Genomic DNA, 72,089 nt, shown 5'->3' with positions numbered 1-72,089 from the left:
GGAGTCCTCGTCCACGTCCTCAACTTCGTCCTTGTCCCTCTTCCTCTTGGTCGATACTTCTTTGCTTGAACCGCCAACTTGGCTGTTGCTCTTCATCCAACCCTTGTAGATATTGAAACAAAGGTAGCCATCCATTGCAGCGTAGTGGATGTGGTCTATATCTAGTACATTCCGCTGCCATGCATGACGATGAAACGTGTAATGAGGTTTCTCCAGTTTGCGGTACGAAGGATGAACCATGGCTCCTGCCAGGGTCAGCATTGAGGGCTGACGAGAGGGCACCAGCCGATTCTTCTGGAGGTCGAAGGGGTTGCCTACAACGAGGCCTATCCGACGCAGGACTTCTTTGTCGTTCTTAAAGTCTACAGTAACGAATTTGACTGTTTTGTCCTCGAGGAAGTTCTTAAAATCCTGGCACTCAACGTCGGCATGGCATATGTGGTAGACCAAGCAAACGTTATGTACGCAAACCTGGATCACGGCGGGCTTCTTCCTCTCTTCGTCCTTTAGATCCTTCTCTCGTCCCACGACTGTGGTGTACTCAACATCTAGCCCAGCGACCCACTCATCATGTGAGTTTTCGAACATGCGTCTGAAGCGAGAAAGGCATCCTTTCACCGTCGCGGAAGTACGGGTGTAGATGACGTCGAACTCATCGCCGGTGATGGTTCTAACCTTGTACTCACCGCCGATCGGGGAGATTTGGGACGCCATGGATTTGGGAGGAGGGTTAGGATTAGTGGAACTGCCGTAATGTGAATGGACGGGACGACTAGGAGCGAACCGCCGTAGTATTAAAGGACGTGCGGGAAAGAGTAGGAGCGAACTGCCAGCGTGCGAACGGCAGGGTAGTGGCTTTCCATTCTCCCATGATACGGGCTTCCGAGAGCCCTTGGATCTGAGATCGAACGGTTGCATGGCGTGATTCTAGACCTATGGGTGAATATCCTATCCTGGAGGGTTATTCTTAAAATTTTCAGCAACTTAGCATGCGACCGTTTGATCTCAGATCCAAGGGCTGCCAGCAGCCCGTATCATGGTCGCGCCTACCACGACCGTCGCGTCGCTCGCGTGGTCGCGCCCTTGGAGATTTAACACGGTGCGTTAGGCTATCTGATGTTGGCATGTCATACATAGTCATCACTTAGTCACTCATACTACAACAAGGTTGGCTATAAGTGTATTTTTTTTACTCCTCTCTATCTCTTTCTTCGTACTCCCTCCGTCCCATAATATAAGAACGTTTTTGACACTAGCTAGTGTAGTGTCAAAAACGTTCTTATATAATGGGACACAGGGAGTACTAGTATTTATTGCATTTGCCAAGGAGTGACCTCTTCCAATGAAATGGTGTTGCTAAGTTTGCTTCATTTAATTAGCTATAGACTCAAAATTGTCTTTTCACCTAGGTACACGCGCTTAGCACCGTTTCTTCCTTGGGTCACCAAACTAGTCTCTCTCTTCTTGATTAACTTGCCACATCAGACTTTATGCCTATGTGGCAAGCTTAAGCACCTGTAGGAGCAAGTAAGTACAATAGTGCGCTTTACATGGCATTTTTGCATATGTGGAGGAAAGAGAGGCAAGGAAAAAGTGGAGAAGTGGGCTCTCATGCAAGAGCCAGCCTCTACTACTACATGGTGGAGCATTGGGAGAGGCACCTGTATGGAGGTGGTCAGGAATCGGGAGACTCACGCCGGTCGTAGCGCCGCAGTTAAAATGATAATGGCAAGTCAAATCACGGGGCCCCACCTGTCCAGCAGTAACTCGCTGTCAAATCACACAGCCCTACGTTTGCAGCAGCCTACTCCCTCGTCTTCTCGCGTCTCTGTCGAACCGACTAGGCGGAACTGTCCCGCCGCCTACCGGGCAGGAAAAGCCCCGCCCTCGACTTTTAAATAGTATACAGTATACTAATTTTGTATCCATGGATTGCGCCCGCGCCATGGAGCAAAGCGTCTAGAAAACGGTGGTACACATGTACGGAGTATACAGCACGCACGTCGCGTTCGCGTCGCACCCCAGACGGTCGGTCGGTCTGGCACGCTGCTCTCCGAATGGAACGCGCGTCATATTGCGTTCGCACACACATGTGGGACGGCAATTGAGAACCGACCATAGGCACACTCCCCGGCCCCGCAAGTCGGGTGACTTAATAGAAGAGGGAGACGAGCGATAGTACTAGAGAAGTGTTGTACTACGTTGGTGCCTGGACGATCCCTGCAAGACACGGAAGATCAGTTCGTCCATGCATGTGACCAGACTCCAGCAGACACGCCTGGATTGGCTATCGTCTACATATCGTGCAGGCTGTGTTGTACATGGCTGTAGTTGTGGTGAGAAATCTAAAAAAAGGTTTCTTGTCATCTCGCAAAATTATGTGTCATGTGCTTCGGATCACTGCGAGGGTTAAACAGCGACAACTGAGTTGGGCTAGTCATTGGGGGCACATGCACGAACAGTGACTACTCGGCTGCCATCTAGGTCAAGCCGGCTATGTTAATTAGGACATCTATCGACGGACCCCTTTTCTACGAGTTTATCTTTAATTTGAGCTTTGTTCCTCGTCTAGTTTGTCCGTCGGGATTCATGTTGTCTCCTTTGGGCAGTGAGGTTATGATTTCTTGTCATGTGGCATTTTTTCGTGTTATATGTTATAATCCGGCGCTTCAGATCAAAATGACGACAACTGCGCCTCCGGGCCACGTGCATGAAGACTTCTCGACAGTCATTGACGAGGTCAAGCCGGCTCCGGTAGACAAAAGAAAACTAAGTACTACTCCACTATATAGGCAGGAGCCTCCGCGCTTGCTTGCTAGTGTTGCTCTCTTCACACCGTCTCGGCCTCTCCAGATCTAAACACGACAGCGGTGGCCACACTCTCTCTCTCTCTCTGCTCACCGCTGGTCACAGATCCAGCCGGATCCTCTCCGCCGGGGAAGGTGAGAAGGTGCAACGTTCACGCGGTCGTCCTCGGCGACGGCTCTTACCCACTGCTGGGCGCGTCCCGATCAGCCTGCCTTGCCGTTCTCTCCCAAGCACCGCTGGCGAGGGAGGGCCTCCGACCCCTTCTTCCTCGCTGCCGTAGTGTGGGCAGATCCGGCCTCCCGCCGCCCACCTAGCGACATCCCGGCGACCATCAGGTATAACTTCCTTCGAAACCGGCCTTGCTCTACTTCCCGAGCTCCTGACGTCGCTGCATTTGTAACTTTTACTATTTCTCAGGCCCCCTCGTAGATAGGATCGATCGGCTGTTCGAAAACCACCTAATTTTTTACGTTTAAGAGGTAAAACTAGTTCATGCACTCGAATCTAGTACTACTTGGTTCAAACAAGGAAGAAAGGGGGTGGGGGTGGGGGAGGATTTGTTACCTGAATCTAGGACTTGGTCGAAAGAGGAAATAATGGGGGCGAAAAGTAGCAGAGACTGGCTATCCAACTGGTCTCTAGGTCTAATAGGGAAATAAAGGGAAACGCAGTACAAACTCAATATAAACCCGATCTATTGGTTGAAAAAGGAAAGAAAGTGGGGACTGGGGGACAAGTCAACAGAGTAAGTCCAGCACTAGATTTGCTAGCCTCACACAGTATAAGGTGGCTATACCGAACAAAAATGGGACCAACCCAGATATCCTGTTCTGATGTTTGTTGCCCCGAGCCACTCTTATGTAATGCCACTGGTAAAATGTAGCAGTCGCACTGTTAAAAGTAAGGACACGTTAAACCAATGTTGTTTTCAATGTAATGCCTCCAGTAATATGAATCAATGGCACTTCTTTACATGTCCTGCTAAAATTTCCCATTAAGATAAGTTGGTTCTTTTCGTTAGAAATGCAACTGTCCTGGTCCGCCTACTCTCCCGTGCCCAAAGTAATGTCGTATTTAACGGTTGTCATAGTTAATCCTGATGCCCACACTAATATCTAGCAATGCCACTGCTTTAGAAATTGCTACTGTCCTTGTAGGATTGCCATTCAGATAAGGAACATGCTTCTTTTCATTTGATGCATGTTTCATCACTTGTTACTTGTTAGTCACCCTCCTTTCCACCTTTTTTGTGCAAACAGAGATATACATTTCACGCTCGATCTTAGTTGAACTGCACAAATGATATCCAAATTATAGTTGAGCATTCCAGGAGCTTCACAACCAACCTTGATGTTGCTCAATTTTATTGCAACTAATGAAGAAGAAGCTCTGTGGGTTTCGTTTTCTGATGGAAATGGAACCGGGGCTGGAGCCCTTTTCTTAAAAAAATTTGAAGAAGAAGCTGCTAGCTCACGGGACATTGCTTCATTTTAGGTGAACTGCACCAAAAGGTCCCATGAATTGAATCATCCATGTTGGTGACTGAAAGAGCCAGCTTCAGCATCCCAGTCTAAGCACCCCCGGCCTCCATCCTTGCGACGCACGGTACACCTCGTTTGCCACCTGCTCGACCCTAGTGTCACTGATAAAATGAAGTAATAATACAGTTAAAATAGAGCGAGTGTCATCTCTATCATTTCATTTCCAATGTAGATAAAGAAAGTGCTTCTCTTTGTTAAAGTATGTTTCATCAACTAGTCCCATTGTTAATGTTTAAGCGTTTCTGCAAACTGGGGTGCTTAATTTTAGTTGATATGTACAAAAATAGAGATTTGAATGTCTCAAGGCGCCTCCTTGTACTACTGCTGTACACTGATGTTCATCACTGGCAGAAGGTGTATCTGGGAGACTTGGGACGATGTCCAGTATGAGGCGTACCGTATGAGGCGTCGCAGGGCCCATCTCGCCCTCGCAGCATGGCATACTATGATACTATCGCAATATTTTCTTCTATTTATTTTGTGTGTTTCATCAACTAGTGCCACTATAATGTAATCACGCTTTTTCATTATCTGTGCAAACAGGGTTATTCAGCTGCATTTTGGTGGAACTGCACAAATGTACGTATGGAACCGGCATATATGCAGAGTGCGAGGTGTGCCAAGTAAAAATTACCGACACCAACCATGCTGCATGCACGCATTGGCATCCACCACAACCAGTGGGATGTGTGGCGCTCTCTGTGGACGGATCTTTCTCGGCAGCAAATCCTCTAACCAAATACTAGTAGCTTATATTGGCAGTTTTCTAGGGAGTACTCTTTTCTGAAAGAAGCACCAATCTATTTTTCTTTATTTGTACACTGTGTCACAACTTTGACCCAAAGGTCCAGAGCTATTTTAGGGTGATTGGCGTAGTACTCGGAGACTGATTGTAAGCATGATTTTCATTAGCTGTCACACTGATTGTAAGCATGAGCAGGTGGAAGATTAGGTTAGTGCGAAGCTTACCTTAAACCCTACCGCCGCCGTTGAAACGAGGCGAGCGTCGAGGGAACCGTGGAGAACGTCGGGGAAGCGACGTCGCGCCATCCGGCCTCCTCTTGCGGTGGGAGAACGAATACTCCTGTGGCTCCGGCTGGCTCTGCACCCTCACGAACGGCACACCATACTCGATCGATTCGTTATCCTCTGGGTGCTCGACCTTCGACCTGTACGCCCACCACCTCCGCCTGACTGTCGCCTCGGGCGAATCTGTCTGCTCCATCGCCCATAGGAGATACTCGATGAACTCGGAGGACTGCGGCGTGACTGCCGCCGAGGAGTACATGTACATCGCCGCCCTCATCGCCGCCGTCTCGCTCTTTCGCATACATTGCCACATGGCCCGCACCGTCCTCGAAATCTCCCACTCATTGTCAAACCAACTAAGGATCTCCTTCAACCTGGCTAACTTTGCCTGGTCGCCGCCGGCGATCTGCCTGATTCGCTGCTGCATCCTCTCCATAGATGTCGTTCTGAGTGGTCCGGTGCTAGCTTTGGAAGATGGGAGGAGAGACGATGGTCTTGCAATAGAGAAGAGGGAGAGGAGAGGAGGTGGTTTTGGAATGGAGATGATGGAGAGGAGAGGAGGTGGTTTTGCAATGGAGAGAAGATCAGAAGAGGGAGAGGCGAGACGGTGGTTTGGAATGGAGATGATGGAGAGGAGAGGAGGTGGTTTTGGAATGGAGATGATGGAGAGGAGAGGAGGTGGTTTTGCAATGGAGAAGATCAGAAGAGGGAGAGGCGAGATGGTGGTTTTGGAATGGAGATGATGGAGAGAAGAGGAGGTGGTTTGATGGAGATGGAGAGGAGGGGTTTGCAATGAGAAGAGGGAGAGGAGCGTGCGGCAGCGATTTAGGATTGGGCGAGAGGGCCGGCGCGCTGTGACTGGATCAAAATCAAAATCAATTTACCCTTCAATTAAGAAAGCGACCCCACATTAACTAGTCTCCCTTTTATTCTGGGTCATAATTGACCATGATTTTCGCACATAAAATATATGTTATACGTTGCAAAAATAATATAATTTGAAAGTACATTCAGATACGAACCAAACGATACAATTTTTGGTGACATGCATTCACATTTTGCTTGTCACATACAGTACGTGGTCAAACTTTGACCCAAAATACGCAAAACAACAAAAAAATACTTCCAAGACCAGCGCCGCTCTTCCGCTCTTCTCCTGTTCCAATCTAAATCCACCGCCGCTCCTCTCCTGTTCCAATCTAAATCCAGCGCCGCTCCTCTCCTCTTCCATTTCAAAACCACCGCCCCTCCTCTCCTGTTCCAGTCCAAAACCAGCGTCGCTCCTCTCCCGTTCTAATCCAAAACCAGCGCCGCTCCTCTCCTCTTCCATTCAAAAACCACCGCCGGCGAGTGAAGGTGCTGTGGAGAAGTAGATCGATGGAGGAGTACAACCGATACGTGAGGATCGCAGACGGCGACCCTGTGAAGCTAGCTAGGATGTTGGAGATACAGTCTTGGTTTGACAACAAGGACCAACTAGCGGCGACGGCGACATCCATGGCCAAATATCTGCAACAGAGCGAAAAGGCGGCGATACTCCCGGAGGGAGTCGCGCCGGAGTACATAGAGCTGCTCCTCTGGGCCATGGAGCAAACAGATTCACCGAATCCGATCGTGAGGGAGCGGTGGTGGGAGTATCGATCCCAGATGGAGCATCCACCAGAGATTGAAGGATCGAGCATCTACAGGGTGCCGTTTGTGAGGGTGTCCTGCCAGAGCGAGCCGGTGGAGTCTTCGTCGACCGAACCCAACTGCAAGAGGAGAAAAGCAGTTGGCCCGACGACGCTTCCCCGCCATCGTCTCCCTCGCCGTTCACATCGTCTCACGGGGCGGCTGTCTGCCGCCGAGGAATAGGAGGGGACTGCCCCCCAGCCCAATAGTCGGGCAGGTTGTGAATTGTCAGGAGGAGCTTAGGGTTGTCAGTATTTGCAGGTTGTGAATTGTGTTTTGTGTTGTGTATTTTGAGAGTACTTTCAGATATGAATGTCTTTTGAATTTCAGATTTGCAGTATTGAGCATATGAAGAATTTTATGAATTCTAGAGATCTATTTTTAGCACTTAAAAAATGTAGTTTCATAGGAGTATAAAAGTGCAGACGAGAAGAAACTGCAAGTTTCAGTTTCAGATAAGAAACTGCAAGTTCAGTTTCAGATAAGAAACTGCAACTTTCAGAGGCAGAGCATTTATATTAACACGGCCTTTTCAAACAGGGTTAACATCATGTTGGAAGTTTTATTCGTGGTCGAAAATGGAACTACCAGCCAGTTAACATCATGCTGATCAACATTCATGCATAGCACATCTTCATATGATGCACAGTCAAAATGCCCACACAATGTTGAGTGTGCGAAACACAGAGAAAACGAGGGACGGAGTTTTGGCAAGTGTTGGACGTGGTTTTGGGCTGCCCCGTCTAGGCTTTCATTTTTAACATGCGCAGCCCACGACCTCGGATGGGAGGGCCTGTTTGTATTTTCTTAGGGCCGTCATGTATCGACCGGCCTATGGACCTCCCATCCGAGGTTTTATTTTTGGCAGCCCAATTTATGTATTTTTTTGAAGAAAACGCAGCGGTCTGTTCTATTTTTCTATATAAGAATAGGAACGCCAGGTACAACTTATGTTTCCCTTTTAACTATATTATATATATTTAAATTATTTTATATGTTATTATATATTATTTTTATTGTCATCATATATTTAACAGATACTTACATATGTAAGAAAACAATATCCCACATCTTATTAACTTATAAAAATAATTTCTTAACAAATAAAATCCTGGATTGTTTTGGCACGAAAATCCTAGTGATTGTGTACAAAAGCTTGGTAAGATTTAAGGACGAATGTAATAATATCACTTATTATTTAAATATATTTATAACAAAATGCTCAGCCCTTTTTTATTTTTTGATAACATTGCTGGCCCAACCCAACATTATAATTAGAATCAGCCCAGCAAAATCGTGTATCTAGATAAAGTGCAAATGGCCTGTAATTTTTTAGGAAATAAAATAAATGGGCCGCATGAAAGCTACATTAATTGTTCACCCAGCCCAGCTAATGGCTGTAATTCAAAAAAAAGATCAAATTGACTGTAAATTCTACCGCGCAAAAAAAGACTGTAAATTCTGAAAAAATGGGTTGAATACGTGTCACATTTTTGGAGGCTGAAATGTGGGCCAATAGGTCGAAGCCAACGCAAGTCGTTGTAAATTTAGTCAACAAATGATTCTGACATGTTAGCCGTTGGATTTACATCCAACGGCCCGCATCCATCTTCAATCTCTCGTCTTCTTCCTCCGGCGCCGCCGGGACCACCTCCCGCCTCCTGCTGCTAGCAGCTCTGCTTAGCACGCTTCGCTATGAAGCACTACTCCACCGTTGGCCAGGCCATCCCTCCAACCCTCCACACCTCCTGTTCTTCTCCACCGACTGCCGAACCACACCGCACTAGAACCAGTTAACCCTCGTACACCTCTTCGTCTGCGACTCTACTCCCGTGTCTTCCCATCTCCGGCTTGTTGCTCCGGGGCCTCGCCGTCGTGATGCGCTCGGCGCGGAGTGGTAAACATGGTCAACGAACGACACCATCGGAAGTAGGCTGTGCGTGGAGAGGCTGACAGCTGGGTCCATGACCGCACACAAGGAAATGCCTCCTTATTACGCGCAAAATAATGATTCATCCACCTGACATCTGGGACCCACCGGAAGGGCCTCTGTATTTCGCGAAAAAAATATGCCCCCCGCTGACTTGTCGGACCCACCAGCTATCTTCGCACGCAAGGAAGTGCCTCCTTATTACGCACAAAAAAATGAATACTCCCCCTGCCAGCTGGAACCCAGCATACTGGGAGGCTGACTTGTGGGCCTACCAAGTTGACAGGGACGGAGGGCTTTGTCAACTTAGTCAATATGAACGATTCTAGATCCTGTTACCGTACGATGTTCATCCAACGGTTGTAGTGCTTCTTCAACCTCTGGTCTTCTTGCTCCAACCGCCCAAACCAGCGCCGGTCGTGCCGCGTGCTCCTGCCTCCCGTGGCCGGCTGTGATGGCGCGGAGGCCTCACCGCCCCCTACTACTCCCACCGCTGGCCAGGCCATCCCTCTACTCACCCACACCCCCTATTAATCTACGGCGACAGCAGCCTCACACCGCAGCCGAACCAGTGAACCCTCGTACTCCTCTTCGCGTGGGCATCCACTGCTGCGTCTTCCCCGGCTCCGAGTCGTCCCCTTCCTAGGCCTCGCCGTCGTCCACCGCCGTGGTGCTCTCGGCGCGGCGTGGTTAACGTGGTCAAGGAACGACTTCCATCGGACGTGGACTGTACGTGGAGAGGCTGACAGTTGGGTCCACGGCCGCAAGGAAGTGCCTCCTTATTACGCGCAAAATAATTATTCCTCCACCTGACAGCGGGGGCCCATCGGACGGGCCACCGTATTTCGTGAAAAAAACGTTTCCCCCCTGACTACTGGGACCCACTAGCTACACCTTCGCACGCAAGGAAGTGCGTTCGGGCAAAAAAACGATTCGCCCCCCTAACTGCTGGGACCCACCAGCTACATCTTCGCATGCAAGGAAGTGCGTCCGGGAAAAAGATGATTTGCCCCCTTGACTGCTGGAACCCACCAGCTACATCTTCGCATGCAAAGGAAGTGCGCCCGGGCAAAAAAACGATTCGCCCCTCTGACTACTGGGACCCACCAGCTACATTTTTGCACGCAAGGAACTGCCTGACAGTCGGAACCCACCTAGTCGAAGCGTACGTAGCGTTGTCATTCTGGTCGCGAACGTGTATACATACTGGCCATTGTAGAGGCGCGCACGTGTTGTAGTAGAGGCGCGCACATAGGATGTACACGTACGTACAGCAGCCAGGGTGCAAGAAAGAAAATACGGCCATGTATGTGTACATACGGGCGGGGTCTCGAATGCCTAGTCACGCATACGTACGGCGAGGGCTCGTGTTCATGGGGAGGCAACGGAATGCGTCATGTCCATGGGGAGGCAACGAATGCGCCGTGTTCATGGGGAGGCAACAGAATGCGTCGTGTTCATCGGTAGGCAACGGAACGCGTGGGAGCCAACCGGCTTGGACGGAACAGGCGATGGAAACGAGGCCTGGTGTACCGCAGAACGGAGGAAACGGACCTCCTACGGTCGAAATGGGGGTCCTGTTGATCGGGAGGGGTGTGGCATACCGCAAAACGGAGGAAACAGACCTCCTACGGTCGAAACGGGGGTCCTGTTGATCGGGAGGGGTGTGGCGTACCGCAAAACGGACGAAACATTCCTCCTACGGTCGAAACGGGGGTCCTGTTCATCGGGAGGGGTGTGGCGTACCGCAAAACGGACGAAACGGACTTGTGTTGGAGCGCTACGGTCGAAACGAGGGGGAGGGGTGTGGCATACCGCAAAACGGGACTCCACGGGATACTGTTCATCTCCACCGTCGACCTCCTCCAGCCTCCACGGGCTACTGTCGACCTCCTCCAGCCTCCACGGGCTCCTATTCATCCAGCCTCCACCGCGCGCTACTCCACCGGCTACTGTTCAACCACCCCTCCACAGGCACCCCTCCACCGTCTACTGTTCATCCAGCCCTCCACACCACGGGTTCCCGTTCATCCAGAGGCAACGCCACTGCTCACTGTTCATCCAACCCCCCCCCCCGGCGCAACGCTCACTATTCATCCCAGAGGCAGCATCGATCGGCTTCAGTTAGCAGCAGTAGCGAAGGAATCGCTCCATCGGGTTCAGTTAACAGCCATCGATCGTTCGCTCGGGTTCAGTAACGCGTAGCCTGCAGTGCAATCGCTCGGGTTCAGTTAGAGCCCAATGCCTCGCTCGGGTTCAGTTAGAGCCAACGCCTCGCACACACGCGCGTACGTACGAGAGAAACGCGCATCGCTCCGCCCCCGACCTCCCACCGTAACTGGCAACTCCCCGAAATTTTCCTCCCCCTCGCTTCTACTAGGGTTTTTCCCGTCATGGACGGCCCAAAGAATGTCATGCAGCTGCGTCTCCGGCCCGCCCAGGACGAAAAGCCCATTTTCTATCATGAATTTTTGTCATAGAAGTAGGAGCCCACCACATCTATGATGATACCGGGTTTTGACACAATTATCGTCATAGAAGTGTCATATGTATGACAGAAAAAAAATATCGTTCGGCCCAAAATGTCACGGATGAGTCTTTTTTTTGTAGTGTATGAGCAGCTCCTGAGCTTGATGGCTGGATGTGTGCACACATGTAATGGGGTATCATGGTCATGTTGCTTGGTGTGCAAAGGCAGCCTCATTTTTGGACCAAAAAGAGGGGCGATGACGATGATGACTGGCTGAAACTATCATGTCTTGAGCAATCAAGACAGCCTTGGCTTGTGGGACTAAACAGACCGTTGGAGTTGCCCTTAGAGCCTACCCTTACCTCTGTTGTAGCCTGCTCAATTTTATTGCCGATGTTGGATGATCTGTGCCTTGGATGGTCGTTCTGATGAGTGATACTCTGGGACCAGGTCTATTTCAACACACACGAACCCATTGACCTCCCATGTTCCTGGGGAGCGTTGCATGTCAGAAAAGTTAGGGGTTGTGTCACACAAAGTTCTGCATTGACACTTAGAAAGTAAGTGAAAAGCGATATGCCATTTTTTGAGGCTATCTACAATACCGTTAAAAGGCAATTGCTAAACACTAAAGGGAAATGGAACTCAATTTGTCGGTATTCGCAGTTTGATAAATTATATTAGTGGTATTTCTTGGATTTATATAAGAAAAACAAAAATATCTACCTTTGTGTGAATTACAGTGCTAACGATCAGTTCTTTGTATCAGACATGAATGGACAGATTCAAGATTTCCTTTCACCTAGGCTTGGTTAGTTGGCCACTTCAATTCCCACTTTCTGTCATGTAATCTTGATGTCGATACTTCGACATTACATATAGAATATGATGCATTATGTAGAAGTTACTAATGGTCAAAATTTTACTGGATACGACACTTGCTTACTCCTATTCACATTGTGTAAAAGTTGCATAAGGCCGAACAAGAATAAGAACATTTATCAGTTTTTTCATGTGCATGTTCAGCAGCAGGCAATGCTCAAGACAGAGTTGGGCGCACATCATATATATACATATGTTGTCGTGTCTGAATAAATGGAGATGAGCAGAAGTAGAGATGAGATATCTATCCGACTGTCATCCTTCCCAGACTTGGGTTTGTCATCTCTGTCAGCGTCCGCCTCCGCTTCCTTTGTTGGTTGTCGTTTCTTTGTACACTGCTGTAGTTTATAGATCATAATATATTTTCCATGGATACAATGGAATACGACACCCAATTTGCTATATAATTGTTCAGCTCTCTCTCATAGCGATTCATAAAAAATATCATGTATAATGGTCCCAGCTTAAGTAGAATATAACCATTGGATTGTTCAAACTTTGCTCGTGTTTCGCAGGGCACCATAACTCTAATCCGACATGAGCAGTGCAACCATGACAGTGAGCAGTGAAACTGCAAGATAGAGATAGATACAAGTAGAATATAACTAGTCATATTTCTAAAATGATCACACTACTTATGGTGCCCGGAAGAGAAGGCATTAGTGATACTGGACTTGGTGATGAGGGCATCAATACAAAGAGATTAATTCACAACTTTGTTCTTGATAGGTTGTACAAATATACAAGGTACTACTATTTCCTTTTATGTTTAAATAGCTTTGTGAGTGCAATTATATGAAAATTCTGCGATTCATGGTGCGGAAGCGGGCATGTTTGTTTTCCTGACCAAAAATACTTAGTTTCATGCCTCCATGGTATTATTTAGAGGCACAGTCCAATGAGAGATTCCTACTTAGCTAGCTAATATATAAAGTTTGACGGTACTGTCTTGTGTTGTAAATACAAAATATTCTACATGAGCATTACTTTTATTTTGAATTTAATTTTGTGTTTGAGCCTCTTTTACATATTAAGTGTAATATCACAGACTTTCTTCTTTCAGGGTTAACTGGCCATGTAAAAACTATTGTGAGGCATTAAATGGTACTATATGTTTTTGGCCTGCTTTTGTTCACTTTTGTCCTTTCCAAAGTGGAATAAGAAAAGAAAGTCAAAACAGGCTCAACCATGACTACTCTGCTCTTGTGATCACCAATTTCTGCTCCATTGTGCACAAGAAAGTAGTGACTATTTATTTGCTTAAACAATATGTCCAGCCACCAATTTCTGATTGTCCTGCTAATATTCCTTTATGGATGTATCGCACAAATTTCAGTTATTGGATATGAAATGTAGGTTCTCTACTCAGAGCTGGGTCCAATGGTCAATGCAGCTCCATGTTGTGCTATCTTGCTATTGGGCTCTTTTTTTCGTTACTTAAAATGGTCAAATATCTCTAATGTTAAATTCGTGGTTTAGTGCTTATATCCAAAATAACTATGTTAGTACACTGGAGCCAATTTCTACATTCTTAGTGAAGTTGGCTAAATAGTTTTTGCGCCACTAAGATATATATGTGCACTGCATTCTACCCTGTAAATTGTTGTGCTATTAGTTTAATCCTGAATATAATTATGTTAATATGCTCTGCAATATAATTATGTTATATTCTGCTTTTGTCAGTTTGCTGGTCCATATTAATTTCCTCGAGCTTATTTTCACATCTCATCATATTTACACCTCTCCGCCGACTGCCACCTATCATGGAGGGAGATGGCTTGGCCAGGCCGTCAACACCCATCGGCAACTTCCAGCAGGCGCCATCCCGTTCTTCCTCCCCTTACTCAGCAGGAGCAAGAAGGTTAAGCACCAATTATGGTTAAAGCTTTGTCTCTTTTGTGTACTATGCATGATTGATCTGATTTTGCTGGTCAGCTTACAAATTCAAGTAATACGACTATTGCAATGCATCTTACTACGTGTGTATTTATTTGCATTGATATTTTCTCCTCCTTAGGCTCCAAATCGTCTGTGGGTCATAAATTATTGTGCATTATTGATGATTAATTTGTGATTTAAATGACAACAGGGCTGGGTTTTATAAATGCAATGGCTTGAAATGTGACCTTCCAGTCAAGAAATTTCCTCATTGAGAAGCTTATGTGAAGAATGATGTAATTAAGTTAGCAATTTACAGTTCTCTTTGATAATTTTAACTGAATTGTCAATGGCCAGTTCTCTCGAATAATGAGTTACTCCCTCAATTTTACAATAGAGATAATTTGTCAAAATTGTGTTTTTGTAATGTTTGTGGTCTTCTCTATTCTTCTTCTTGATTTTTATTGTATATGCTACTCGCATATTTGAACATGCATAGGGCCTCTCAGTCTTTAACCCTGACTAAAAAAATCCATTGATGGAAGCTGGGGCGGGCCGTGATGAACATCCGACTCCCTGGGTCATATAAAAACCATGGATCCTTGCTCCCCAGGCCGCAAAATGATCACAGTGATGTCTACAACCTCCTCCTAGATGTATTAATCTCAATCTCATGTTTGGTTTTCTTCCCTTTTCTCTTCTAATGATGTAATTTCTTTTACTAAGATAACACCATGTTTGTTGTAATGCCTTATTTGATGTAAGATCCCTTTTCTACTTTGAATGAATTTACTGCATATATTTCTTATTTAGTTTAGTTCATCATTCAGATACGGTGGAATATTTTTGTCCTTCACAGGTTAAATGAACATTGCATAAAAGTATGTCTAAGTTCTCTTTCTTCAAGTGCTTCAAGTAAATGAAATTGTTTATTTTGAATTTAATACCTTTTAATAATAATCATAATGAGATAGGGTATGCTTCTCTCTCTCTCTCTTTGTGGGCAAATGTTACTTTAGACAACATGTACTAAGAAATAAAAACTCTGGAAATCTGTTTAAATCGCACAAAAAGAGTTCGTAGTTCTTATTCATACTTGAAACACGTGAGGCTCTGCAATTAAACCATGTTTTTTTAAGGTGCATATGGATTTAGCAGACAACAACTAAATCGACTATATATACATGGCATGTCCTTAGTAAAGGAAACTATTTTCATGGCGAACATGGCTTTAGTCGAAGGTTCTTGCAACATGAAACTATTTTCATCGACAACATGTCTTCAGTAGGTCTCTGTGCCATTTGGCGCAACGGGTCAACTAGTAACAAATACTCGCAACCCAACGTGTTAAAGGGGTTGTCAATCCCTTTCGGGTAACGGCGCCAGAAATTGGCAAATGGACGTGAGAGAGTTGTAAATATTGATAGATCGAACGCCAAATAAAATAAAGTGCAGCAAGGTATTCTTGTATTTTCGGTTTAATAGATCTGAAAAAAGGCAAATAAAATAGATCGCAAAGGAAAATATATTAAAGAAGAGACCCGGGGGCCGTAGGTTTCACTAGTGGCTTCTCTCGAGAAAAATAGCAAACGGTGGTTGAACAAATTACTGTTGGGTAATTGATAGAACTTCAAATAATCATGATGATATCCAGGCAATGATCATTATATAGGCATCACGTCCAAGATTAGTAGACCGACTCCTGCCTGCATCTACAACTATTACTCCACACATCGACCACTATCCAGCATGCATCTAGTGTATTAAGTTCATGGAGAAATAGAGTAATGCAATAAGAACGATGACATGATGTAGAAAAGATCTATTTATGTAGAAATAAACCCCATCATTTTATCCTTAGTAGCAACGATACATACGTGTCGGTTCCCCTTCTGCACTGGGATCGAGCACCGTAAGATCGAACCCACTACAAAGCACCTCTTCCCATTGCAAGATAAATAGATCAAGTTGGCCAAACAAAACCCAAATATTGGAGAAGAAATACGAGGCTATAAGCAATCATGCATATAAGAGATCAAAGAAGATTCAAATAACTTTCATGGATAAAAATATAGATCTGATCATAAACTCAAAGTTCATCGAATCCCAACAAACACTCTGCAAAAAGAGTTACATCATATGGATCTCCAAGAGACCATTGTATTGAGAATCAAACGAGAGGGAGGAAGCCATCTAGCTACTAACTACGGACCCGTAGGTCTACAAAGAACTACTCATGCATCATCAGAGAGGCACCAATGGACATGATGCACCCCTCCGTGATGGTGTCTAGATTGGATCTGGTGGTTCTAGACTCTGCGGCGGCTGGAATAGATTTTCGTCGACTCCCCTAGGGTTTTTGAAATATTGGTGTATTTATAGAGCAAAGAGGCGGTGCGGGAGGCCACCGAGGTGGGCACAATCCACCAGGGCGCGCCTGGGCCTCCAAGCACGCCCAGGTGTCTTGTGCTCACCTCGAGCCCCTCCTTGGTACTTCTTTGGCCCACTGGATGTCTTATAGTCCAAAAACATTCCAAAAAGTTTCACTACGTTTCGACTCCATTTGGTATTTATTTCCTGCGATGTAAAAAAACATGTAGAAAACAGCAACTGGCACTTGGCACTATGTCAATAGGTTAGTACCAAAAATGACTATAAAATGATTGTAAAACATCCAAGAATGATGATATAACAGCATGGAACAATCAAAAATTATAGATATGTTGGATACGTATCAGTGGGTCCCCTCACTTATCTCTTTAGCCCATACCATCTCCTACCTCCACAAAAAATTCACCATAGCTCTCTCTATCATGTTCTTGCTCTCAAACCCACGGATTTAGATCTCTTTTCTTGAAGCTCAGTTTCTGAAACTGTTTTGGGGGATTGCTACTTGGTATGTGACTCCTCCATTCCTCCAATTAGTTTTTGCTTTAGTGGTTTATATTTTGAATAATTAGCTACTCTTGGTGTTGTTGTAAATAGTCTTGCATGTTGAATTCTTAGAGTTCTAAGTAGTTTGAATGCTTAATATGGCCTCTAGGCATCCTTATGAGTAGTTGCTATTAATCTTGCGAAGTTTTGTTGACAAAAAATTGGTGTCCCAAATTTTTTTCAGAAATTGTTTGCAAATAAAAATGCCATTATTTAGGAGTTCTTCATAGAGAAGGTCTTCAGAGGCATCATCGAGTAGTGGCTCGATACTACGGTCCTATATTGAACCAAGTGCAACCTCAATGCGGGATGCCGCTACCAAATCATACCTATGGTCGTGCAACGATTTCATGGTGAGTGAATGTATTAAGGAAGAATTTGAGCAATATGTTCGCAACACCGAGCTCAGTCCCTACATTGAAGATAAGTGCATCCAACATCTCAACCTCACAGAAACGTTCACTAAGAAATTTAAATATCATCCTCGTGAGTCTAGAGTTTCATTTAGTCATTATGATCATCCATTTACCATGCCTCTAGATGTGTTCTGTGATGCCTGTAAAATTCCATATTGGGGTTCGCTGTACGAACCGCCAAAATCTGATTATGGGTCATTCTTGATTAATCTTTGTTTTGGAGAGGATAGAGGAGTGGCACAAGGTAGAATAAAAAGTATTCATTTCTCATCAATTCACTACTTTGCACTCTTTAATGGCAAATGTATCGTGGGCAAGCAAGATTGTAGCACACTATGTGCTCCTGACTTGAGCCTCATACACACAACTTTGATCGGGATTAAACATTATAATCTTGGAGCAATCGTTGCACGGAGGCTGCAACATAATGCTGATAGTGGTCACTTCTATGGTGGGATTTATGCTTCTCGTTTAGCTAAAGAGGTTGGTGTGACACCTCTGCCTACTTATCCCATCCTACCTACTCAGAAGTTATACTTTGAGGCCATGAAGCGCCATAAGTTCCTTAAGGGCACAATCACTATTATACTTATAACTTGAGGTTCAATAAAGAACCCACTGTGCCTGTTGTTTTGCCTGCTCCTGCTCTCTTTGATTATCACAGCAAAAGAAGATATTATGTTCTTGAGAGCGAGGCCCACTCATACAATGTGGAGGTCGAGGCTGCTCGGTGGGCTGAAGAGGCTGCACCAAGAGCCTCCATGAGCTATCATTCAGATTATTATCTAGGCCACAGATGGTGATTACCAAGCTAGGCCAAAAGCCTAAGCTTGGGGAAGTATGTATTTCCACCGACATTATATTCATGCTCACACATTTCATTCCAGTTGTCGGTGTCCACACTCTTTCATTGTATTGTCCATGTTAGATTTATTTTCTCGCTTTCTACTTGTGTGTTTGAAAAACTATGAGAAAATCCAAAAATATTTCTTACATAATTAGTTGTAGTATTAAAAGAAATCCAAAAAGATTTCTCTATTCTTCTTTTGCTTGTTGGGAGCTTTCCCGTTTAAATAGTTTTTCTTGTTTTTTGTTTTCCCTTCTTTAAATTTGCTTTTTTCAAGTAAAACTAAAAACTACAAAAATATTTCAGTGTGTTTCTCTGAAATTCTTTCCTTTTTATTTAGTCGTACCAAGGAAAAGACCATGATGAAAATGTTGAGTGGCTCTTATATGCATTACTGTTGTTTTAATAAAGAGCTCATATTACCTTGTCTTCTCCTTTTGAATAAATTGTTTGCAGATTCCAGCTTAGTCCATAGCACACTTGCACTATTATTATTTTCATATCATTCAATCGCGCAAAGTGGAAGGCAATAATGAAGATATTTGATGAAGTGACTGTGGCAGAGAGAAGCGGGTATGAACTCAACTTGTTTTCGTTTCTGTAAATATGTTTAACCTAGTATCCATGATTCAACCTATTATGATCAAACATGTATGCAATGACAATTAGATATTATAGTTGCTCATGCCATGCTTAAGTAGCTAGGAGTGGTAATGATTTATCTTGGATGTCAACCTGCATTAAAATGATTGTGATATAGTCGGATGATATGGTATCCCCCTCTGAATGTTTCAAGTGGGTTGACTTGGCACATGTTCATGCATGTAGTTGAAACAAAACCAACATAGCCTCTATGATATTTATGTTCATGGTGTTCATATCCTACTCATGCTAGTATTCAATGTTGATTATGCATAACGCATGCTCATGACCGTTTTCGCTCTCTAACTGGCCGCTTCTCAACCTATCTACCAGCCTTCGCCTGTACTAAGCGGAAATACTACTTGTGCATCAAAATATTTAAACCCAAGTTATTCCAGATGAGTCCACTATATCTACCTATGTGGTATTGCCCTGGCATTCCAAGTAAATTTGCATGTGACACCTCTAAAATTTCAAATGAACATCTGCTTTGTGTGCCTGGACCGCTCATGGAGCGACACAGGGTGGTCAGTATCCTCCATGCTAAGCGGGTTATTCTCATGATGAGTGTTTATTCACTCGTCCTTGCATGAGAGGGGCGGTAATAGGGATGCCCAGACCCGAAATCAAAAGTTGCAAATAATTAAAGAAAACTTCCCCAGGATTTTTGTTGGTATGGACGGTACCCAAGGATTCGGCTAGCGGTGGAGTGTGTCTTTTGGTGGAGGGGGAGTAAACCTTTCCTTTTATCGCTTGGGAACCGCCGCTAATTTGTTTAGCATGGAAGATATTGATAACTCTTAGTCATAACGTTGACAGGAAGGGTGTAACTCCCAAAATTATATTTATCTCTGTTTTAAGCTTTGAGCTCTGGCACCTCTGCAAATCCTTGTTTCCCTTTGCGTAGAGACTATCTATTTAATTTTATGTTGAGTCATCACCTTCTCAAACAAGCACCAGGCCTAAGAGAACTATTGTCATCCTCATGCATTGTGTTTAGTTAATGTTGGATGCATCATGACTGGATCTTTTCTACCATGAATTACAATGTTTAGTCGCTGCTTGAACTTTGGAGGTGCTCTGCATTTATGTTTGCGGTCTCAGAAAGGGCTAGCGAGATACCACTGTTGTCATATTATATCATGGTTGTTTTGACAATGTGTTGGTATTTGATATATCTTATTATTGCTCTCTAGTTGATTGTGCCATTGATATGAGTTAATATAATTTCTATGAGTTATTGTTGACATGGTTAGTCATGATCTTTGCTGGAAATCTGGGTGCTACTTAAGCTTATTTATGTAAACAAGAACAAAAGCGTTCGTAAATTTTTTTTCTTTCACTTTGAGTTTGTCAACTGAATTGCTTGAGGACAAGCAAAGGTTTAAGCTTGGGGGAGTTGATACATCTCCGTCGTATCTACTTTTCCTAATGCTTTTGCTCTTGTTTTGGACTCTAATTTGCATGATTTGAATGAAACTAACCCGAAATGACGCTGTTTTCAGCAAAACTACCATGGTATTGTTTTTGTGCATAAATAGAAGTTATCGGTTTTGGACGAAACATTTTGGAGAATTATTTCAGAATAAATAAAAAATACTAGAACCAAGAACCACCGGAGGGGGGCTGCCTGACCACAAGACACCAGGGTGCGCCACCCCCTCTAGGCGCGCCTGGTGGGTTGTCGGGCCCTCGTGGGCCCCATGACCCTAATTCCAACTCCATAAATACCTATTTTCGAAGGAAAAAAATAAGAGAGGAAGTTTCATCGCGTTTTACGATAGAGAGCCGCCTCCACCTTCAGTTCTTCATCGGGAGGCTAGATCTGGAGCCCATTCGGGGCTCCAGAGAGCGGAATCTTCGGTGTTCGTCATCACCAACCCTCCTTCATCACTAATTCCATGATGCTCCCCACCAGGAGTGAGTAATTTCTTCATAGGCTCGCTGGTCGGTGAGGAGTTGGATGAGATTCATCATATAATCGAGTTAGTTTTGTTAGGGCTTGATCCATAGTATCCACTATGTTCTGAGATTGATGTTGCTATGACTTTGCTATGCTTAATGCTTGTTACTAGAGCCCGAGTGCCACGATTTCAGATCTGAACCGTTTATGTTTTCACCATTATATCTATGTTCTAGATCCGATCTGGCAAGTCATATTCACCTATTACGTGTTATGATCCATAAACCCCAGTGTGATAGTAATTGGGACACTTTCCGGTGATGACCGTAGTTTGAGGAGTTCATGTATACTTTGTTCCGATTCTCTATTAAAAGGAGGCCTTAATATGCCTTAGTTTCCTTATGGACCCCGCTGCCACGGGAGGGTGGGACAAAAGATGTCATGCAAGTTCTTTTCCATAAGCATGTATCACTATTTACGAAATACATGCCTACATTATATTTTTGAACTAGAGCTAGTTTTGTGTCGCCCTAGGTTATGATTGTTATATGATGAATATCATCCAACGAATGCACTGATCCAATGCCTATGAGTTTTCAACATATTGTTCTTACTAAGTTACCATCGCTATTGCTACTGTTACAACTGCTACAAACTGTTACTGCTGTTACCGGTACCACTGCTATAGTTACCACTGCTATCAAAATTATCATACTACTGTGCTATTGATCACTTTGCTGTAGATATTTAATCTCTAGGTGTGGTTGAATTGACAACTCAACTTCTAATACTTACAAATATTCTTTGGCTCCCCTTCTTTCAAATCTATAAATTTGGGTTGAATACTCTACCCACGAAAACTGTTGTGATCCCCTATACTTGTTGGTTATCACCAGGCCTCTCCATTCCGTGCATTCCATGGTCGTAGGTGGCCAAACATAAGCAAAACGGCTTCAATTTCGAACGGGAACAGAAATTCCCCTTTCTTCGTAGAACCCTAACCCTAGATGTGGTTCAAAGGAGCAGATGCTAACCTGACTTGTCATAGATTCATCATCAGACGATGTTGGCAGATTATCCCAAGACACCATGTCTCCCTCTTGTCGGTGGTGCAAAGCCCATCGCGGCGGCGGATGGCGGCAGCTACGGTGTGAGAGGGAGGGGAACGAGCAGATGAGAGAGCGGTTGGATGAAATGCCCTCCCATGCGCGACGAAGACTTAACGAGCGCCGGTAACGGCCGTCTGGCCTCAGCCGTTTGCCCTGGTGAAAGATCGAGGATGTCGCCTAGAGGGGTGGTGAATAGGCGCTTTAAAATAATTACGGTTTAGGCTTGAACAAATGCGGAATAAACCTAGCGGTTAATTTGTCAAGCACAAAACCTAAAGCAACTAGGCTCACCTATGTGCACCAACAACTTATGCTAAGCAAGATAAGCAACTATGTGATACCAAGATATATGACAAATAACAATATGGCTATCACAAAGTAAAGTGCATAAGTAAAGGGCTCGGGTAAGAGATAACCGAGGCACGCGGAGACGACGATGTATCCCGAAGTTCACACCCTTGCGGATGCTAATCTCCGTTTGGAGCGGTGTGGAGGCACAATGCTCCCCAAGAAGCCACTAGGGCCACCGTAATCTCCTCACGCCCTCGCACAATGCAAGATGCCGTGATTCCACTAAGGGGCCCTTGAGGGCGGTCACCGAACCCATACAATGGCGACCCTTGGGGGCGGTCACCGAACCCGTACACTTTGGCAACCCTTGGGGGCGGTCACTGGTACCCATCAAATTGCTCGGGGCAATCTCCACAACCTAATTGGAGACCCCGACGCTTGCCCGGAGCTTTACACCACAATGATTAAGCTCCGAACAACACCAACCGTCTAGGGCGCCAAGGCACCCAAGAGGAACAAGCTCTAGGGTGTCCGAACACCCAAGAGTAACAAGCTCAAGGGTACCAAGCACCCAAGAGTAATAAGCTTCTCAGCTTGTAACTTCCACGTATCACGTGGAGAACTCAAACCGATGCACCAAATGCAACGGCAAGGGCACACGGAGTGCCCAAGTCCTTCTCTCTCAAATCCCAGCGAAGCAACTAATGCCAGGGAGGAAGATGAGAGGAAGAAGAAGAAGGAGACACCAAGAACTCCAAGATCTATATCCAAGGGGTTCCCCTCACATAGAGGAGAAAGTGATTGGTGCAAATGTGGATCTAGTTATCCTCTCTCTTTTCCCTCAAAAACTAGCAAGAATCCATGGAGGGATTGAGAGTTAGCAAGCTCGAAGAAGGTCAACAATGGGGGAAGAACACGAGCTCAAGGGATAAGGTTCATTGGGGAAGAAGACCCCCTTTTATAGGTGGCAAAAAATCCAACCATTATGCTCACAGCCCGCACAGAGCGGTACTACCGCTCGAAGGAGCGATACTACCGCCAGGGCGGTAGTACCCCTTTGAAACACAATAGCGAGGAGGCAAAAAGGCCAGAAGAACTGTCGGAGCGGTAGTATCGCTTGACCTCACGGTACTACCGCTAGGGGTAGCGGTACTACTGCTAAGGGTAGCGGTACTACTGCTTGCGAGTGGTACTAAAAAATTACATTCGGGCCTACCACCGCAGGACATGGGACGAGTTTTTGGTCCGGAGCGGTACTACCGCTGTAGGAGCCACGGTAGTACCGCTCTGGAGCGGTAGTAAAAAATTACATCCGCTCCAATTTGTGGTAGTACCGCTGCAGCCTTTTCAGAACACCAAAACTGCCACAACTTTGGCAAACGAACTCCGAATTCGATGAAACCAAGTTTGTTGGAAAGATAGAGACAAGGGTTAACACAATCTTTAAAGAAATATCAATAAGAAGCAAATTAGAAAAGGCCCATAAGAAAACGGTGAGAACCATTCCTCGGATAAGACCGGTAAAACCTCCAACACCGAAAACATCATAGAAGACGCATGCGAACTCCGTTTTTGATGAACTCAAGCTTGTCATCAAGAGGACCATAAGCTCTAAGACTCATGAAGAGAACCAAACAAGAACCAAGAAACATGATGCAAGGATGCAATGATTTGAGCTCTCTACTAACGATACGATCACGCTACCAACTTGAGAGCCCCCTTGATAGTACGGCAAACGATCCTATAACCCGGTCTCCCAACTACCACCACGAGACCGGTAAAATAGAAAACCTATCAAGGGCAAACCTTTACCTTGCACATGGTCCACTTGAGCTAGATGATGACGATCTTGACTCCCTCAAGTTGGACCACCTTTCTTGATTGCGTTGGCTCGATGAAGACTAGATGATTGCTCCCCCATAGTCCACTATGGGTGAGCCACTCTTCGGCACATCTTCACAAGTCCATTGACACCACAATGGATGGCAAGATTCAAGCACTTGATCTCTTCGTGATTCTCCACTTGAACTTGCACATGGCAATCTTGATGACGATCACCACTTGATGTCATCCTTTCCATGGGTTGTATGATATCTTCCTCTTGACGCAAGCCCATGGACACGTACCTAACCCCACATAGAACTCTCACATAGACCATGGGTTAGTACACAAAGTGCAATGGACAATGCTTACCATACCATGGGATCACTTGATCCCTCTCGGTACATCTTCTACGCTTTGTGAGTTGATCAACTTGATTCACTCTTGACTTAGTCTTGATCAACCTTGAATCTTTCCAACTCTCTTCATTTGGATGATGTCTTGAAGGTAAACATGAATGATCACACAATCTTCTTCTTCAAGACATGCTTGCAATAAGCTCAGCACTCACATACCAATCTTTGGATAATTCCTTAATAGCACCTTGGTCAACTCATAAACTCCTTGAAACCAACACATGGACTTCAAGAGAAGCCTATGGAAAGATCCTTCAAATATAACTCAAGACAACAATTAGTCCATAGATATTGTCATCAATTACCAAAACCAAACATGGGGGCACTGCATGTTCTTTCAATCTCCCCCATTTTTGTAATTGATGACAATCACTTTCAAGAGAGTTTATATAAAGAATTATGCATCACCATGCAATCCAACAACCAAGTGCATGCGAATGAGATGCAAATGCTAAGGAACAAAACCAAAGCAAGAGGAGATAACTCTCTAAACTTCTCCACAAAACTCTCTGAAACTTCTCCCCCATTGGCATCGATTGCCAAAATGGGCAAAAATATAAGAGGGCCAATATAAATTGTGGTCCTCCATAAAATGTGTATTTCTCAACAAGAGAGTGGAATGCAATACACATACGCAAAGGTAAATACTTGGAGGAACACAAACTATTTTGAGGCACAAAGATTGCTAAAGAATGATATGCCACAAAGACATAACAAAGAGAGACACAAGCAATGAAGCAGTCAAAATATACCAATTGAAGCAAGCAATCAAAGGATATCAACTGAACCAACTAGACCAAGGATCCTATGAGCCACAAGAATAAATGATATTATGATATGAGCAGAGGAGTGTTCTAAAGAAACTAGAGAAGCTCCCCATGATTTGTGCACAAATAAGAATATTTGTATTGGATACAAAGTGCACAAGATAGGATCATAGCTCCCCCAAAATCAATAGAAACTCACATCCAGTGCAAGTGAGCATATAGGAAACGAAGCCAAGCGCTTGCAACAAGCACATGGTTGAGCAACATGTAAAAGAGGCAACTTAAGAATAGGCTCAACCAAAATGATGTGTGTGAGTCATGGCGAAGCACTTGAGAAGACTAAAATTAGGATGAGAATTAAGCATCAACATAGTCTTGAAAGAATGAGGCACACGGTGCAAGGCCTATCATTCCCACACACAGCTGGCAAATGTGTTCACAAGCTTACTAATAAGCAAATAGAGAACCTATGCTTGTGACAACCGATGGTGAAGATAGACGATGAGAGGCTCATCAAGACGAGGGATACCAATTAAGATGGCAAGCCTCGTAAAGATAAGCAAGAGGAAAATAATCTTCACCACACAAGAGTGCATCAAGATGCAACGATAGAGGATATGCACTCAAGGCAAAAGCTTTCACGGAGCCACCAAAGAAATAACATAAGAAAGACAAGGTGGACGTGAAAGAAAGGATATCAACTAAATATGTAATTTCTCTCAAGTGTATAAGGTTCTAGGTAGACGAAATCAATATCTACAAAGAAGGATGTACAGCCGAAATAGTTACAACATGAAGGAACAAGATATCCGCAAGGAAGTCATAAATATACCAATAAGATATTTGCTTGAAAGCATAGCACTTGGCTAGATATGGTCTTATTATATATAAATGAAGTCCAATCACACATCCATCAAAGACATCACAACTAGCAACAAGAGATCATCGTTGGGATGCTTTGAGAAAGGAAACAAGTATCACAAGATATGAAATGAATATCATGCCCTGGTCAAAAAAATGAATATCATGCCAAGATGCAACCTACACAAGGTTGAATGCAAGAGAGGAAAGCATGAATAGATACTTGTTACCGAGATATCATTGGAAGGATGTAGTAGATAACAATTGAAGGTAGATAGTAGTTCATTGATCATCCTAGCTTGACTCCAATATGCACATGGTGACAACACCTTCCTTGTGAGTGAGCCGAGCATCCAATGCATCTCCAAATTTTTCCTATAACAACAACACAAACGAAATGGTACCCAAACTCATTGGGACCAAAGAGTTAGAAACACCAACAATACATAGGACAAACTCCACATAAATATGTGCATATAGATATGGAAATGAAATTCATGCACATCTCATCAATTTGAGACTTGGTGGAGTTTCCCCTATATATTGGGTCAAAGAAAGAAAACATGCCAAAGGAACTACATGAAGTTAAAATGCAAGCTCAAGACTTTCAAGAACCGATACCAAAATATAAGGAAAAACCAAGTGAAAAGGATACCAAGTGGAGAAATCATCACTTGGAAGATATCATTAAAAGATACATCAAGGAATGAGATATCCATTGGAACACACACACAAAGATGTCAAACTCCCAAAGGAGAGGATAGTTCCAAACAAACCAAGCTCTCTACAAAGTTTCATGTTGGCACAAAGTACCAAAAGAAACGACTTGTCATCCACCAACACACACTTAATATGGATCACAATATGAGTGTTTTATAGAAAATAGGATAGCTCCCCCAAGACTAGTGCATTATAGAGAATTTGCATTTGAATACAAAATGCACAAGGTGGGATCACCACTTTCACTATATCTAGAAAACACTAAACAAGATCAAGAAAATAACAAGATCCACAAGTGGTATGGAAAACTATGGGAGTTGACACAATCCTAGGCACGAGATAAGGCAAATAAAAGCAAAGGCCAATGAAAAGATGATCAATAATTTCTACCACACATAAGTGAGTACCAATTGTCATAAGACAAGAAGTATTTGGAAATAATTCCCGTTGGTAGATAGCAAGGATATCTAACATCATCTTCACACCAGACACGAGCAAATTGCAACTTGTAGAGCTAACATGCCACCTAGGAACAAGATAATCTACAATATCAACACTAGGTGACAAAATCTCAAATGTACACATTTTCTAGGCTAGTAATATACATAGCATATTACTCCCCCATAATGTGATACCAATGAAGAAAACTTAACAAGAGGCAATAATAGGATCCAACAAGAGATAATTAATGGACAATTTAGAATTTGAATTTCTCATGAGAAGACATACCACATAGCAACTAGATAATCTTAAAATATCAATACTAGATGGTATTACTCATGTACACACATTTATAGGATTGTGAGGTGCACAAAGCACATCACTCCCCCATAATGGGATATTCCATTAATCTCTCACAAGAGCCAACTAAGAAATAAACAAGATGCAAAAGGCTCAATGCATGACACACACATACATGATGTGCAAACCAACACACACATACTTGATTGCTCAAGATAATCAAGTTGGAAGCACAACATATACAAACACATGCAAGGAACAAAACCAAAACATGCAAGTGGGCAAGTAACTTTCAATGTAAACAATTTAAGTACAAGTTACCGCAAGGAGGTACACTGGATATAAGATATAAGCTTGATGATTCAATTGACTTGGCTTGAGGCAATAAGAGTGATGAAGTCCCCTCAATTCTTCATAATGTAGCCAAGTGTCCAATGCCCTCCAACAACACCTATTGATCAAGTTTGAGCTAGTTGGTCCCCAACCAAGTTGGGTCCTAAGAGGTTAGTCACAATAGGCTTGGCTACCCAAATGGTTCTTTGCTTCAAACCACTTTGAGTACCAACAAACTTGGCAAACACATTGCCAACCTTATCCTTCCCAAGATAATAGACATCATCAATGATAATTGGGTTGGATGAGGTACCATTTGTGCATGAAGAAGTGATGTGACCTTTTTCACGATATAGGTAGAAACGTCTACTCTTTACTTTCTTCTCACTTGATTTCTCAACTTGAGATTGAGAATGAGAGTGAACTTGTGGCCGCTTCCCTTGTTGCTTGTCACTAATGGCCTTCTTCTTCAAAGGGCAAGATCTAACATGATGCCCTTCAATTTTGCACTTGAAGAAAATGATCTTGGTCGAATTCTTGACTTGTTTTTGGCCCTTCTTCTTGTTGCTCTTCGACTTCTTCTTCTTATTGGAGTTGAATCCAAGTCCACCTTCGTCATTGGGGGATTTTTGCACACTCAAGATATTGTTGAGTGTGGCCTTCCCTTCATGACACTTTTCCAAGTCTTTCTTCAAAGAAGTGACTTGGGCCTTGAGCTCTTTGATTTCCTCTACATGGTTAGTCTCAACACAAGTACTAGAGAAAGTATAAGCTTCATCGTTAGAGCAACAAGGCAAGGAAAGCAATTCATCACAAGATGTACCAACATTGTGAGTAGATGACTTACAAGGACTAGCACATGGCAATATAGCACTTTGACTAGTGCTAGTATCCACATGAGGCTCACTAGATGTTACCTTAGCAAGCATGGCCTCATGAGCTATCTTTAGCACATTATGGGATACTAGAAGATCATCATGAGAGTTTGAGAGCTTTTCATGACTTTCTTCCAATTTCCCATATTTGCTAGATAGCAACTCAAGTTGAGCCCGTAGCTCAACATTCTCCTTCAATATGGATGCTTCACAAGAGATAGAGTTAGTAGATCAAGCATCATCATTAGCAACAAGAGGAGAAGACAAGCTCTTTTGAATATGAAGCTTTAAGTTGAGCATGAGACTCGGTGAGTTTGATGAGCTCACTCTTAATGACCCTTGAGCCATTTTTGAGGTGCTCAAAGTCCTCAAGGAGTTTAGCATGCGCAACTTCAAGCTCCTCATTTTTAGTTTCAAAATCATTGGCCACCTCAAGAGCTCTATCACGAGATTCCCTTACTCTAGATAATTCTAGAGCAAAAATCTCCTCAAGAGATTCCTTGGTGGTTTGTTCAAGTTCAAGAGCTTGAGAGAGGTCCGCAATCTCATTAGCGTAATCATGCTCATGACCTTCCATTTTCTCAATGGTGACCTCATGCTCCTCGAGATGAGATTCCAACTCCTCAATATATTTCTTGCCCTCAATGGCAATGGACATAATTTCCATGAAGTTGGAACGAGCAATTTTATTTTTATGAAGAGCTTTAAAAACCATTTCCCCCTTAATTTTTAAGGAGGCAAAATTATCATTCTCTTCATCATAATCAACATCATCATCATTCTTGCCATCATCAATATCATCACAAGATATATTGGGATTCAAAGTGGGAGATAACTTTGAGGCCTTGGCCATAAGGCAAAATGCAATAGATGATGATGTAGGATCCCTTGAAGCACCATTCAAGACCACATCTTGTTCCATGGAGTGTTGAGTTTCCTCTACATTGTTAGCACAACAACTCGAGGAAATAGATACATTTTTATCATGGCAACAAGACATAGCAAGCATGTCATCATGAGATTTGAGCAAGCAATTTCTACATGATATGCAAGGAATACCAACACGAGCAAGTGAAACATGTAAGGTGCTCGAAGCGTTAAAGTCCAAAGAAGGACCATTGCAATAAGATAGTGATGAAGAATCACCAAGAACAAGCACACTATCATCATTACAATAACCACCACTACTCACCCTAGAATTACCTTGTTGCAATCCACATGTAGGTGAAGTAGAAGAAGTTGATAAGGCAACACGGCCAGAGGAGGAGGGAGAACAATCATCCCCACAAATCATGGACACACCATATTTATCTTGAAGCTTTGTCCATAACTCATTAGCATCCCAGAACGGCATGAGTTGAAATATAACTACATTGCTCAAAGCATCGAAAAGCACATTAGAAGCTTGAGCATTGAGATGAGAGTTTTTCTCATCCTCTAAAGATAATCTTTGGGGATCCTTTGGAGGCGAAAAACCCATATCTACAATTCGCTCTAAATTTGGGTACATGACCCTAAAGAGGTAAAGCATGCGAATTACCCAAACATCAAAATTTGTACCAACGAAACTAAGAGTGTCAGAGAATCCTAATCCCCTAGTCGACATCTTTACTCTCTAGGCGGTTAAGCCTAACAAAGAGAGACAAGGCTCTGATACCAATTGAAAGATCAAGGATGTCGCCTAGAGAGGGGGGAGAATAGGTGCTTTAAAAATTATGGTTTAGGCTTGAACAAATGCGGAATAAACCTAGCGGTTAATTTGTCAAGCACAAAACCTAAAACAACTAGGCTCACCTATGTGCACCAACAACTTATGCTAAGCAAGATAAGCAACTATGTGATAGCAAGATATATGACAAAGAACAATACAGCTATCACAAAGTAAAGTGCATAAGTAAAGGGCTCGGGTAAGAGATAACCGAGGCACGCGGAGACGATGATGTATCCCTAAGTTCACACCCTTGCGGATGCTAATCTCCGTTTGGAGTGGTGTGGAGGCACAATCCTCCCCAAGAAGCCACTAGGGCCATCGTAATCTCCTCACTTCCTCGCACATGCAAGATGCCGTGATTCCACTAAGGGACCCTTGAGGTCGGTCACCGAACCCGTACAAATGGCGACCCTTGGGGGCGGTCACCGAAACCGTACACTTTGGCAGCCCTTGGGGGCGGTCACCGGTACCCATCAAATTGCTCGGGGCAATCTCCACAACCTAATTGGAGACCCCGACGCTTGCTCGGAGCTTTACACCACAATGATTGAGCTCTGAACAACACCAACCGTCTTAGGAGCCAAGGCACCCAAGAGGAACAAGCTCTAGGGTGTCCAAACACCCAAGAGTAACAATCTCAAGGGTACCAAGCACCCAAGAGTAATAAGCTTCTCAACTTGTAACTTCCACGTATCACGTGGAGAACTCAAACCGATGCACCAAATGCAATGGCAAGGGCACACGGAGTGCCCAAGTCCTTCTCTCTCAAATCCCACCGAAGAAACAAATGCTAGGGAGGAAGATGAGAGGAAGAACAAGAAGAAGAACACCAAGAACTCCAAGATCTAGATCCAAGGGGTTCCCTTCACATAGAGGAGAAAGTGATTGGTGGAAATGTGGATCAAGATCTCCTCTCTCTTTTCCCTCAAAAACTAGCAAGAATCCATGGAGGGATTGAGATTTAGCAAGCTAGAAGAAGGTCAACAATGGGGGAAGAACACGAGCTCAAGGGATAAGGTTCATTGGGGAAGAAGACCCCCTTCTATAGGTGGGAAAAAAATCCAACCGTTATGCTCACAGCCCGCACAGAGCGGTACTACCGCTCCAAGGAGCGGTAATACCGCTAGGGTGGTAGTACCCCTTTGAAACACAACAGCGAGGAGGCAAAAAGGTTAGAAGAACCGTCAGAGTGGTAGTACCGCTTGACCTCATGGTACTACCACTAGGGGTAGCGGTACAACTACTAAGGGTAGCGGTACTACTGCTTGCGAGCGGTACTAAAAATTACATCCGGGCCTACCACTGCAGGACTTCGGACGAATTTTTGGTCCGGAGCGGTACTACCGCTATAGGAGCTGCGGTAGTACCGCTCTGGAGGGTAGTAAAAAATTACATCCGCTCCAATTCGCGGTAGTACTGCTGCAGCCTTTTCAGAACACCAAAACTGCCACAACTTTTGCAAACGGACTACGAATTCGATGGAACCAAGTTTGTTGGAAAGCTAGAGACAAGGGCTAACACAATATTTAAAGAAATATAAATAAGAAGCAAATTATAAAAGGCCCATAAGAAAATGGTGAGAACCATTCCTCGGATAAGACCGGTAAAACCTCCAACACCAAAAACATCATAGAAGACGCATGCGAACTCCGTTTTTGATGAACTCAAGCTTGTCATCAAGATGACCATAAGCTCTACGACTCACAAAGAGAACCAAACAAGAACCAAGAAACATGATGCAAGGATGCAATGGTTTGACCTCTCTACTAATGATACGATCAAGCTACCAACTTGAGAGCCCCCCTTGATAGTACGGCAAATGATCCTATAACCCGGTCTCCCAACTACCACCACGAGACCGGTAAAATAGAAAACCTATCAAGGGAAAATCTTTGCCTTGCACGTGGTACACTTGAGCTAGATGATGACAATCTTGACTCCCTCAAGTTGGACCACCTTTCTTGATTGCGTTGGCTCGATGAGGACTAGATGATTGCTCCCTCATAGTTCACTATGGGTGAGCCACTCTTTAGCACATCTTCACAAGTCCATTGATACCACAATGGATGGCAAGATTCAAGCACTTGATCTCTTCGTCATGCTCCACTTGAACTTGCACATGGCAATCTTGATGATGATCACCACTTGATGTCATCCTTTTAATGGGTTGTATGATATCTTCCTCTTGACGCAAGCCCATGGACATGTACCTAACCCCACATAGAACTCTCACATAGACCATAGGTTTGTACACAAAGTGCAATGGACAATGCTTACCATACCATGGGATCACTTGATCCCTCTCGGTACATCTTCTACGCTTTGTGAGTTGATCAACTTGATTCACTCTTGACTTAGTCTTGATCAACCTTGAATCTTTCCAACTCTCTTCATTTGGATGATGTCTTGAAGGTAAACATGAATAATCACACAATCTTCTTCTTCAAGACATGCTTGCAATAAGCTCAGCACTCACATGACCAATCTTTGGATAATTCCTTAATAGCACCTTGGTCAACTCATAAACTCCTTGAAACCAACACATGGACTTCAAGAGAAGCCTATGGAAAAATTCTTCAAATATAACTCAAGACAACCATTAGTCCATAGATATTGTCATCAATTACCAAAACCAAACATGGGGGCACCGCATGTTCTTTCACCTGGCCACGTGGTTCCGACAGGTGGGCCCAAAATGTCAGATTTTCACTTAGTTATGGCTCACAACCCGTTTAGTGCATCTTGTTATTCACTTGCCACAGAAGTGATGGTCTTTCAAGATTTTTGGCAAAAACGGTAGTTTTGCTGTACACTAGCCACAAATGTGGTGGTTTTCAGCAATCTACTCCATGGGTAACGTAGGAGATGGGCAGGGTTTGACGTTGCCACATAGGAGCGGTGCCTCCATGTCGCCCCCGTCTTGGGCGACTTGGATGGTGCTCCAAAACCTAGCCGTTGGGCCACCCACTTCGCCCTCTTTTCCCTCAGTCACCGCTGGACGACACCACGGGACTAAGTCCGGTGGCCAATGGCGGTGGCGGGGTGCTACTTCTTGAGCTCGCATTGATTTTTTCCTTGAAGACGAAAGGGTGATGCAGCAAAGTAGAGATAAGTATTTCCCTCAGTTAAAAACTGAAGTATCAATCCACTACAAGGACATACAAGTCTCCAATAATTGCACCTGCATAAACATACAAATACTTGCACCCAACGTGATAAAGGGGTTGTCAATCCCTTCACGGTTCCTTGCAAGGATGAGATCTGATAGTGATAGATATAAAAGATAAGTAAAAGTGTGAAATAAAATAGAAGTAAATAAATTGCATCAAGGTATTTTTGTGTTCTTGATTTTGTAGATCTGAAAATAATATGAAAAAAGATAGACCCGGGGGCCATAGTTTTCACTAGAGGCTTCTCTCTTGAAAAAAAGCATATGGTGGGTAAACAAATTACTGTTGAGTGATAACCCACAAGTATAGGGGATCGCAACAGTTTTCGAGGGTAGAGTATTCAACCCAAATTTATTGATTCGACACAAGGGGAGCCAAAGAATATTATCAAGTATTAGCAGCTGAGTTGTCAATTCAACCACACCTGGAAACTTAGTATCTGTAGCAAAGTGTTTAGTAGCAAAGTAATATGATAGTGGTGGTAACGGTAACAAAAGTAAATACAGCAAAAGTAATGTTTTTGGTGTTTAGTAGTGATTGTAACAGTAGCAACGGAAAAGTAAATAAGCGAGAACCAGTATATGGAAAACTCGTAGGCACCGGATTAGCGATGAATAATTATGCCGGATGTGGTTCATCATGAAATAGTCATAACATAGGGTGACACAGAACTAGCTCCAATTCATCAATGTAATGTAGGCATGTATTCTGTATATAGTCATATGTGCTTATGGAAAAGAACTTGCATGACATCTTTTGTCCTACCCTCCCGTGGCAGCGGGGTCCTATTGGAAACTAAGGGATATTAAGGCCTCCTTTTAATAGAGAACCGGAACAAAGCATTAGCACATAGTGAATACATGAACTCCTCAAACTACAGTCATCACCGGGAGTGGTCCCGATTATTGTCACTTCGGGGTTGCCGGATCATAACACATAGTAGGTGACTATAGACTTGCAAGATAGGATCTAGAACACACATATATTCATGAAAACATAATAGGTTCAGATCTAAAATCATGGCACTCGGGCCCTAGTGACAAGCATTAAGCATAGCAAAGTCATAGCAACATCAATCTCAGAACATAATGGATACTAGGGATCAAACCCTAACAAAACTAACTCGATTGCATGATAAATCTCATCCAACCCATCACCGTCCAGTAAGCCTACGATGCAATTACTCACGCACGGTGGTGAGCATCATGAAATTGGTGATGGAGGATGGTTGATGATGACGACGACGACGAATCCCCCTCTCCGGAGCCCCGAACGGACTCCGGATCAGCCCTCCCGAGAGAGATTAGGGCTTGGCGGCGGCTTCGTATCGTAAAACGCGATGAAACTTTCTCTCTGATTTTTTTCTCCCTGAAAGCCAATATATGGAGTTGGAGTTGGCGTCGGAGGGCCACCAGGGGGCCCACGAGGTAGGGGGCGCACCCAGGGGGGAGGGGCACGCCCCCCACCCTCGTGAATAGGGTGTGGGCCCCCTGGCCTTCATCTTTGGCGAGGATTTTTTATTATTTATTCTAAGATATTCCGTGGAGTTTCAGGTCATTCCGAGAACTTTTGTTTTCTGCACATAAAACAACACCATGGCAATTCTGCTGAAAACAGCGTCAGTCCGGGTTAGTTCCATTCAAATCATACAAGTTAGAGTCCAAAACAAGGGCAAAAGTGTTTGGAAAAGTAGATACGACGGAGACGTATCAACTCCCCCAAGCTTAAACCCTTGCTTGTCCTCAAGCAATTCAGTTGACAAACTGAAAGAGAAAAAGAAAAACTTTTACAAACTCTGTTTGCTCTTGTTGTTGTAAACATGAAAAGCCACCATTCAAGTTTCAGCAATTATTATGAACTAACCATACTCACAATAACACGTAGGTCTCACATTTACTCATATCAATAGCATAATCAGCTAGCGAGCCATAATAGTAAAACTCGGGTGACAACACTTTCTCAAAATAATTATAACATGATATAACAAAATGGTATCTCGCTAGCCCTTTCTGAGACCGCAAAACATAAATGCAGAGCACCTTTAAAGATCAAGGACTGAATAAACATTGTAATTCATGGTAAAAGAGATCCAGTCAAGTCATACCCAATATAAACCAATAATAATAAATGCAAACGACAGTGTGCTCTCCAGCGGGTGCTTTTGTAGCGACCAGACCTCAAACAGTCTGATCTCTGTGCGCAGGTGTCATCCCTGGAACAGTAATGCTAACACCACACAGTACTTGGAGGCTTTATAACAGAGTAGCAATCACACACTTATTACATCGAATGTCTTAAAAGAGAACTTATAAATATAAATATGTCTTAAGGCCATCTAACAACGATAACAGCGGAAGACTTGGAAGATAAGCGAGTCCATCAACTCCAACGGCATCACTGAGTATAGAACCACGACCTAAAAACACCTTACTCGTCGTCTGAAAAATCTGCAACATGAAACGTTGCAGCCCGAAAACGGGTCAGCACATAGAATATGCTGGCAATGTAACACATAGAGAATAATGATGGAATAAACTATACTACATGCATATATGGCTAGTGGAAAGCTCTATGGTTACAATTTTGTGTAAAGCTAATTTTTCCCTACTGCAAAGGAATAAATTTTATTTAACTATCATGGTGGTTGTTAAACATTGAGAATGGTTGACAGCATTCTCAATCCCAATTAAAAGTAATCATCATCAAAACCCAACAATATTAGTTTAGAAGTAACATGATGAGATTCACATGATATCTAAGTACTAGATACTCAAAACGTCCATAACCGGGGACACGGCTAATCATGATTAGTTTGTACACTCTGCAGAGGTTTGCGCACTTTTCCCCATAAGACTTGATCGCCTCCGTTTGACTTCTCGCACTACATGATGTTTGAGAAACGGATGACCGAGACATAGTCTTTCAAAAGCGCTAGCACCTTACTAAGGGTAGACCGGTACGCCTACTTTCCCCTACATCTGCTAGTCTACCCGTAAGAGTTCGCGCAACTAAATCAACTATGCCAGAGCCCATAATAGCTTGTGGCTGCACATGGAAGTTTCTAGCATGAATAATCTTATGATCCCTTTGAGCCTGGGTGGCGGTCCAAAAACAAACAGGCAATCCTGGAATACCCAGGTACCTCAATCCACCCAGATGTGTATTAAAGTTGCCACCTTAAATAAACCATTAATTAACAATCTCACATCTGTCATGGATACACTCACCCAATCCACGTCTACTAGCATAGCATGGCAATATAAGCAAACGTAGAAATAGCTCCCAAGGGTTTGATATTAAAACAGGTAATAGGTACTACCTCATCTACTTCCCATCCCACAATTTATTTAGATCCTAATCATGCAATGTTTGAGGATTGATCTAATGCAATAAAACTGGGTAGTAGAGAAGATATGATCAACGTGTTACTTGCCTTGCTGATGATCCGCGAAACCTAGAGACTTGAAGTAACAGGCGGCGCACTCCGGGTATTCTATCGCAGATAGACAAACAAGCATACAATAAGTACTCATCTAGTACACGGGTAAAACTCAAATAAAAAATCTAACCAGAAAGTTCAACTTAAGAACTCCGGTTGGCAAAAAGAATCAAATCAAACGAAACAACGAAAGTCAAACGGCGAAAGAAAACAGCTTCGTTTTACTAATCTGGATCTAAGTCAAATTTTACAGAAGCAAAAACTTGTTTAAGTTGGTTATTCGGAAAGAGGGTTTCGAGACGAAACTCCAGGCGCTTGAATCGCCTGATTCCCATAGACGAGCGAAAAGTTATACTAAAACGAAAATTGGATCAGAAATCGCGATCAGAAAAATCACGGAATAAATCCGAGAAAAAGAAAAACGACGAACAGCTTAACGAACGAACGTTCGTTAACTGGATCTAAATGACGAATATGTTCGTTAAAACGAACAAACGAACGAACGTTTGCTATTTAACCTAAACCGAAAAAAACCGATCTAAAATTAAAAAAGGAAACTAAAAAAAACCGACGAAAAACCAACGGAAAAACCGGTGGCACGGAAAACGAGGCACCTCGAGCGGCGGGTCGCGACGGCGGCGGGCGGCGGCTCAGGCGGACGGCGGCTCCAGCGAGGCGGCGGCGTCTGGCGGCGGCGGATCGGGCGACGGCGGCTGGCGGCGGCGGCGCGGGCCGGGCGCGGCGGCGGCGGCGCGGGTCGGGCGCGGCGGCGGCGGATCGGGCGGCTAGGGTTAGGGTTCGCGGGCGCGGGTGGGCTGGCGGCGGCGGCTAATGGGCTGGGGCGGCTCGGGCGACGGCTATTTAAAGGCTACCCCGGGCGGAGTCCCGCTCGGGTACGGCCCGAAGTCGGTTCGCGTTTTTTTTAATAATTCCGCACAGAAAAACAAATAAAAGAAATAATAAACGGACTCCAAAAATCCCGAAATAAATTTTCCCCGGCTTCTAAAATCAAGCCGGACAAGATGAACATTTATTTGGGGGCCTAAATGCAATTTTGAAAAACGCACATTTTTCCTAAATTCAAATAAAAGGGCGAAAAACTCCAAAATAAAATCTTATTTGATTTTATTATTAAATCCTCAATATTTCTTTATTTTGGGAAGGTCATTTTATTCCCTCTCTCATATTTTTGTAATAGAAATAGTTGATGATAAAATAATTAAAATCAAATGATCCTATTCCCAAAATTTGAGAAAACTCAAATATGAAAATAACGAAATCCCCAACTCTCTCCGTGGGTCCTTGAATTGCGTAGAATTTATAGGATCAAAACCAAAAGCAAATAAAATATGATATGCATTGATGATCTAATGTATAACATACCAAATTGAAAATTTGGGATGTTACAAACCTACCCCCCTTAAGATGAATCTCGCCCTCGAGATTCGGGTTGGCTAGAAAATAGGTGAGGGTGGTCCTTTAGCAAATCTTCCTCTCGCTCCCAGGTGGCTTCATCCTCCGTATGGTGGCTCCACTGAACTTTGCAAAACTTGATAACCTTGCTGCAGGTAACTCGGCTGGCAAACTCGAGAATCTTAACCGGTTTCTCCTCGTAGGTCAAATCTTTATTCAACTGAATCGTTTCCAATGGCATTGTATCTCTTAGTGGTATATCAGCCATCTCCGCATGGCACTTCTTTAACTGGGAAATGTGGAATACATCATGAAGTCCTGACAATCCTTCGGGCAATTCCAACTTGTAGGCCACCTCTCCCATACGTTCTAAAACACGATATGGTCCTACAAAGCGTGGCGCTAACTTTCCCTTAACTCCAAAACGCTTAATTCCTCGTAGGGGAGATACTCGAAGATAAACTCGGTCTCCGATTTCGTAAACTGTCTCCTTGCGTTTAGAATCTGCATAGCTCTTCTGTCTGGACTGGGCTACCTTGAGCCTATCGCGAATCAACTTCACTTTTAGTTCAGACTCCTTAATCAAATCTGGTCCAAACAACTGACGGTCTCCCACTTCATCCCACAACAACGGAGTCATGCACCTCCTTCCGTACAAGGCTTCGAAAGGGGCCATTTTCAAACTGGATTGATAACTGTTGTTGTAAGAGAATTCTGCATATGGCAAATTGTCGTCCCAACTAGATCCGTAATCTAGTGCACAAGCTCTCAGCATATCCTCTAAAATCTGATTGACTCTCTCGGTCTGTCCATCTGTCTGCGGATGGAAAGTTGTGCTAAACTCTAGCCTGGTACCCAAAGTTTCATGCGACTGATTCCAGAACTTTGAGGTGAACTGGGTTCCTCTATCCAATACGATACTCCTCGGAACTCCATGTAAACATACAATACTGGTCATGTATATCTTTGCCAACTTAGCACTAGTGTAAGTGGTCTTTACCGGGATGAAATATGCTACCTTCGTCAACCAATCAACTATAACCTAAATCGAGTCATAGCCTGAACGAGTCCTGGGTAATCCCGTGATAAAATCCATGCCTAGTTTTTCCCACTTCCATTCGGGTATCGGCAATGGTTGTAACAATCCTGCTGGCTTCTGATGCTCTGCCTTTACTCTGACATACATCACAAACTGCTACATATTCCGCAATATCTTTCTTCATTCCGGTCCACCAGAAAGTATCCTTCAAATCCAAATACATCTTGGTATTTCCTGGGTGAATCGAATATGGTGAATCATGTGCCTCTTGCAGAATCAACTTCCTGATCTCCGGGTCATTGGGCACATAAACATGGTCTTCAAACCATAGGGTGTCGTGCTCGTCCTCACGAAATCCTTTAGCCTTTCCTTCGCTCAATTTCTCTTTTATAGAGGCAATCTCTTTGTCAGTCTTCTGAGCTTCTCTGATTCTATCTATCAAAGTTGACTGAATCTCCAATGCTGCCACATAGCCTCTCGGAACTATTTCCAAACATAGCTGATGAAGATCCTCGGCTAACACCTTTGGTATTTCTCCCGTCATTAGTGTATTGACATGGCTCTTATGGCTCAATGCGTCAGCTACTACATTAGCCTTTCCAGGATGATAATGCAATCTCATGTCATAATCCTTAATGAGCTCCAACCATCTCCTTTGTCTGAGGTTTAACTCCTTCTGCGTGAAAATGTATTTCAAACTCTTGTGATCCGTATACACCTCACAATGGTTTCCAATAAGAAAATGTCTCCATGTTTTCAATGCATGCACTACGGCTGCTAACTCCAAATCATGCGTGGCATAATTTAACTCGTGGGGTTTCAGTTGTCGTGAAGCATAAGAAACAACTCTTCCCTCCTGCATGAGCACTGCTCCAAGTCCTCGACGTGAAGCGTCGCAATACACCTCATAATCTTTAGTCTGATCTGGCAGAATTAACACTGGTGAGGTAACCAAACGTTTCTTCAACTCCTGGAAACTAGCCTCACACTCCTCAGTCCATATGAACTTGGTATCCTTCTTCAACAATTCCGTCATAGGTTTTGCAATCTTTGAGAAGTTCTCAATAAATCTCTGGTAGTATCCTGCGAGTCCAAGGAAACTCCGGATCTCTCCAACTGTTGTTGGTGCTTACCAATTGGTCACAGTGATAACCTTAGTAGGGTCTACTGCTATACCTTCTCCGGATATAACATGTCCCAGAAATCCTACTTCCTTCAACCAAAACTCACATTTGCTGAACTTGGCGTATAACTGATGTTCTCTGAGCTTCTCCAGTACCAATCGCAAATGTTCCTTATGTTCATCTTCATTCTTCGAGTAAACCAAAATATCATCAATGAACACTACGACGAACTTATCCAAAAACTCCATAAACACCTTGTTCATCATGTTCATAAAATAGGCAGGTGTGTTAGTCATACCAAATGACATAACGGTATACTCATACAGCCCATATCTTGTGGTGAATGCTGTCTTAGGTATATCTTGTTCTCGGATCTTCAACTGATGGTATCCTGATCGCAAATCGATCTTGGAAAATACTTTAGCTCCTTGCAATCGATCAAACAGATCATTTATCATTGGTAATGGGTACTTGTTCTTGATCGTTACTTCGTTCAATCCACGATAATCAACAACCATTCTTAACGATCCATCCTTCTTTTCCACTAGAAGTATAGGTGATCCCCAAGGCGAACAACTTGGGTGAATGTAACCTTTATCCAGTAACTCCTTAATCTGATTCTTAATCTCCACCAAATCCTTTGCGGGCATCCTGTATGGTCTCTTTGATATTGGCCATGTGCCTGGCAAAAGCTCAATCAAGAACTCAATATCTCAATCCGGTGGCATGCCTAGCAACTCTTCTACAAATACATCAGGGAAATCCTTTACCACTGGTACTTCCTCTTGCACAACTCCTGATAAGAAATTTACTTGCGTCCTATTTGGCGCATGCCGGGATACATACTTGATCCTTCTTCCTTCCAGCGTTGTAAGAAAAATTGTCTTACTGGTGCAATCGATATTTCCTCCATACATCGACAGCCAATCCATTCCAAGAATTATATCCAATCCTTGGGATTCCAGAATAATTAAATCCGTTGGAAAAATATGGCTTCCTATGCTTAAAGGCACTTGAAAACATCCTTGACTGGCCATATACTCCGCTCCTGGTGAGCTTACTAGCATAGGTGTTTTAAGAATCCTAGTAGGCAGACTATACTTATCCACAAAACCCCTTGATATGTATGAATGCGATGCACCAGTATCAAAAAGAACAAGTGCAGTAAATGCCTTAACCAAAAACTTACCTATTACTGCATCTGGCTGAGCCTCAACCTCCTCCACACTAACGTGGTTCACTTGTCCCCTGTTGAAAGGGTTCGGCTTCTTTCTAGAGCTTCCATTGCCATTCTGGCCGTCAGGACATTCATTGGCATAATGTCCGGTCTTCTGACACTTAAAGCAGGTGATTTGACTCAGGTCTCTCTTGGCTGGGGTTGATGGGGTGGTACGGTTCTGGTCGTTGCTTCCTCCATTCCCATTACCATTCTTGGGGCCATTATGGTTGTGCGAGATGCCTCCTCCATGGGTATGCTGAAAATTAACACCCGGTTTAGGGGTAAAACGGGGCTTCTATTGGGCTCCAGAATTGTACTTCCCCTGTCCATACTTCCTCTTGCGGTTTTCAATCTGCTTCTGCTTCCCCTCAATCATAAGAGCACGATCTACCAACTCCTGGTATTTATTGAAGCTTGCTACCATCAACTGCATACTCAGCTCGTCATTCAGTACTTCCAGAAACTTCTCCTTCTTAGCTGCATCCGTAGCAACGTCATCTGGGGCATAACGTGCTAGCTTACTAAAGTCATCCACATACTGGCCAACTATCCGTCCTCCTTGGCGCAAGTTACGAAACTCACGCTTCTTCATGGCCATAGCTCCTGCTGAAACATGGGCAGTACGGAAAGCTTGCTGAAACTGATCCCATGTGATAGTGTCTACAGGGTAAGTGGCTGTAAAATTCTCCCACCATGCTGCTGCGGGTCCTTCAAGCTGATGTGCGCCAAATTTCACCTTTTCCCCATCTGTACATCATGTAGTGGTCAACTCCCTTCCTATATTGCGGAGCCAATCATCTGCCACTATCGGCTCGGTGCTATTGGAAAACGCCGGCGGATTCAGCCTAAGAAAACGGGTCAAATGGTCAACGGGTGGTGGTGGTGGTGGGTTGTTGTTGTTGTTGTTCTAGTTCTGGACTAGCAACTGCATCAATGCATTCTACTGCTGGATCAACTGAGTGATCTCCGGTGGGAAGACAAATTCGTTGTCAGGTCTCGGAGGCATCTGAGGGTTTATAGAAAAGACGAGAGTTAAGAATAGAATGAGGTCTAAAGAGGAAACACTACCCAAATGCACATGAGACAAATGCACACAAAATCACTTCATTCAATCAAGCAAGAGCATACAAACGGTCTAGAAATATCGCAAAAGTGTGTGGACTATGCTATGTACATGGTGGAACTTTACTACTGTTATGGTGGTCAACTAGAAAAACTGCTCCGATGAAGACTCCATAATATCCGCTCCTGCTTCATCAACATAGTCATCATCACTATCGTCAGGATCCGAGTCGGTATCGTCGATGATGATATAATTATCCGGGCAAGTGGAATCGTCATCTTCTCTTTTGGGTGCTGAACCTCCCATGAATACTCCAATCTTCTCCTTAAGGCCGTCGTTCTGTCTCACTAGAGCGACGATCTCCTCCATGTAGTCTTTACGTGTAGCCTTGAGTTCTTCTTCTAGCTCCTTGATCTTGGTCATAGCCTTCTGTAGATCCTCCATACCTGCACACATCTGGTTCTCTTGGCGTCGGATGTGCTGGTTTAATTCCTGGATATAAGCTGCGATTGATCTATCCCTCCTGGTGCTGATCATCTCCCATTGCTCATCTCAGCGCCCACAAATCTGATAGATAGTATTCCTGAGATCATGTTGGTAAACTTCTCCAATTCGTCCCATGGCGATGTGGGCTTCCATGCTCTTTCCTAAACTCCAGGTTGGTGCATCAAAAGAAAACTATATGGGCTCCGTGACTGGTGCAAATGTCCTTCCTGGGATTTGAACTTGAACCATCCAGCGCTCCTCTTCGGGTAGAATGGCGTTGTAGGTCCCGGTGAAGCTTGGTACTCCTATGTTCAGGTATCTAGTGACTTCCTTCAGGTGACGACCAAAAGGTGTATCTTCATCCGGTTGTGTGAACTTGTTCCTTGCATCCGCCATCCTAAAATAATAGAAAAGACGAGGAGTCAGAAATGAGAAGAAAGAGGAGTGATCTAGGGCTTTAGCTTAGTGGCCGTGTCCTACAGTCAGCGTGTGCTCTGATACCATCTTTGTAGCGACCAGATCTCAAGCAGTCTGATCTCTGTGCTCAGGTGTCATCCCTGGATCAGTAATGCTGACACCACACAGTACTTGGAGGATTTATAACAGAGTAGCAATCACACACTTATTACATCGAATGTCTCAAAAGAGAACTTATAAATATAAATATGGCTTAAGGCCATCTAACAACGATAACAGCGGAAGACTTGGAAGATAAGCGAGTCCATCAACTCCAACGGCATCACTGAGTATAGAACCACGACCTAACAGCATAATCATTTTTCTTACTATTCATTTCATCAAGCTCTTCTTTCTGAGCTTTAAGTACTTGTTCTACTTGAGTGGTAACCATAGAAGCATGTTTGCTAACAAGTTTAAGTTCACCTGTAATGTCAGCCATATAATCACTCAAGCGTTTAATCATAAAGGTATTCTGTTTTAATTGTCTACCAAAATAAGCATTAAAGTCATCTTGCTTAAACATAAAGTCATCAAACTCATCCAAGCACTGACTAGCAATTTTAGTAGGAGGAACTTCAGCTTTATCATATCTATAGAGAGAATTTACCTTTACTACCTGTGTCGGGATATCGGGAGGTTCTTCAGTAAATAAGTAATTGGGATCCTATACTTCTTCAACAGACGGTAAATTAAGGCCATGTATTTCTTCAATAGGAGGTAAATTCTTAACATCTTCAGCTTTAATACCTTTTTCTTTCATAGATTTCTTTGCCTCTTGCATATCTTCGGGACTGAGAAATAGAACACATCTCTTCCTCGGAGTTGGTTTAGGAATAGGCTTAGTAATTGGCTCAGGAGCTGGCTCAGGAGTTGGCTCAGGAGGTGCCCAATTATTTTCATTTGCCAACATATTATTCAATAAAATTTCAGCGTCATCAGGTGTTATTTCCCTGAAAAGAGAACCAGCACAACTATCCAGGTAATCTCTGGAAGCATCAGTTAGTCCATTATAAAAGATATCAAAAATTTTAGGTTTCTTGAGAGGGTGATCAGGCAAAGCATTAAGTAACTTGAGAAGCCTCCCCCAAGCTTGTGGGAGACTCTCTTCTTCAATTTGCACAAAATTGTATATTTCCCTCAAAGCAGCTTGTTTCTTATGAGCAGGGAAATATTTAGCAGAGAAGTAATAAATCATATCCTGGGGACTTTGCACACAACCAGGATCAAGAGAATTAAACAATTTCTTAGCATCACCCTTTAATGAGAATGGAAATATTTTGAGTAAATAAAGGTGGCGCGATCTCAGATTATTAGTAAACAGGGCAGCTATATCATCTAACTTACGAAGATGTGCCACAACAGTTTCAGATTCATAGCCATAAAAAGGATCAGATTCAACCAAAGTAATTATATCTGGATTGACAGAAATATCATAATAATCCTGATCAAGAACACAGATAGGTGAAGTAGCAAAAGCAGGGTCGGGTCTCATCCTACCTCTAAAAGATTCTTTACTCCACTTAAGTAGCAACCTCTTACGTTCAAGACTATCCTGGCAAGCAACAACAGCTTCAAAAGATTCAGCATTAAAAAGATAACCCTCGGGAATAGAAGGCATAGGTTCATCATCACTCACATCATCGTGTTCAGGTTCAATAATTTCTCTTTCTCTAGACCTAGCAATTTGCTCATCAAGATATTCACCAAGTGGCACAGTAGTATCAAGCATAGAAGTAGTTTCATCATAAGTATCATGCATAGCAGAAGTGGCATCATCAATAACATGCGACATATCAGAATCAATAGCAGTAGTAGGTTTAGGTGTCGCAAACTTACTCATAACAGAAGGAGAATCTAGTGCAAGGCTAGATGGAAATCCCTTACCTCCCCTCGTAGTTGAGGGCAAAATAGTAGTTCGATCATCTTTCAAGTTCTTCATAGTGTCCAGCAGATATAAATCCCAAGTGACTCAAAGAATAGAGCTATGCTTCCAGGCAACGGCGCCAGAAAAAGGTCTTGATAACCCACAAGTATAGGGGATCGCAACAGTTTTCGAGGGTAGAGTATTCAACCCAAATTTATTGATTCGACACAAGGGGAGCCAAAGAATATTCTCAAGTATTAGAAGCTGAGTTATCAATTCAACCACACCTGGAAACTTAGTATCTGCAGCAAAGTGTTTAGTAGCAAAGTAATATGATAGTGGTGGTAACGGTAACAAAAGTAAATACAACAAAAGTAATGTTTTCGGTGTTTTGTAGTGATTGTAACAGTAGCAACGGAAAAGTAAATAAGCGAGAACCAGTATATGGAAAACTCGTAGGCACCGGATTACTGATGGATAATTATGCCGGATGTGGTTCATCATGAAACAATCATAACATAAGGTGACAGAGAACTAGCTCCAATTCATCAATGTAATGTAGGCATGTATTCCGTATATAGTCATACGTGCTTATGGAAAAGAACTTGCATGACATCTTTTGTCCTACCCTCCCATGGCAGCGGGGTCCTATTGGAAACTAAGGGATATTAAGGCCTCCTTTTAATAGAGAACCGGAACAAAGCATTAGCACATAGTGAATACATGAACTCCTCAAACTACGGTCATCACCGGGAGTGGTCCCGATTATTGTCACTTCGGGGTTGCCGGTGTTGGGGAACGTAGTAATTTCAAAAAAAAATCCTACGCACATGCAAGATCATGGTGATGGCATACAAACGAGAGGGGAGAGTGTTCGTCCACGTACCCTCGTAGACCGTAAGCGGAAGCATTATGACAACGCGGTTGATGTAGTCATACGTCTTCACGATCCGACCGATCCAAGCACCGAAAGTACGGCACCTCCGAGTTCAGCACACGTTCAGCTTGATGACGATCCCCGGGCTCCGATCCAGCAAAGCTTAGGGGATGAGTTCCGTCAGCACGACGGCGTGGTGACGATGATGATGTTCTACCGGCGCAGGGCTTCGCTTAAACTCCGTGACGATATGACCGAGGTGGAATATGGTGGAGGGGGGCACCGCACACGGCTAAGGAACAATCCGTAGATCAACTTGTGTGTACTAGGGTGCCCCCCCGCCCCCGTATATAAAGGAGCCAGGGGGGAGGCCGGCCAGCCCTAGAGGGCGCGCCAGGAGGAGGAGTCCTCCTCCTAGTAGGAGTAGGACTCCCCCTTTCCTACTCCTACTTGGAGGGGAAAGGAAGGGGGAGAGGGAGAAGGAAAGAGGGGGGCGCCGCCCCCCCTTCCTAGTCCAATTCGGACCAGAGGGGGAGGGGGCACACGGCCCATGCTGGCCGCCCCTCTCTCTTCTCCACTAAGGCCCATAAGGCCCATTACTCTCCCGGGGGGGTTCCGGTAACCCTCCGGCACTCCGGCTTTCTTCGAAATCGCCCGGAACACTTCCGGTGTCCGAATATAGCCGTCCAGTATATCAATCTTTATGTCTCGACCATTCCGAGACTCCTCGTCATGTCCATGATCACATCCGGGATTCTGAACAAACTTCGGTACATCAAAACTTATAAACTCATAATAAAATTGTCATCGTAATGTTAAGCGTGCGGACCCTACGGGTTCGAGAACTATGTAGACATGACCTAGAACCATTCTCGGTCAATAACCAATAGCGCAAACTGGATGCCCATATTGGTTCCTACATATTCTACGAAGATCTTTATCGGTCAAACCGCATAACAACATACGTTGTTCCATTTGTCATCGGTATGTTACTTGCCCGAGATTTGATCATCGGTATCCAATACCTAGTTCAATCTCATTACCGGCAAGTCTCTCTACTCGTTACGTAATGCATCATCCCGTAACCAACTCATTGGTTACATTGCTTGCAAGGCTTATAGTAATGTGCATTACCGAGAGGGCCCAGAGATACCTCTCCGACAGTCGGAGTGACAAAACCTAATCTCGAAATACGCCAACTCAACATGTACCTTCGGAGACACCTGTAGTACTCCTTTATAATCACCCAGTTACGTTGTGATGTTTGGTAGTACCCAAAGTGTTCCTCCAGTAAACGGGAGTTGCATAATCTCATAGTTACAGGAACATGTATAAGTCATGAAGAAAGCAATAGCAATATACTAAACGATCAAGTGCTAGGCTAACGGAATGGGTCATGTCAATCACATCATTCTCCTAATGATGTGATCCCATTAATCAAATGACAACACATGTCTATGGTTAGGAAACATAACCATCTTTGATTAATGAGCTAGTCAAGTAGAGGCATACTAGTGACTATATGTTTGTCTATGTATTCACACATGTATCATGTTTCCGGTTAATACAATTCTAGCATGAATAATAAACATTTATCATGATATGAGGAAATAAATAATAACTTTATTATTGCCTCTAGGGCATATTTCCTTCAGTCTCCCACTTGCACTAGAGTCAATAATCTAGATTACATGTAATGATTCTAACACCCATGGAGTCTTGGTGTTGATCATGTTTTGCTCGTGAGAGAGGCTTAGTCAATGGATCTGCAACATTCAGATCCGTATGTATCTTGCAAATTTCTATGTCTCCCACTTGGACTTGGTCCCGGATGGAATTGAAGCGTCTCTTGATGTGCTTGGTCCTCTTGTGAAATCTGGATTCCTTTACCAAGGCAATTGCACCAGTATTGACACAGAAGATCTTCATTGGTCCCGATGCACTAGGTATGACACCTAGATCGGAAATGAACTCCTTCATCCAGACTCCTTCATTTGCTGCTTCCGAAGCAGCTATGTACTCCGCTTCACATGTAGATCCCGCCACGATGCTTTGTTTAGAACTGCACCAACTTACAGCTCCACCGTTTAATAAAAATACGTATCCGGTTTGCGATTTAGAATCGTCCGGATCAGTGTCAAAGCTTGCATCAACGTAACCATTTACGACTAGCTCTTTGTCACCTCCATATACGAGAAACATATCCTTAGTCCTTTTCTGGTATTTCAGGATGTTCTTCACCGCTGTCCAGTGATCCACTCCTGGATTACTTTGGTACCTTCCTGCCAAGCTTATTGCTAAGCATATGTCAGGTCTGGTACACAGCATTGCATACATGATAGAGCCTATGGCTGAAGCATAGGGAACATCTTTCATTTTCTCTCTATCTTCTGCAGTGGTCGGGCATTGAGTCTGACTCAACTTCACACCTTGTAGTACAGGCAAGAACCCTTTCTTTGCCTGATCCATTTTGAACTTTTTCAAAATTGTATCAAGGTATGTGCTTTGTGAAAGTCCTATTAAGCGTCTTGATCTATCTCTATAAATCTTGATGCCCAATATGTAAGCAGCTTCACCAAGGTCTTTCATTGAAAAACTTTTATTCAAGTATCCCTTTATGCTATCCAGAAATTCTATATCATTTCCAATTAATAATATGTCATCTACATATAATATCAGAAATGCTACAGAGCTCCCACTCACTTTCTTGTAAATACAGGCTTCTCCAAAAGTCTGTATAAAACCATATGCTTTGATCACACTATCAAAGCGTTTATTCCAACTCCGAGATGCTTGCACCAGTCCATAAATGGATCGCTGGAGCTTGCACACTTTGTTAGCACTTTTGGATCAACAAAACCTTCTGGCTGCATCATATACAACTCTTCTTCCAGAAATCCATTCAAGAATGCAGTTTTGACATCCATTTGCCAGATTTCATAATCATGAAATGCAGCAATAGTTGACATGATTCGGACAGACTTAAGCATCGCTACGGGTGAGAAAGTCTCATCGTAGTCAACCCCTTGAACTTGTCGAAAAACCTTTCGCAACAAGTCGAGCTTTATAGACAGTTACATTACCATCAGCGTCAGTCTTCTTCTTAAAGATCCATTTATTCTCAATGGCTTGCCGATCATCGGGCAAGTCAACCAAAGTCCATACTTTGTTCTCATACATGGATCCCATCTCAGATTTCATGGCCTCTAGCCATTTTGCAGAATCTAGGCTCATCATCGCTTCCTCATAGTTCGTAGGTTCATCATGGTCAAGTAACATGACTTCCAGAATAGGATTACCGTACCACTCTGGTGCGGATCTTACTTTGGTAGACCTACGAGGTTCAGTAGAAACTTGATCTGAAGTTTCATGATCAATATCATTAGCTTCCTCACTAATTGGTGTAGTTGTCACAGGAACCGGTTCTTGTGATGAACTACTTTCCAACAAGGGAGCAGATACAATTATCTCATCAAGTTCTACTTTCCTCCCACTCACTTCTTTCGAGAGAAACTCCTTCTCTAGAAAGGATCCGATTTTAGCAACGAAAATCTTGCCCTCAGATCTGTGATAGAAGGTGTACCCAATAGTCTCTTTTGGGTATCCTATGAAGACACATTTCTCCGATTTAGGTTCGAGCTTATCTGGTTGAAGTTTCTTCACATAAGCATCGCAGCCCCAAACTTTAAGAAACGACAACTTTGGTTTCTTGCCAAACCATAGTTCATCAGGCGTCGTCTCAACGGATTTTGATGGTGCCCTATTTAACGTGAATGCGGCCGTCTCTAAAGCATAACCCCAGAACGATAGCGGTAAATCAGTAAGAGACATCATAGATCGCACCATATCTAGTAAAGTACGATTACGACGTTCGGACACACCATTTCGTTGTGGTGTTCCGGGTGGCGTGAGTTGCGAAACTATTCCGCATTGTTTCAAATGTAAACCAAACTCGTAACTCAAATATTCTCCTCCACGATCAGATCGTAGAAACTTTATTTTCTTGTTACGATGATTTTCCACTTCACTCTGAAATTCTTTGAACTTTTCAAATGTTTCAGACTTGTGTTTCATTAAGTAGATATACCCATATCTGCTCAAATCATCTGTGAAGGTGAGAAAATAACGATACCCACCGCGAGCTTCAACGTTCATTGGACCACAAACATCAGTATGTATGATTTCCAATAAATCAGTTGCTCGCTCCATAGTTCCGGAGAACGGCGTTTTAGTCATCTTGCCCATGAGGCATGGTTCGCAAGTACCAAGTGATTCATAATCAAGTGATTCCAAAAGCCCATCAGTATGGAGTTTCTTCATGCGCTTTATACCGATATGACCTAAACGGTAGTGCCACAAATAAGTTACACTATCATTATCAACTCTGCATCTTTTGGTTTCAACACTATGAATATGTGTATCACTACTATCGAGATTCAATAAAAATAGACCACTCTTCAAGGGTGCATGACCATAAAAGATATTACTCATATAAATAGAACAACCATTATTCTCTGATTTAAATGAATAACCGTCTCGCATCAAACAAGATCCAGATATAATGTTCATGCTCAACGCTGGCACCAAATAACAATTATTTAGGTCTAATACTAATCCCAATGGTAGATGTAGAGGTAGCGTGCCGACCGCGATCACATCGACTTTGGAACCATTTCCCACGCGCATCGTCACCTCGTCCTTAGCCAATCTTCGCTTAATCCGTAGTCCCTGTTTCGAGTTGCAAATATTAGCAACAGAACCAGTATCAAATACCCAGGTACTACTGCGAGCATTAGTAAGGTACACATCAATAACATGTATATCACATATACCTTTGTTCACTTTGCCATCCTTCTTATCCGCCAAATACTTGGGGCAGTTCCGCTTCCAGTGTCCAGTCTGCTTGCAGTAGAAGCACTCAGTTTCAGGCTTAGGTCCAGACTTGGGTTTCTTCTCTTGAGCAGCAACTTGTTTGCTGTTCTTCTTGAAGTTCCCCTTCTTCTTCCCTTTGCCCTTTTTCTTGAAACTGGTGGTCTTGTTAACCATCAACACTTGATGCTCCTTCTTGATTTCTACCTCCGCGGCTTTTAGCATTGCGAAGAGCTCGGGAATAGTCTTGTCCATCCCTTGCATATTATAGTTCATCACGAAGCTCTTGTAGCTTGGTGGCAGTGATTGGAGAATTCTGTCAATGACACTATCATCAGGAAGATTAACTCCCAGTTGAATCAAGTGATTATTATACCCAGACATTTTGAGTATGTGTTCACTGACAGAACTATTCTCCTCCATCTTGCAGCTATAGAACTTATTGGAGACTTCATATCTCTCAATCCGGGCATTTGCTTGAAATATTAACTTCAACTCCTGGAACATCTCATATGCTCCATGACGTTCAAAACGTCGTTGAAGACCCGGTTCTAAGCCGTAAAGCATGGCACACTGAACTATCGAGTAGTCATCAGCTTTGCTCTGCCAGACGTTCTTAACGTCGTCAGTTGCATCAGCAGCAGGCCTGGCACCCAGCGGTGCTTCCAGGACGTAATTTTTCTGTGCAGCAATGAGGATAATCCTCAGGTTACGGACCCAGTCCATGTAATTGCTACCATCATCTTTGAACTTTGCTTTCTCAAGGAACGCATTAAAATTCAACGGAACAACAGCACGAGTCATCTATCTACAACAAACATAGACAAGCAAAATACTATCAGGTACTAAGTTCATGATAAATTTAAGTTCAATTAATCATATTACTTAAGAACTCCCACTTAGACAGACATCTCTCTAGTCATCTAAGTGATTACGTGATCCAAATCAACTAAACCATGTCCGATCATCACGTGAGATGGAGTAGTTTCAATGGTGAACATCACTATGTTGATCATATCTACTATATGATTCACGTTCGACCTTTCGGTCTCCGTGTTCCGAGGCCATATCTGTATATGCTAGGCTCGTCAAGTTTAACCTGAGTATTCCGCGTGTGCAACTGTTTTGCACCCGTTGTATTTGAACGTAGAGCCTATCACACCCGATCATCACGTGGTGTCTCAGCACGAAGAACTTTCGCAACGGTGCATACTCAGGGAGAACACTTCTTGATAATTAGTGAGAGATCATCTTAAAATGCTACCGTCAATCAAAGCAAGATAAGATGCATAAAGGATAAACATCACATGCAATCAATATAAGTGATATGATATGGCCATCATCATCTTGTGCTTGTGATCTCCATCTTCGAAGCACCGTCGTGATCACCATCGTCACCGGCGCGACACCTTGATCTCCATCGTAGCATCGTTGTCGTTACGCCATCTATTGCTTCTACGACTATCGCTACCGCTTAGTGATAAAGTAAAGCAATTATAGGGCGTTTGCATTTCATACAATAAAGCGACAACCATATGGCTCCTACCAGTTGCCGATAACTTCGGTTACAAAACATGATCATCTCATACAATAAAATATAGCATCACGTCTTGACCATATCACATCACAACATGCCCTGCAAAAACAAGTTAGACGTCCTCTACTTTGTTGTTGCATATTTTACGTGGCTGCTACGGGCTTAGCAAGAACCGTTCTTACCTACGCATCAAAAACCACAATGATAGTTCGTCAAGTTAGTGTTGTTTTAACCTTCGCAAGGACCGGGCGTAGCCACACTCTATTCAGCTAAAGTGAGAGAGACAGACACCCGCCAGCCACCTTCAAGCACGAGTGCTCGTAACGGTGAAACCAGTCTCGCGTAAGCGTACGCGTAATGTCGGTCCGGGCCGCTTCATCTCACAGTACCGCCGAACCAAAGTATGACATGCTGGTAAGCAGTATGACTTGTATCGCCCACAACTCACTTGTGTTCTACTCGTGCATATAACATCAACGCATAAAACCTAGGCTCGGATGCCACTGTTAGGGAACGTAGTAATTTCAAAAAAATTCCTACGCACACGCAAGATCATGGTGATGGCATAGCAACGAGAGGGGAGAGTGTTCGTCCACGTACCCTCATAGACCGTAAGCGGAAGCGTTATGACAACGCGGTTGATGTAGTCGTACGTCTTCACGATCCGACCGATCCAAGCACCGAACGTGCGGCACCTCCGAGTTCAGCACATGTTCAGCTCGATGACGATCCCCGGGCTCCGATCCAGCAAAGCTTCGGGGATGAGTTCCGTCAGCACGACGGCGTGGTGACGATGATGATGTTCTACCGGCGCAGGGCTTCGCTTAAACTCCACGACGATATGACCGAGGTGGAATATGGTGGAGGGGGGCACCACACACGGCTAAGGAACAATCCGTAGATCAACTTGTGTGTACTAGGGTGCCCCCCCGCCCCCGTATATAAAGGAGCCAGGGGGGAGGCCGGCCAGCCCTAGAGGGCGCGCCAGGAGGAGGAGTCCTCCTCCTAGTAGGAGTAGGACTCCCCCTTTCCTACTCCTACTTGGAGGGGAAAGGAAGGGGGAGAGGGAGAAGGAAAGAGGGGGGCGCCGCCCCCCCTTCCTAGTCCAATTCGGATCAGAGGGGGAGGGGGCACACGGCCCATGCTGGCCGCCCCTCTCTCTTCTCCACTAAGGCCCATAAGGCCCATTACTCTCCCGGGGGGGTTCCGGTAACCCTCCGGCACTCCGGCTTTCTTCGAAATCGCCCGGAACACTTCCGGTGTCCGAATATAGCCGTCCAATATATCAATCTTTATGTCTCGACCATTCCGAGACTCCTCGTCATGTCCGTGATCACATCCGGGATTCTGAACAAACTTCGGTACATCAAAACTTATAAACTCATAATAAAATTGTCATCGTAATGTTAAGCGTGCGGACCCTACGGTTTCGAGAACTATGTAGACATGACCTAGAACCATTCTCGGTCAATAACCAATAGCGGAAACTGGATGCCCATATTGGTTCCTACATATTCTACGAAGATCTTTATCGGTCAAACCGCATAACAACATACGTTGTTCCATTTGTCATCGGTATGTTACTTGACCGAGATTTGATCGTCGGTATCCAATACCTAGTTCAATCTCGTTACCGGCAAGTCTCTTTACTTGTTACGTAATGCATCATCCCGTAACCAACTCATTGGTTACATTGCTTGCAAGGCTTATAGTGATGTGCATTACCGAGAGGGCCCAGAGATACCTCTCCGACAGTCGGAGTGACAAAACCTAATCTCGAAATACGCCAACTCAACATGTACCTTCGGAGACACCTGTAGTACTCCTTTATAATCACCCAGTTGCGTTGTGACGTTTGGTAGTACCCAAAGTGTTCCTCCGGTAAACAGGAGTTGCATAATCTCATAGTTACAGGAACATGTATAAGTCATGAAGAAAGAAATAGCAATATACTAAACGATCAAGTGCTAGGCTAACGAAATGGGTCATGTCAATCACATCATTCTCCTAATGATGTGATCCCATTAATCAAATGACAACACATGTCTATGGTTAGGAAACATAACCATCTTTGATTAATGAGCTAGTCAAGTAGAGGCATACTAGTGACTATATGTTTGTCTATGTATTCATACATGTATCATGTTTCCGGTTAATACAATTCTAGCATGAATAATAAACATTTATCATGATATGAGGAAATAAATAATAACTTTATTATTGCCTCTAGGGCATATTTCCTTCAGCCGGATCATAACACATAGTAGGTGACTATAGACTTGCAGGATAGGATCTAGAACACACATATATTCATGAAAACATAATAGGTTCAGATCTAAAATCATGGCACTCGGGTCCTAGTGACAAGCATTAAGCATAGCAAAGTCATAGCAACATCAATCTCAGAACATAATGGATACTAGGGATCAAACCCTAACAAAACTAACTTGATTACATGATAAATCTCATCCAACCCATCACCATCCAGCAAGCCTACAATGCAATTACTCACGCACGGCGGTGAGCATCATGAAATTGGTGATGGAGGATGGTTGATGATGACGACGGCGACGAATCCCCCTCTCCGGAGCCCTAAACGGACTCCAGATCAGCCCTCCCGAGAGAGATTAGGGCTTGGCGGCAGCTCCGTATCGTAAAACGCGATGAAACTTTCTCTCTGATTTTTTTCTCCCCGAAAGCCAATATATGGAGTTGGAGTTGGCGTCGGAGGGCCACCAGGGGGCCCACGAGGTAGGGGGGCGCGCCCAGGGGGGAGGGGCGCGCCTCCCACCCTCGTGAATAGGGTGTGGGCCCCCTGGCCTTCATCTTTGGCGAGGATTTTTATTATTTATTCTAAGATATTCCGTGGAGTTTCAGGTCATTCCGAGAACTTTTGTTTTCTGCACATAAAACAACACCATGGCAGTTCTGCTGAAAACAGCGTCAGTCCGAGTTAGTTCCATTCAAATCATACAAGTTAGAGTCCAAAACAAGGGCAAAAGTGTTTGGAAAAGTAGATACGACGGAAACGTATCATTGAGCAATTGATAGAAAAACGCATAGTTATGACAATATCCAAGGCAATGATTATGTATATAGGCATCACATCCGAGACAAGTAGATTGACTCCTGCCTGCATCTACTACTATTACTTCACACATCAACCGCTATCCAGCATACATCTAGTGTATTAAGTTAACAAGAACGGAGTAATACCCATCTCGGTCATCTTCCGATTCACATTTTGCCATGTATATTTTAGCATTTCAGTATGTAAAACACAACATTTCAACATTTCAACATGTATATTTAGTACTTCAGCACATATATACCACATTCCAGCACATATATTTCAGCATTTAAACATATATATTTTAGCATTTCAGCACATATAAACAACATTCCAGCATTTCAACACATATATTTCATCATTTCAGCACATAAACATGTCACATTTCATCATTTGAATATAAATTTCAGCATTTCAGCGCGCGCGCGCGCGCACTCACAGTCATTTCAGCCACTTCAAGTTCGACACACAAATAAGTTCAACAAACATATAAGTTCGAGACCACAAATAGGTTCAACACTCAAACAACTAATTGGTTCAACATCTAAAAGCTACTCAAACATATAAGTTCGAGACCACAAATAGGTTCAACACTCAAATGGCTAATTGGTTCAACATTTAAAAGCCACTTCAACATCTCCAAAATGACACCAAACGGTCCAAAGCAACCTGATTAGCTTTCATCTTCTCTTCACTTCATGAGCCTTGACATCTCAAAGCGCCGAATCCTAGTAAAGCAGCGCTAGGGTTTTCAATTTTTTAGTGAATGACATAAGGGGCCTACCTGTTGGAATGTATAAGGATATGGGTATGCGGGTACGTGTGTATGATATTTCCTTCCCTTGCATGTACCCAACTTCTCGATGGGTATTTTTTTCTCATTTATAAACTGATGGGTAATTATTTTTCCCAAGTCCTTACCGTAATAGGGTATTTTTTCGTGGGCAATGGGTACCCATTGCCATGTTGAAGCCATCGGGGCATACATCTTCATTGCTTCTAGCGGGGCCTCCCTAATAGAGGCGAATGTCTTCTTTGAGCCAGAGTCAACTATAGCAGGACACTTGACCATTGAGAGGACGTGCGTGCTTCAAGCAGAAGAATGATGGCAGCGGTCCAAAAAAATTACAAGTGCAACCGTTCCTCTTCGGGGATGGACGGCGATGAAGATGATGATGGTGATGGAGAGAAAAGGGTGCCTAGAAGTCCCACTCTGACGTCTAGCAGGTCAGACCGACAAGAGTAAGAGAGGAAATGAGGAGCTCAAGACAGATGGAGAGGTGGAGGCGATGAAAGAAAAACATCAATGTGTTGTTGAGGATAAGGAATGAGTATATATAGAGAGAGGGCACAATAAAAGATAGAGATGGAGAAGAACTAAAGAAGATCCAAGATAAGAGAGTGAGATGAGATGTTATGCAAGAGAGCATGCAGCGTCAGGAAGAGATGGAGGCACGGCTCGAAATTCAGGTGCATCGGGCGACAATTAAACGACTAGCCAGGGGAATCGTTTCATCATGCTGGATGCGAACTCTACGGATCCATAGGCGTGAGAATTTTGGAAGAAAATGTGAATGTCGATCATATGGTGCAGGGACCTTGGATGAGGCGACAACGCACACGTCGGAAAAGTGGATGGTGCACATGCTGACAACATGTGATTTGTACATATCGCCGGTTAACGCTTTCATTTATGCAACTTTCTAAAACTTATGTGCATGTTTTCTTGATGTGTTAAATATTTAAAATTAAAGGCAATCGAAGTGTTTGAACGTGAAAAAAAAATGATGGCGACTCTGAGTTTATGCGTCGTCCGGCTAGTCTCCAAATGCATATGGATCACATATATATTATTGTGACTACAAATAATATGGCAACTCTGCGATAATTTCTCTTTTTTTTGACCGGATGCAAGAGTTGCTCTTAGAATCGGTACTATGCATTATATAGTTCGCGGCGATCTGTTTGGGCATCCAAACTATTATCTTTTGTGGAATTGGTTGCCATTTATTGATATACTATTATGGACGGGTTGCTTCCTTCTTCGCAATTGCTTTCGGTGTTTTTCTTGTTGTCACATATATAGATAATGACTTGTTTTCTTAGCTTCTTATTACTGTATTTGAACTAGACAAATTAATTATGTGTAATATCCGTGTCCTTCAGCCATGTTCAAAGGGGAATTTTGTTTCCAACTTTAAGATGAATTCAACTATGAAGCATCATGCATTCTGTTGGGATGCACTAATAATCGCCGTAAGGCATGGAACTGTCTTATATCAACTCAATATCGATTAATTGTATGTTGCTAAAATTTCTACCCTTGAGCAAAGAACCAAGACCGAAAGCAACGAACATGATCGACATGATATTATGAAATAATATGGTGGTTCTGACTAATCCATTGTCCACTTGACATACTCAGATATGCAACAAGTACTCCATTTCATTTTTGGTTAGTGAGAACGCTAGTACGCCACTTCCGAAAGAAGCTAATGTAACCGCCTAGAAGAAGATAATGAATCTGCTCAACAAGGAAGCACGCAATCTCCAAAATAGAGGCCACTCACCGTGATTCAGGCTCTCCTTTCGTTGTAATCTCCAGAATAGATGGGTTGCTTCCCTTGTTGTAATTGCTTTCAGTGTTTTTCGTCACAATGTTTGTACGTGCAAGAGGACATAAATATACTGGCATTGCAACGGGATAAAAATATTCTATTATGTTAGCTTGTGATTTAACAGTCCATATTAATGTGATTATGTAAATATATTTTTTGCCAAATCCTGCCCGTGATTTACCTTATAGTTTGATGAGAAATTCAATAAGTAAAATTGGATAAAAGTGAAATTGGTTCATAAGGTAAGTAAATTAAAGTGATTGATTGTCGTAGATGGAAGGTTGGACGAATGGGTGGTAAGAAAAAAAAGTCAAAGATGAAACTTGACATTCTTTTTAAGCAGTAGAGATAGATATAGACCAATGAATTGTTCTCTTAGCTTTGAGCTGTATTTGAACAAGACAAATTAATTATGTGTACAAGTTCAGTGTCGTTCAGCCATGTTCAAAGGGAATTTTATATCCAACTTTAAGATGAATTCAACTTTGAAGCATCATGCATGCTGCTAGGATGCATTAATATTCGTCATAAGGCATGGAACTGTCTTATACCCACTTAATATCGATTCACTGAATGTTCCTGAAATTTCTACCCTTGAGCAAAGAACCAAGGGGGGAAGTACAGAATATGGTAGTCCACTTGACATGCCCAGAGATGCACCAGACACGTACGCCATTGCATTTTTGGTTAGTGATGAACGCCAGTACGCCACTTCCGAAAGAAGCTAATGTAACCGCCAGGAAGAAGAAGATAATGAATCTTCTCGGCAAGGAAGCACGCATTCTCCAGAATAGAAGCCACTCACCGTGATTCAGGCTCTTCTTTCCTTGCAGCGTAACAGCTCCGTGATTCTAGCACACATACGACAGCTCACACCGGTTCATGCTACTGCAAATAGGAACACTGCATCGCATGTACGCAACTGAAGCCTCTCAGCAGTTATGAACTCATGGACGGAATGAAGTAAGTCCACTCAGTGAGTCCCGATGCCAACCAAATCAACCGCACAACTCCTCTCAGATAGATTAGTGGAATGAACTGTACTAGTATTATGAATTTTGTTTCAGAAATTCACTGCATTTCAGAAATTCACTGCAAAAACAACTGGGTGATAAAGTGAAAGGCTTGGTGATGATTGGTGAACTGAACCGATGGATTCTTTTCCCGTGAGTTTGGCATTCAACCCTGTGCTTGTTCGTTCGATCAGGTGCTTAGTGGTAGCAAACCGGGAGCAATATGAAAAGACGCGGTGCTGTGCCTCTGTTTTGAAATTAGCGGTGGGTGGACTCACTTTGCTTTCTCGTTTGGGTTTGGGAACAGAACGGTAGGCATCAAAGCTAAGTAACTCTGACCAACTTCAGCACTCACGACGAGATGGAGACGACGTCGCCTATATAAACAAGCTAGCCTGCACGTCCGTTGAACGTCAAAGCAGCGCCCTGCAGTGCAAAAGCCAAGAAACAAGCAGCGCAGAGACTATGGCTGGCATGGGCGAGCGCCTCGTGATCGGCACCCTCCTGGCCGCCGCCTTCCTGGCGGCACCGGCGACGGGCACCACGCTGACCCTGCACAACCTGTGCCCGTACCCCGTGTGGCCGCTGGTGACCCCGAACAGGGGCTTCCCCTCCATTTGCGGCAACGACATCCGCCTCGAGGGCAACGGCCACGGGCTCGTCTCCTTCCCCTTCCCGCCGACCTTCTGGTCCGGGAAGCTGGTGGCGCGCACCGGCTGCGCGCCCCCGCCGCGGTGCGAGACGGGGAGCGAGCGGCCCGCGGGCGTGGTGCAGCTGACCGTGCACTCGGCCGAGGGCGCGCCGCGGCAGGACCTGGCGGTGTACAGCGTGAGCCTGGTGGACGGGTTCAACGTGCCGGTGGCGGTGAGCCCGCAGGCCATCAGCGGCGACGGGCCGTGCCCGGCCCTGGGGTGCACGGCGGACCTGAACGCCGGGTGCCCGCCGGCGCAGCGCGTGGTGGGCGCGGGCGGCTGCGTGGTCGCGTGCAATGGGCCACCCGGGTACTTCAAGCAGCGGTGCCCGCTGACGCGGACGACGCCGGTCGACAGGGAGCCCGTGGAGCAGCACTGCTACGCGCCCGGCGAGCTCAAGGTCGTCTTCTGCCAGCCCGCAATGGTCGACGCCGACGCCGCCGCACAGCCGGATATCGTCGTCGCCGAGAACTAGGTGGCGGGCCATTAGCGCGTGCTGTTGATGATACACGTATAAGGTGTAGTAGTGAAAATAAGAACGGCACGTACAATGTGTGCCGCCCGGCCGTGACTCTGTGTCACGTAACAGTCACGTAAAGACCCGTAGGTCTTGGATTATCGCTCCATAATATATTATGTGAATCTTAACGGGATCGTCAACAATCCGTTCCCGTACATCCGTTCTTATGCATACATTTTTGTGGACAAGTAGCGCGCTCTACCATTACTTGTGAGCGTTGGCGCTATGTGGAGTGAAGTACTTTTTTTTTAGAATATCGAGCCGAGTAGCTAGAACAAGACAGAGGCCCCGCAAAAAAAAAAACGAGAGAGAGGCGTGAAAAAAAAACGGGTTAAAGAGAAGCGTGGTCCGTTCTCCACGGGGGCTGCACGGTAACGAAATGCTGGGCTGGCATTGCAACGAAAATCTGGGCCTACAACCTCGCGACGGGTAGCTTAATCAGCAGGCCCGCTGCTAAGATCGACAAAACAAATGTGATTTCTTCTTCTCGGCAAAACAAATGTGATTTCTTCTTCTCTTCCTCAAAAACAAAGGCTGTGATTATAGAAAAAATTCAAAAATAATGTGGCACTGGAGACGCGGGGAATCGAACCCCGTGCCTCTCGCATGCGAAGCGAGCGCTCTACCATATGAGCTACGTCCCCATTCTGCAATTATAATATTTTCCGTTTAAAGGGATGTGCTCTAAAAGTGCTGGCGCTGCAGAGGCAAAGAGCAATGCATTCCATCTGTATCTGTGGGTATAGACGGTCTTTCATTATTCTTCGTCATATTGACCACATTGATCCCTGTTTGCATTTCATGACAATAATCTTTGTAAACCAGTAGCTTCAGGTGCTCGATGCGCTTCACTTATCCTGGACTCCTGCTCCTGAAAATGATCGCCTGAATCATGCTCCTTATTGCGGTTCTAACCACCTGTGCTTTGCATGTTCGACCACTTCATACTAGTATTTGGAGACGAAAAAATGTAGAGTGCCATACTCCTTCCGACCAGAAATACAACACCCACACAACTTTCAAAATCAACATTTTTCCCAATTATATGTGGATTATCCGAAACGGAATCGATACAATTAACAAGTGCTTAAACCGATCATATTTACTAGTATCACACACCGACATAGGTTTTCGGCTGACAACAGGTGACGACTCCCACCACCGCCTGCCTCCGTGCCGCTCCCGCAAGCGGCCCGGGCGGAACCCTAGATTGCCGCCGCCGCTCCCCTTTCTCGCCTTCCTTCTCCCTCGCCGCCGCCAGGGGACGCCGCCGGGCAAAGCCCGCGCGTGCGTCGGCGGCAGCGGGGCTCCCTCCCCCATCGCGAGGCTCCTGGGCGGCGCGGGACGGCCGGCCCTCGCGGCGGCACTCGGCTCGGTGGCAGGTCGGGCCGCCGGCGGATCTGGGTGGGGCTCCCCTGCTTGACGGCGGCGGCGTGGTCTGCGCGGGGCGGCGAGTGCACGGGCTCCTCCTCATCTCGATCTGATGGCGCCGCGGTGGCGCCGGCGCTCGGGCGTGCGGCGGGGTCCGCGAGGGTGGTCGGCGCGCGTCTTCCTCCCCGATCTGATGGCTCCACGGTGGCGCCAGTGCTCGGGTGGTTGGCTTCGGCAAGCGGTGGCGGGCGCTGGGCTCTCGGCGGCGCTCCGGCATGTGCAGGCGACGGCGGTCCTTGTGCGCGGTCGGCGGCACCGCCTCTGACCCGGACGGCGCGGGGAATGGCGGCGGCCCAGCGTGGCCGGCGACCTGGATGCGGTGGTGTCGTCGGCTCGCTGATATGCTGGTACTCCAAGGTCTGCCTGGTGGTGCTGGTGGTGACGGAGGCCCGGGCATGAGAGTTGGATCCCTTTGAACTGGTCTGGGTGAAAACTTGCCTTCGGCTCCTGCTAAAGCCGGCGGTGGCGGCGCTATCTGCGGCGTTCCCTTCTTGAAGGCATCGCCGTGGAGAAGTTCAAGGCCACTCTCTGCTATCTTCGAGGGAAACCCCAGATCGGATGATCGGATGACGGCGGCGCTCTGGTGTCGTTCCTCCCTTGGGGGCGTCATTCTTGGAGGTACACACGTGATCGAGGGACCAGAGGACAGATTCTTTTGTGAAGCGTGATGATCCACAAGTATAGGGGATCTATCGTAGTCCTTTCGATAAGTAAGAGTGTCGAACCCAACGAGGAGCAGAAGGAAATGATAAGCGGTTTTCAGCAAGGTATTCTCTGCAAGTACTGAAATAAGTGGTAACAGATAGTTTTGTGATAAGATAAATGGTAACGAGCAACAAGTAACAAAAGTAAATAAAGTGCAGCAAGGTGGCCCAATCCTTTTTGTAGCAAAGGACAAGCCTGGACAAACTCTTATAATAGGAAAAGCGCTCCCGAGGACACATGGGAATATCGTCAAGCTAGTTTTCATCACGCTCATATGATTCGCGTTCGGTACTTTGATAATTTGATATGTGGGTGGACCGGTGCTTGGGTACTGCCCTTACTTGGACAAGCATCCCACTTATGATTAACCTCTATTGCAAGCATCCACAACTACAACAAAAGTATTAAGGTAAACCTAACCATAGCATGAAACATATGGATCCAAATCAGCCCCTTACGAAGCAACGCATAAACTAGGGTTTAAGCTTCTGTCACTCTAGCAACCCATCATCTACTTATTACTTCCCAATGCCTTCCTCTAGGCCCAAATAATGGTGAAGTGTTATGTAGTCGACGTTCACATAACACCACTAGAGGTTAGACAACATACATCTTATCAAAATATCGAACGAATACCAAATTCACATGACTACTAATAGCAAGACTTCTCCCTTGTCCTCAGGAACAAACGTAACTACTCACAAAGCATATTCATGTTCATAATCAGAGGGGTAATAATGTGCATAAAGGATCTGAACATATGATCTTCCACCAAATAAACCAACTAGCATCAACTACAAGGAGTAATCAACACTACTAGCAACCTACTAGCACCAATCCCAGACTTGGAGACAAGAATTGGATACAAGAGATGAACTAGGGTTTGGAGATGAGATGGTGCTGGTGAAGATGTTGATGGAGATTGCCCTCTCCCGATGAGAGGAGCGTTGGTGATGACGATGGTGATGATTTCCCCCTCCCGAAGGGAATTGTCCCCAGCAGAACACCTCTGTCGGAGCCCTATATTGGTTCCGCCAAGGTTCCGCCTCGTGGCGGCGGAGTCTCGTCCCGAAAGGTTCTCTTCTATTTTTTTCTCATCGAAAGACTTCATATGGGAGAAGATGGGCGTCGGAGAGCCACCAGGGGGCCCACGAGGTAGGGGGGCGCGCCCAGGGGGGCGCCCCCCACCCTCGTGAGCAGGGTGTGGGCCCCTGGCCTTCATCTTTGGCGACGATTTTTCTTTATTTATTCTAAGGTATTCCGTGGAGTTTCAGGACTTTTAGAGTTGCCCAGAATAGTCCTTCAATATTTGCTCCTTTTCCAGCCCAGAATTCCAGCTGCCGGCATTCTCCCTCTTCATGTAAACCTTGTAAAATAAGAGAGAATAGCCATAAGTATTGTGACATAACGTGAAATAACAGCCCATAATGCAATAAATATTGACATAAAAGCATGATGCAAAATGGACGTATCAACTCCCCCAAGCTTAGACCTCGCTTGTCCTCAAGCGAAAAGCCGATAACAATAAATATGTCCTCATGTTTAGAGGTAGAGGCGTCGATAAAAAATAAAATACGGACATGAAGGCATCATGATTACTTCATAACAGCAACATATATAAATTTTGTCATATGATTACTTATGTTCTAGTGATGTTCTTTTCACAAAACCAAAATATGAATCAGAAACTTTATTGGGCACCAACAATTATAATCTCGGTCATTGAAGCAATTGCAATTTATCATAACATCGGAAAGAGTCTATGTCAGAGCTTAAAAGCAAGTCCACATACTCAACTATCACTTAGTCCTTCATAATTGCTAACACTCACGCGATACTTGTGGTTACAGAGTTTTAATCGGACACAGAGAAAGATAGGGGCTTATAGTTTTTGCCCCACAACCTTTTACCTCAAGGGTAATGTCAAGAATAATAATTCACGCTCCCCCACATCCAATTAGATATGTATATCATGTTTTTTCCAACATGCTGAGCTTGCCAAAGGATAAAATGAAAAAGGAAGGGTGAAGATCACCATGAGTCTTGCATAGGGTAGAGGATAATAATAAAAGATAGGCCCTTCGCAGAGGGAAGCAGAGGTTGTCATGCGCGTTTAGGGTTGATGCACAAAATCTTAATGCAAAAGAACGTCACTTTATATTGCCCCTTGCATGTGAACCTTTATTATGCAGTCCATCGCTTTTATTGCGTCCACAACAAGTTCGTACAAAGCTTATTTCTCTGCACTAATAAGTCATGCATATTTAGAGAGCAATTTTTATTGCTTGCACCGATGACAACTTACTTGAAGGATCTTACTCAATCCATAGGTAGATATGGTGGACTCTCATGGCAAAACTGGTTTAAGGGTATTTGGAAGCACAAGTAGTATTTCTACTTAGTGCTGAAGATTGGCTAGCATGAGAGGGAAAGGAAAACTCAACACGGTAGAGGAACCATGACAACATACTTTATCTCAGATGTAAGAGAACATAACTCATTATGTTGTCTTCCTTGTCCAACATCAACTCTTTAGCATGTCATATTTTAATGAGTGCTCCCAATCATAAAAGATGTCAATGATAATATATCTATATGTGAAACCTCTCTTTCCTTATTACTTCCTATTAATTGCAACGATGACCAAAACTATATTTGCCAACTCCCAACAACTTTAAATCATCATACTCTTTCTATGTGAAGTCATTACTTTCAATAAGATCAATATGAACTCTTGATTCTTTTTATTCTTTTTCTACTAATCACCCAAGATCATGTCAAAATACTCAAGCCCTTGACTCAGCACTAATCTTTATTATATAGATCACGGACTCGATTACAAAGAAGGATCATAAAGCAAAACTCAAAACTAGATCATGCCATGACTTTATTCTACTAAATCAAGATACTACTAATAGGATCGAAATAAGAAAAACGGTAAAGATAGGATTTGTGATGGTGATACGATACCAGGATACCTCCCCCAAGCTTGGCAGTTGCCAAGGGGAGTGCCCATACCCATGTGATTATGTCTCCTTCTTTGTTGTTGGCGTAATATTCTTAGCGATGATCCCCCTCAGAATACGGTTCTCCTCCTCGAGCTTATTGACCTGCTGCTTGAGGTCCATTATTTCCTTGCGAAGCTTTCCTGTAACGGCTAAAGCTCCTTGCCCCCAAGGGTGTTGCATAGCTGCGGGAGAACCAGAGATACTTCTCCTCATATTTTCATAGGAAAGAAATTTAACATTGGAAGGAATAACCGAGTTTGGAATAGCTGAGCTGTGTAGTTCCCCCATCATAAACCCAGCTCGGAAGCGAGAGGTGACTTCTTGATCTTCCATGGCATCTACTCTCATCAGGTCAGCCTCCATCTCTTCCTCCGTTGCCGGCCCAAAGTGGTCAGCGTCGCTGTTTGCCCCGACTGACTCTTGAGAAGACATCTTGCTCTTATCTGCAGCAGCAACAACTCGAAACAAAAACAGGGGAGATTTGCGTGATACGAGAGTCAAAACCTTTGGGAGTATATATAATGAATTTTTACCGACCAAAATACGTACTGTGCAAGGAAACGGAGTCTGGAGGGCACACGAGGTGCTCACGAGGTAGGGGGCATGCCCAGGGGGTAGGGCGTGCCCTCCACCCTCGTGGAGGCCTCGTGTCCTCCCCGTACTGCTACTTATTTTTCTATTTTTCTAAATATTCCAAAACGGAGAAATATTGCCTTAAAATTGTTTTGGAGTCGGTTTACTTACCGTACCACATACCTATTCCTTTTCGGAGTCTGGAACGTTCTGGAAAGTGTCTCTTATGTATTCCTCCGGGGTTACGATTTCAATAACATTAGTTTCAACATTTATAGGATTACCTGAGATATAGTGTTTGATTCTTTGACCGTTCACCACCTTCGGATTTGTGCCTGCGAAGTTATTAACTTTTATGGCACCAGAACGATAGACCTCCTCGATAACGTAAGGACCTTCCCATTTGGAGAGAAGTTTTCCTGCAAAAAATCTGAAACGAGAGTTGTATAGCAATACATAATCACCTACATTAAACTTCGCTTTTGTATCCTTTTATCATGCCACCTTTTAACTTTTCCTTTAAACAGCTTGGCATTTTCATAAGCTTGGGTTCTCCATTCATCAAGTGAGCTAATATCAAATAACCTCTTCTCACCGGCAAGTTTGAAATCATAGTTGAGCTCTTTAATAGCCCAATATGCCTTATGTTCTAGTTCGAGAGGTAAGTGACATGCTTTTCCATAAACCATCTTATACGGAGACATACCCATAGGATTTTTGTACGCAGTTCTATAGGCCCATAAAGCATCATCCAGTTTTTTGGACCAATTCTTTCTAGACCTATTGACAGTCTTTTGCAAAATTAATTTGAGCTCTCTATTGCTCAATTCTACCTGACCACTAGACTGCGGGTGATATGGAGATGCAATTCTATGATTAACGTCGTATTTAGCAAGCATCTTACGGAAAGCACCATGAATAAAGTGTGAACCACCATCAGTCATTAAGTATCTAGGGACTCCAAACCTCGGAAAAATAACTTCCTTAAGCATTTTAATAGAAGTGTTATGATCAGCACTACTAGTTGGAATAGCTTCTACCCACTTAGTAACGTAATCAACAGCAACTAGAATATGAGTGTAACCATTAGAGGCAGGAAAAGGTCCCATATAATCAAAGCCCCAAACATCAAATGGCTCAATAACAAGTGAATAATTCATAGGCATTTCTTGACGTCTACTGATATTACCAATTCTTTGACATTCATCACAAGACAAAACAAACTTACGGGCATCCTTGAAGAGAGTAGGCCAATAAAAACCAGATTGCAATACCTTATGTGCAGTTCTATCTCCAGCGTGGTGTCCTCCATAAGCTTCGGAGTGACACTTGCGTAGGATCTGTTCCTGTTCATGCTCAGGTACACAACGTCTAATAACACCATCTACTCCTTCTTTATAAAGATGTGGGTCATCCCAAAAGTAATGTCGCAAGTCATAGAAAACTTTTTCTTTTGTTGGTATGTGAAGCTAGGCGGTATAAATTTAGCAACAATATAATTAGCATAATCAGCATACCAAGGAGTGCTACGAGAAGTACTTATGACATTTAATTGCTCATCAGGAAAGCTATCATCAATAGGTAGTGGGTCATCAAGAACATTCTCTAGCCTAGACAAGTTGTCTGCAACGGGGTTCTCAGCTCCTTTTCTATCAACAATATGTAAATCAAATTCTTGAAGCAAGAGAACCCATCTAATGAGTCTAGGTTTTGCATCTTTCTTTTCCATAAGATATTTAATAGCAGCATGATCTGTATGAATAGTTACTCTAGAATCAACAATATAGGGTCTGAATTTATCACAAGCAAATACAACCGCTAAAAGTTCCTTTTCGGTAGTAGCATAATTTCTTTGAGCATTGTCTAGAGTCTTACTAGCATAATGGATAACATTCAATTTCTTATCAACTCTTTGCCCTAGAACAGCACCTACAGCATAATCACTAGCATCACACATAATTTCAAAGGGTAAATTCCAATCAGGTGGCTGAACAACAGGTGCAGAGACTAATGCTTTCTTAAGTATTTCAAATGCTTCTACACAATCATCATCAAAGACAAATGGTACATCTTTTTGTAATAAATTAGTCAGAGGCCGAGAGATTTTTGAGAAGTCCTTGATGAACCTCCTATAAAATCCGGCGTGACCAAGGAAACTTCTTATACCTTTGATGTCCTTGGGACATGGCATCTTTTCAATAGCATCAACCTTGGCTTTATCAACTTCAATACCTCTTTCAGAAACTTTGTGCCCCAAGACAATACCTTCATTAACCATAAAGTGGCACTTTTCCCAATTCAAGACAAGATTAGTTTCTTCACATCTCTGCAAAACTCGAGCAAGATTGCTCAAGCAATCATCAAAAGAGGAACCATAGACGGAAAAGTCATCCATGAAAACCTCACAAATTTTCTCGCAAAAGTCAGAGAATATAGCCATCATGCATCTTTGAAAGGTAGCAGGTGCATTACATAAACCAAAAGGCATACGTCTATAAGCAAAAGTACCAAAAGGGCATGTAAAAGTAGTCTTTGATTGATCTTTAGCCGACACAGGTATTTGAGAAAAACCAGAATAACCATCTAGAAAGCAATAATGTGTATGTTTGCATAATCTTTCTAGCATTTGATCAATAAAAGGTAAGGGGTAATGATCTTTCTTAGTAGCCTTATTTAATTTGCGGAAATCAATTACCATCCTATAACCTGTGATAATTCTTTGCGGAATCAATTCATCTTTATCATTAGGGACAACAGTAATACCTCCCTTCTTAGGGACACAATGGACAGGACTTACCCACTGACTATCAGCAACGGGATAAATTATACCTGCCTCCAGAAGCTTGAGTATTTCTTTTCTTACCACTTCTTTCATTTTAGGATTCAAACGTCGTTGAGGATCACAAACTGGTTTGGCATCAGCTTCGAAATTTATTTTATGTTGACATAGGATGGGACTGATGCCCTTAAGATCATCCAGAGTATATCCAATAGCGGCACGATGCTTCTTCAGAGTTTTCAATAATCTTTCTTCTTCATGATCTGAAAGGTTAGCGCTAATAATGACAGGATATATTTTCTTTTCATCAAGATAAGCATATTTAAGATTATCAGGCAACGGTTTAAGTTCAAACACGGGATCACCCTTAGGTGGAGGAGGATCCCCTAGGATTTCAACAGGCAAATTGTGTTGCGGAATAGGTTCCTATTTAAAGAATACTTCATCTATTTTCCTTCTTTCATTCATGAACATATCGTTTTTATGGTCTAGCAAATAGTGTTCTAAAGGATCACTAGGAGGTACAGCTATAGAAGCAAGACCAATAATTTCATCCTTACTAGGCAATTCTTCCTCACAATGTTGTTTACTAAATTTAGAAAAATTAAATTCATGAACCATATCATCCAAGCCAATAGCAACAACATTCTTTTTGCAATCTATCGTAGCATTAACGATACGCAAGAAGGGTCTACCAAATATAATGGGACAAAAGCTATCTTGTGGAGAACCAAGAACAAGAAAATCAGCGGGATATTTGGTTTTCCCACACAAGACTTCAACATCTCTAACAATTCCCATTGGAGATATAGTATCTCTATTGGCAAGTTTAATTGTAACATCAATATCTTCTAACTCAGCAGGTGCAATCTCATGCATAATTTCTTTGTATAAGCCAATGGGTATAACACTAGCACTAGCACCCATATCACATAAGCCATGATAACAATGATCTCCTATTTTAATAAAAATAACAGGCAAGCCTACCACAGGTCTATGTTTATCTCTATCACAGGGTTTAGCAATTCTAGCAGTTTCACTAGTGAATTGAATAACATGCCCCATCAATATTATCAGACAAGAGATCTTTAACAATAGCAATATTGGGTTCTACTTTGACTTGCTCGGGAGGTGTATAAGTCCTAGTATTGCTTTTACGAACAACAGTTGAAGCTTTAGCATGATCCTTCATTCTAACAGGGAAAGGAGGTTTCTCAACATAAGAAGTAGGAACAATAGGATCATTATAAGTGACACTCTTTTCTTCAACTTTAATAGGTGCAACTACTTTTACTTCTATGGCCGGATGATATTTAAACCACTTCTCCTTGGGGAGATCAACATAAGTAGCAAAAGATTCACAGAAAGAAGCTACTATCTCAGAGTCAAGTCCATATTAAGTGCTAAATTATGAAAAATATCGGTATCCATAAAAGATTTAATACAATCAAACTTAGGTGTCATACCTGACTCCTTACCTTCGTCGAGGTCCCAATCTTCAGAGTTGCGTTTAATTCTATCCAATAAATTCCATCCAAATTCAATAGACTTCATCATAAAAGAGCCAGCACAAGAAGTATCGAGCATGGTGCGATTATTTTCAGAAAGCCGAGCATAAAAGTTCTGGAGAATTGTCAATTTTGAGAGCTCATGATTGGGGCATGAATATAACATTGATTTAAGCCTCCCCCAAGCTTGAGCGATGCTTTCTCCTTCGCGAGGCCAAAAATTATATATATAATTGCGATCACGATGAACAAGATGCATAGGGTAATACTTTTGATGAAATTTCAATTTCAATCTTTTATAGTTCCATGATCTCGTATCATCACATAGCCTATACCATGTCAATGCGTCTCTCTCCAAAGATAAAGGGAAAGTCTTCCTCTTAACGACATCATCGGGTACACCTGCAGGCTTAAATAGTCCACAAATATCATCCACAATGCATAGATGTTCGTCAGGATGCTTTGTTCCATCTCCTGTGAAAGTGTTAGCTAGCAGTTTTTCCATCATACCCGAAGGAATCTGAAAGCAGTTTCATTTTCAATAGGTTCACTAGGTTCACTAGGTTGAGGAGCAACTCTTGGCTCAACTGGAAGGGGTGAAGATACCCCGAACAAGCTCCTCAAACAATTACTTTCCATGGTAACAAGTGACAGAAAATTTCAGCACACTAAATAAATTTTTCCTTACCAAATTCCACCTACCAAAGGCGCTTCACTCCCCGGCAACTAGCTATGGGCAGGGGTGCGTGGAAGTTTGCTATCCATGTGCCAGAGCCATGAGTTGGTCACGAGATCTTATGGGTTTCACCTCTAGCCTACCCCAACTTGTTTGGGACTAAAGGCTTTGTTGTTGTTGTTGTTGTTGTTGTTGTTGTTGTTGTTGTTGTTGTTGTTGTTTGTTGTTGTTCAGATTTTTTGCAGACAAACATTTCTCTGCTTTCATGTCTATTCTAGTATTCTTCCAGAGCAAAGTATTGTATTAATTAAGTTAAGCACAACACTCGTCATCAACCATAA

General features: G+C 43.7%; 2 protein-coding genes and 1 non-coding gene across 3 annotated transcripts in view; 1 reads left to right on the top strand and 2 right to left on the bottom strand.

Annotated features, from left to right (window-relative positions):
- The first annotated feature begins 60,274 nt into the window (after nucleotides 1-60,274).
- On the top strand, nucleotides 60,275-61,223 carry LOC123115800 (osmotin-like protein). Its single transcript, XM_044536891.1, has one exon. It carries the CDS (start codon nucleotides 60,322-60,324, stop codon nucleotides 61,021-61,023), a length of 702 nt encoding a protein of 233 aa, XP_044392826.1. The 5' UTR covers nucleotides 60,275-60,321; the 3' UTR covers nucleotides 61,024-61,223.
- Nucleotides 61,224-61,639: 416 nt separating this feature from the next.
- TRNAA-CGC (transfer RNA alanine (anticodon CGC)) lies at nucleotides 61,640-61,712 on the bottom strand. Its single transcript has one exon. It is a non-coding gene; the product is annotated as a tRNA-Ala (tRNA).
- Nucleotides 61,713-71,716: 10,004 nt separating this feature from the next.
- The window catches only part of LOC123115799 (uncharacterized), a 2,337-nt gene continuing 1,964 nt past the window's right edge, over nucleotides 71,717-72,089 (bottom strand). Inside the window, exon 4 of the mRNA XM_044536890.1 lies at nucleotides 71,717-72,089. This exon is cut by the window's right edge and continues 406 nt beyond it. The gene's annotated coding sequence lies outside the window, so the exon portion shown is untranslated.

Source organism: Triticum aestivum, chromosome 5B (assembly GCF_018294505.1).
Source record: "Triticum aestivum cultivar Chinese Spring chromosome 5B, IWGSC CS RefSeq v2.1, whole genome shotgun sequence".
Lineage (NCBI taxonomy): Eukaryota > Viridiplantae > Streptophyta > Magnoliopsida > Poales > Poaceae > Triticum > Triticum aestivum.
This window is presented reverse-complemented; position numbering and strand designations above follow the sequence as displayed.

Coding starts and splice junctions, on each gene's coding strand:
- LOC123115800 (XM_044536891.1), top strand. CDS start 60,322: ATGGCTGGCATGGGCGAGCGCCTCGTGATCGGCACCCTCCTGGCCGCC.